The 72,089-nt window shown below is 39.2% G+C and overlaps 1 protein-coding gene across 1 annotated transcript; it reads left to right on the forward strand.

The window, feature by feature from the left end:
* The first annotated feature begins 6,273 nt into the window (after nt 1-6,273).
* Nucleotides 6,274-57,178, forward strand: ZC4H2 (zinc finger C4H2-type containing). The gene is made up of 5 exons (XM_028126578.2): nt 6,274-6,416; nt 51,454-51,625; nt 53,395-53,567; nt 54,417-54,579; nt 55,692-57,178. Exons 1-5 carry the CDS (start codon nt 6,364-6,366, stop codon nt 55,803-55,805), a joined length of 675 nt encoding a protein of 224 aa, XP_027982379.1. The 5' UTR covers nt 6,274-6,363; the 3' UTR covers nt 55,806-57,178.
* Nucleotides 57,179-72,089: the final 14,911 nt, after the last annotated feature.

A 72,089-nucleotide genomic window follows, 5' to 3' on the forward strand; every position in this document is an offset into this window, starting at 1 on the left:
TTTTATAATAGGGTTTTTCACAATAGGGTTTACAGACTTGGAGTGGAGCTTCCCTATTCTGACAGCATTTCTTTATACTCTGCGCTTTCTTTTGGGGGATTTAGGTCAGTGACATTGGGTAGATGAGAAAGGATAGGGGAGCCAGAAAGTTTAGTGACAAAAAGCCATCAAAAATAGCAAGAATCTCAGCTGAAACATTGCCTGAAAATACCTAGCACAATCCATGTAGGCAGATGCAAATTATATGCTAATCACCCACAATTCCCATCTCCTAAGGGAATCTTGAGTAAGTTTTCAATTACCCCCCCACACACACACATTATAAGAATTATTAGGCCAGATTAATTGGAGACATGGAGAACATAAACATTTCTGTGAAAATGGGATTGCCTATCTCTACTCCCAACTTACTGGTTGACCCCAGACAGGTCAATTACCATTTCTGATCTTCAGTTTTTCCATATGCCACATGTAGGAGCCCTTCTATATCTAACATCCTATGGTTCTCTTCCATTCTTCCCTGTCCAATGAATGGCACTACCCTATTATCCACTCTAAAAATTTAGGAGTCATTTAAAGATGCCTTATCTTTCCCTCTATACTTCTTTATCCAGTCCGTGAGTGAATCATACCAGTTCTGCATCCAATAATATGTTTCCAATCAGTCTGTTTTTCTTCATACCTACTGTTACTACCCCAATCCAAGCCACCATCATCTATTTCCTGGATAACTGCAATAGTCTTTCAATGGTTTTCCTGCTTCCACTCTTGACCCAGTACAATCTATTATTCTCACAACAGAGTGATCTTTAAAAACTAGATCATGGGACACCTAGGTGGCTCAGTCTGACTTTGGCTCAGTCATGATCTCAGGGTCCTGGGATGGAGCCCCACATTGGGCTCCACACCCAGTGGGAGGTCTGCTTGTCCCTCTGCCCCTCCCCCTGCTGGTGCTCATGCAAGATCTCTCGCTCTCTCTCTCTCAGATAAATAAAATCTTAAAAAAATAAAAATAGAAATAAAAATAAAACTAGATCATGTACTCCACTACTTAAAACCCTCAATGGATGCCATTGTAATTAGAATAAAATCCAAACTTCTCACTAGGGTTTACACAAGATATTACACAAGATATTATCTCTGCCTATCTCCTCAATCTACTACTGTTCCCCTCAATCAGCCAGAGTCCTGCCTACTTTCTTTCATAGATCAAGCATGTTTCTGCCTCAGGACTAACACTGGCTGTTCCCTCTGCTTGGAATACTCTTTCTTCAGATCATTACATGACTGATTCCTTCTCAGGAATTCCTTTTTGGTGTCATCTTTAAAGAGAACACTTTCCTGGCCATTCTACCTAAAATATTACTCTACTCTACTCTAACTCCATTGTCTTCTTTTAGTTTGTTTATTGCCTTTATCTTTACCTAAAATTATCATAATTTTTTTCTTTTCCATGATTATTGTCTTCTTCCTCCCACTAGAATGTAAACTTCATGAGGACAGGAAACTTAGGGAAGCAATAGATCATAGTGGTTAGGAGAATGGCTTCCAGAGCTAGATTGTCTAAATTCAAACCTCAGTTCTGCCACTTATTAGCCGAGTGACTCTAGGAAATTTACCTAACTTCTCTATGCCTTAGCTTGCTCTTCTATAAAATGGGAATAATAACAGTAATACTTCTTTGAGTTGTTGCAAAAATTAATCTGAATTAATACATGCAAAGCATTATATCCTCAGTACCTAGAAGAGTGTCTGCCATGTAGTAGGTGGCCAAGAAATATTTGAAGGCTGACTGCATGAATGAATCCTTGATGCCTCCTACTTCTTCCCTCCTTTCCTTCCTAGTTTCCTTTGGGAAGATTTTCTCTGACTATAACCCTGCCCTCTGCCCAAGACTAAGTTCGTTCCCCTGTTATGTCTACTCACAGAACCCAGACTTCTTCCAATCCCTAATTGCTGGGTATAGCTATATATTTGTATGTGATCTTTGTAATATAACTGGTCTCTCGCCAAAAAAACTGCAAGCTTGCAAGGGCAGGGCCTATGTTTGTTATATCTATTATGGAATCTCACCTGCATACCATAATGCCTGACATAATAGGTACACAATAAATACTTTTTAGCTGAATGACCCAAAAACTGACTCATTTTTCTCTAAGAAATGCTACTTAAGAAACATGATTTGAGAAACTTAATAAGTACTTGGCAGCACGTTTTGAAAGACAATTCAGATTTAAAGTTGTTGTTGCACCTCTGCCTCCTCTTTTTGTTCAGTTCAGTATTGAAGCACAGAAAAAGATACATGAATTCAAACATTTTGGCCTCTACTCTTAATTCTTGATCTACTTCCTGAAAGCATCATGTCAGCAAGCAACTGGCTGGCTTCTCCTTTGCTAATTCCTTGCATTTTAATGGTATTCACCACAACATTCCTTGCCCTTCTTACCTATGTCTTACTAATAAGGACAATGTTGGTCCTGATAGGACTAAGTTTGTTTCTCCCCAACACCCCAAATCAATCAGTTTTCCTAATAAAATAATGCATTAGAACTCACTGCTAGCACAGCTCCTATATATTCTCTCATCCATTACAGACTTCTAATCAACTGAGAGTTATTGAACACTTACTATAGGAAGGCTACCAGCTTGGCTTGAAGGTATTGTTTTAAGTACTGCTTTAGGAGAAGGGGCAGAGGGCTATAATTTCTTTCTATTCCCCTCTCTTATCTTTAAAATTTTCCTTCCCTTCCTTGCTAGCCTGGTTTCTTACAACTTAATAAACAGCAGGTGAGATACCTGTCATTAAAAAGGTCAGGAAGCCAAAATAAACTCATAGAAGTTAAGAGGCTTAAGAACCCTTTCCTTAATTGGATACCTTGATTGTTACACATAGCACAAACCTTCCAAGCTTTAGGTGCTCCCAAGATCCCTCCTTCCACATTAACTGTAATTTCCTTTTAATGTCTATGGATTGGGGGCATAGGACATACTTGGCCCTCTGTAGGCTCCCCATATTGGAGAATACCATCTGGCTAAAGTAACAGACACACTGGATTCCATGGGGACCACAGCAGCTTGATACAGGTATGTGGGGCTACAGGAAGAGCACAAGGTTCTGAGTTAGGAGTCCTGTTACTGTGTCAGATGGGGTGGGTGACTTTGGACAACTCCTTTGCCCCTCTTGGCCTGTTTCCTTGGTTTTAGTGAGGTTTGAAAGACAAGATATTTGCAAAATTACTTTCAAAATCAGACTGTGAAGCTATTAATACATCTAATTTAAACAGATGCAAAGCCACATCTAGACCCTTACCAGATGTGAACAGAGCAAGATTAAGATTCAAAGAGTAAGTGGTTAGTGAAAGAAGAAACATTAGTTTTAAAATCTCTAAGGAAATTCCTAAATTGCTTCCCACACATTACCAAATGCACCTTCCATTTCTCTTCAAACCAAAGTTAACTCATATTATAAAGCAATTTATGTTTGACATAAGTACAAAAATCTAAGACCACATTTTACTTTTGATCTCCATATTTTTTCATACATATTCCCTTTTTAATCTACAACTAACTTGGTTCAACCTGAGCCCAGGCTCTAGCTTTGTAACTTAATGTGTGGCCTTGGGCCAAGCCACTTTCCTTATATGAGTCAGTTTTCTTCCTTGTCAAAGGGGATGAATCTACTTACCACCTTCATAGTGGTTGTGAAGATGAAATAAGGGACTGCACATGCACCTCTCAGCACAGTAGCTGATACAGGCCAGACATTTACAGGGACTTGTTCCTTTTACCCTCCTTTTACAAGACAGGGCTGGGGCCAATTCTTGCCTCTGGACTCTATGGTAGGGTAGCTCAGACCCACAGTCTTTGTGACCAACTAACTGTATAGTCTTCAAATGCTTGCTAGTAGCACTATATGACAGGGATCTTCAAGACTGTGAAAAAAGTATTAGACAATACCTTGAGAATTTCCTGGTTGTGAAAGGTATGTCTGGGATCCAAAGAAGAGAAGGGCTTTATTTTTTTTCCCTAGAGAACTCTTTAAATCAGTGTGGACATTCAGAATGTCCTGAGATTTATATTCCACTAACTTTTCTCTAGCACCTAAAAAATATCAAGCCCTGTATTCTGCACCATTGGGGATGTTTTCATTGAGTACTCACAACAAGCCCTTAAAGTTGGGCTAAATTGGTTCATTTTTCAAATGAGAAAACTGAGGCCCAGAAAAAGAAAGAACAAACTCAGAGAGAGTTCTGATTCACTTTAGTTGGGAGTGAACCAAAGTCCTCTTTTGTCTGAAGCCCAGCTCTCTGGGCCTGTGCTGTCAGAGTAACTATTTCTTATATGCTCTCATCGCCTCTAAATCATTTTCCACTTTGCCTCTAGAGTCACCTCCCTAAGACATCCTTCCAATCTTATTACTCCCATGCTTTGAAACATAAAATAATTTGGCATTATTTGGCACACAGTGAGCATTTAATAAATGTATACTGAATAAATGTGCCTATATGATTAAGTCTAAATTCTTTAGTGTGACATTTCAAGGTCTTTCACATTCTGGCTCCAACCTACCTTTTCTACACACTTTTCCCACTCTTCTTTCCCACCTCCACACCCCATATATGAACCTTATACCTCGACACCATGGCCCACTTGTCCTTTCCTTTCTATATCTGTTGTGCCCTCTCCTGGAAAGTCCATCCTCCTCAATAGTGTGGCAAATTCTCAGTCACTTTTTGAGACCTATTTACATCTTCTCTGCTCAGGTTACACCTTATCCATTCCTGTATTATGATAGAATACTGCACTATAATTAATGGGTCACCTTACAGTCTCCCATTCCTCAAAGCCAAGGACTTGTTTTTATTTATTTTTGCCTCACCCAGTGACCTCCCCCCCCCCCCACTACCTCTTTCATTGACTGGCAAAATCTGTCCACAATAGCCAAACTGTGGAAGGAGCTGAGATGTCCTTCAACAGATGAATGGATAAAGAGAATGTGGTTTATATATACAATGGAATATTACTCAGCCACCTGAAAGGATGAATACCTACCATTTGCATCTCCATGGGTGGAACTGGAGGGGATTATGCTAGTGAAATAAGTCAATCAGAGAAAGACAATTATCATATGGTTTCACTCATATGTGGAATATAAGAAACAGCACAGTGGATCATAGTGGAAGGGTGGGAAAACTAAATGGGAAGAAATCAGAGAGGGAGACAAACCATGAGAGACTCTTTTTTTTTTTGTATGTTAAGAATCTTTTCTTTTTTTAAATTTCTCTTTTTTTTAAATTTTTTTATTGTTAGGTTAATCACCATATATTACATCATTAGTTTTTGATGTAGTGTTCCATGATTCATTGTTTGTTCATAACACCCAGTGCTCCATGCAGAATGTGCCCTCTTTAATACCCATCACCAGGCTAACCCATCCCCCTACCCTCCTCCCCTCTAGAACCATCAGTTTGTTTTTCAGAGTCCATCATCTCTCCATGAGAGACTCTTGACTCTGGGAAACAAATTGAGGGTTGCGGAAAGGGAGGTGGGTGGGAGGATGGGGTAACTGGGTAATTAGCATCAAGGAGGGCACCTGATCTGATGAGCACTGGGTGTTATATACAACTAATAGATCATTAAACACTACACCAATTTGAATTAAAAAAAAGAATAAAAAGATCTGAGCTCAGTAACTGTTTTTAGAATGAATGGAGGGCTGGAAGGAACTAGGTCACTCCCCCATTCCCCCAGCTTTAGCAGCTGCTCCCTCCTTCCTCCCCCGCCTCTTCTCTAATCCCACCCCCCTCATCTCCATCTGAATGCCAAAGCTACTAATTCCCCTGCAGCAGCCAGAACTTTCAACATCTCAAAAGAGAATTCTTCTGCAGGGTTTCTCTCCAGCGAGAAAGCATCCACTAATTAGGGACTCCTGGTTATCTTTTGGGAGTGGGTAGGTATAAGGGCCCCGGGAAGGGAAGGGTGTGAGTACGTCTCTTATCTCTCCAGTTGCCTTCTGGGGTATTTTTTCCCATTTTTTTCCGCAGGGGCCAGTCGAATATCCTCGTTCCCTTGAACACTTCACAACCTTTGACAGAATTATCTGTGACAAATTGATTTAAAACGTGACAGCAGGAAGAGAAACAGGAATGTCTCGCTTGGCCTTCTGGGAGTTGTAGTCCCGCTGGTCCCTGGGCTGCCTGGCTGGTCCTGGAGCTGCGGACTACAGCTCCCAGGGCTGCTCTGAATCCCTACCGCACAAGCTCAGAGCCCCATGCCCGGAGGCGGTGGTTACGTTGTGTCTATTGTATCCCTGGTCGTGTGTGTTTGTACATTTCTCGGGACGTGAAATTGAGAGTGAAAAGCATGGCAGATGAGCAAGAAATCATGTGCAAATTGGAAAGCATTAAAGAGATCAGGTAAGTGGAACATTGCAGCGCCCCCTCAGACCCCTTGAGGCCCCCAAAATACCCCGCTGCGGGAGAGAGCTGAGTTACCCACGGAAAGTATCTATTGTTAAGCTACTTGTGGAGAGGGGCGGGAAAGGAACACATTCACGGAATTCAAGGATGGAAGGGAGGCTGGAAAGTGTCGGGACTGAGGCTAGCGGAGAGATTGACCAAGAGAGACCTCTTGCCAGATGTCAGAGAGAAAGCCAGATGGAGACATACGGGGGTTGGGGAGGACGGGGTGGGGAGTGGGCGGTGGGTGGTGGGGTTGGTGTTGGTTCCAAGACAGCTTTTTTTCATCTTGGGGTGGGAGTTGGGGGACAGCATTCTTAAATCCATTATTTTTTTAGGGTTTGTTGGCTCCATGGTGTATGTGACTCCTTGCTCTTTCGGAGTCAAGATTTTTTTCAGTCTCCTGATCAACTTCAGGACCTAGAGCTCAGGCTAGCCTTTTGAAAGCAAAGTCCAGCACACTGGGGCTTTTGGTGGCTGCCAGGGACTGAGAGCTGGGGGTGCAGAAGTATCCGGCAGGCTAGGACTGGTAGGACTGGACTGCAAGCACTCGCGCGTGTTTATTTTTTGCATTCACACATTAACCACCTTCTTCCTCTCCTACCCGGTGCTCTGTAAGGGGGATGGGAGCAATGGAGACGGGGGTAGGCGGTGATTGTGCCAGATGGTGGGAGCTTGGCTGCAGCTCTAAGATGCTAGAGGTGAAGGGCAGGCCAGCAAAGTGGGAGTTGCCTGCGTACTGACCGTTTCCTTCCAGGCGCAGCTTTGGCAAGGTAATGATGTTGTCCTTGCTCAGAACACAGTATCGCCAGGCAAATAGACTGTCTGGGATGGCACCAGGCTTTCCTTCACCTACTCTGCTTTGCCAGAACCAGTCCCCCTCGCCGGCCCCAGCTTCCACCCTCATGCGAGGGTAGCCTGGGTTGGACAGTCTCCCTTTAGTGCTTTCATGGAACCTGGAGAAAAGGATGTGGATATCAAGTGTGTCTCTTTAAGAAATAAGACTTTAGACCAAGAGACTTAATTAACCCTTGGAGTTGATGTCTTTGGTGAAACTCACCCATGTAGGTGATATAGGGAAGCACTTGAGCTTTTTTGTCCTTTGGAGGGGTTGCATCTCTACTTCTACTGGGGTGTAAAGGGAAGGGAACTATTATTTATTGAGCACATGGTGTGCCAAGTTCATTGACCCACTATTGCTTATTTCAGCAAGAGTCCTGAGAGCTTCCTACACCTCATTACAACTGGGAAAATGGAAGGTCAGAACATTTAGGTAACTTGCCCAGAGCCAAACAGCTTGAAAATGCCAGATTTTGACAGGAACCCAGTCAATTTGTGTGCAGAGGCGCTGGTTTTCCCACTCTATCCCACAGAGGGTGTAGGAAAGGCTTGCGGGGGGGTTATATTGCAATATTTTTCTGCAAAATCATAAGGAAATAAGGAGTGAGATACTTTGGTGTGTCAGAAGGCCAGCTATCATAACAATATAGCTAATAAGAAGCTTAGGCCTGCAAGGGAAGAACCTAGATTTCTGTTCTTACTGGACTTTAAAGAAACTTCTTTCCCACCCCAAAAGACGGTACAGTTGGGAGAAAGGGAAGTAACCCTTCCCAGTGCAGACCACATGGGGAGCCTCTACCCTTACCATTATAAGTCAGGCATTCCTACTGCTAGCTGGGATGGCTACATCAGTGGCCTACAGAGAGGGCTGAGCTCCCACCAGCAACCAGCAGTTACAAGGAGCCCCTTGCAAACCTGCAGTTCAACCAGAGACCCAGTGGAGAACCTGGACTTAAACTGCTCACTTGCTGCAAAAGGAACATATCAGGTCTGCATAACCAAAAAATTTAAAAGAGATCCATTGTCCAAATATAATTTTTAGAAAAATCACTTGCCATACCAAGATTATCAATTTAAATGACAAGAGAAAGTAAACCCTTGTGAACATTGAGATGACACAGATGTTAGAATTATCTTACAAAGATTTTGAAGTATTCACTAAGTGATTGCAACACACTTAAAACAAATGATGAAATCAAATATCTCAGTATATAAATAGAAAGTCTTGGCAAGGTTATATAAAACATAAAGGGGAACCAAATAGAAATTTGTGAACTGAAAAAATATAATAGCCAAAAAAAATTATACAAACTGAGTGGATGGGCTCCACAGCAAGATGGAGAAGATAGGGAAAAAAAATAAGACGACTTAAACATCAAACAGTAGAAATCTCACAATCTGAATGAAGGAAAATTAGATTCCAAAAAAAAAAAAATAAGAAAAAAAGAAAGAATTAAGCAGAGCTTCCAGGCCTGTGGGACTATAACAAAAGATCTAACATTTATGACAACAGAATCTCAGGAAGAGAGGAGAAAAATTCAGGACTAGGAAAGTACTTAAAGAAATAGTGGCTAAAACTTCCCAAATTGAGCAAAGGACATGAACCTCCATATTCAACAAGCAAAACAAACACCATCAGGATAAATGTGAAGAAATTCACACCAAGACACATCATAATCAACCTTCTGAAAACGAAGGCAAAGAAAAGATCTAGAAAGCAACCAAAGAGAAACAACACTTTACCTATACCTTCAGGGGAAGAAATTTAGAAGACAACAGATTTCTCATCAGACACTGATGAGGCCCTAGCAGAAAGTGACACAACATTTTCCAAGTGCTGAAAGAAGAGAATCATGAATCCTCAATGAAATCCCAAATGAAACCCCAAATCCTATGTCCAGTGATAATATCCTACATGAATAAAAGGATTAATCAAGACATTCTAAAGTGAATTGAAGCAGGGAATTTACCAATAGGAGGTCTACCTTATAAGAATGACTAAAGTTAAGTTCTTCAAACACAAAATAAACAATAAAAGGAATTTTGCAAGGAAGAATACAGTGAGCAAAAGCATGGGTAAATACACGAGAAGTCTTTTCCTCTTGAGTTGTCTGAATTATGCTTGATGATTGGATCAAAATTTATCACACTGTCTCATGCAGTTCTCAGTGTATGTAAACACTTAAGACATTCATGTCACAAATAGGGGAGTGTAAAGGGAGGTGAGGTTTGTATATTTCACTTGAGCTGATACAATGATGACATTAGATGACTGTGATAAATTACGCATACATAATGTAATAATGAGAAGAAACACTAAAAAAGCTGTACAAAGGGCTGCACTCAAAAACATTATAGATAAATCAAAATGGAATTAAAAAAATGTTCAAGTCACCCACAGGAAAGCAGGGCAAAACAAAAAACAAAAACAAAACAAAACAAAAAAACTAAACTAAAACCATATAGAAGAAATAGGTAACTAAACCAGATAGAAGAAACAGGTAACTAAAATGGCAGGCTGAGCCTTAACATATCAATAATTTTGTGCATATAAATGGTCTACATACACCAATGTGAAGGAGTGGATTTAAAAAGAAAACAATCCAACTATATACTATCTATAAAGAAATGCACTTCAAATATAATGATATAGGTAAGCTGAGAGTAAAAGGAGGGGAAAAGATACCATAGAAACTTTAATTAAAAGAAACCAGGAGCAGCTATGTTAATGTCAGATAAAGCAGATTTCAGAGCAAAGACAAATCCCAGGAACAGAGTGGGATATTACATAATGAGAAAGGGTCAAACCACCAAGAAGACATAACAATTCTAAATGTGTATGCCCCAAAAGTCATTTAAATTAGCTTGCTTTAGACAAATTTACAGTAATATACAAAGGTTACATCACTTGGTTTAAGAATTTAAAGTGGGGAAAGTACTATAAATACATACCTGATGTTCACACATGGGACAGGTAAACATGTATGGGAGGGGGAAAGAAGGAGGGAGCAAAGGAAGGGGTAGAAGGAACTGGAGAAAGGAGCTCACATTTGTTGATCACCTAATTTCAGAGCTCTTGGCTCATTTATATTTAATTGTCCTAGTGGAAATCTGTGGTAGGAATTATTATCCCCATTTTATAGTAATGATACTGAAGTTCAGAGAGGTTAGATAACCTATCTATGTCACACAGCTAAGAAAAGGAAGAGAGAATACATCCTCCTATTCACATGGCATATGCATTTCAACAAATGCTGATATCTCATTAACTATTTTTTACAGTTCTTTAACTGCTCTAGTCTCAAATCCCTAGAAGGTATGAGCAGAGCAGCCTATTTCTGTTAAAAAATAATGATAATGTCACTTCTGAGCTTAAGTAGCAGTGATGATGGCAACATAATCAAAAGACCTGATTAAGACAAGCTGGAAGCTAGACAGACCCCACAGGGCCAGGCCCAGAAAGAAACTCATTCATACTCAGTGTTCATGCATACCAGTGGCAGAATTTGAAATGGGAAATATTTCAGGAATAGATTCTCCAACCACAGACCATTCCCTACTCCTGACTCTGACCACAGGTCCAGCCCTGTCTTTTCTCTCAATCCCAACCACACTCCCAATACTGTGCTTCAGACCATAGCCCCCAAATCTCACACTGGTCTGTTTTGCCAACCCATTCATTAGGCTTTCAATTGGTGGTGAAGGAACATGCAGATATGTAGAAAGGGGACAGGGAGAATAGAACAAAAGAAAGGAGATAGAAAAGAGGGAAGAAAAGAAGCTATGAGGCAGAGAAAGTGAGTGCAGCCATCACTAAATGAACCAGAGCCCTTCATCACCTCCCCAAATGCATACTAATATCTCCTTATCATGCACATTCCATTCATACACACATTACATCCACCCATGCCCTGGTGCACACATATCTATACACAATGAGTTTTCCCCTCTTAAGAAAGGAAAACACATTTTGGAAGTATAAACAGGTGTACCTCATTTTATTGTGCTTTGCAGATAGTGTTTTGTTTTGTTTTGTTTTTTGTTTTTTTACAAAATAAAGGTTTGTGTCAACCCTGCATCAAGCAAGATTTTGGGTGACATTTTTCCTATAGCATTTGCTCACTTCATGTCTCCATGTCATATTTTGGTAATTCTTTTAATATTTCAAGCTTTTTCATTATTATTATATTTGTTATGGTGATCAGTGGTTAGTGATCTTTGATGTACTATTGTAATTGTTTCAGGGTGCCATGAACTGCACCCATATAAAATGGTGGACTTACTCAGTAAATGTCTATTCTGACTGCTCTACTGCCCAACTGTTTTTCCATCTTTCTCCAACTCCTTGAACCTCCCTATTCCATGAGACACGTCAATATTGAAATTAGGCCAATTAATAAGCCTACAATGATCTCTAAGTGTTCAAGTGAGAGAAACACATCTCTCACTTTAAATCAAAAGCTAGAAATTATTAAACTTATTGAGGAAGGCAAGTCAAAAGCTGAGATAGGCCAAAAACTAAGCTTCTTGTGCCAAACAGTTAACTAAGTTGTGAATGCAAAGGAAAATTTCTTGAAGGAGTTGAAAGTGCTGCTCCAGTGAATAATAAGAAAGAAAAACAGCCGTATTGCTGATATGGAGGAAGTTTTAGTGGTCTTGTTAGAAGATAAAACAAGCCACAACATTCCCTTAAGCCAAAGCCTAATCCAGAGCAAGGCCCTAACATTTTTCATTTCTGTGAAGGCTGAGAGAGGTGAGGAAGCTGCAGAAGAAAAGTTTGAAGCTAGCAGAGGTTGGTTCATGAGTTTTAAGGAAAGAAGCCTTCTCCATAACACAGAAGTATAAGGTGAAGGCAAGCACTGATGTAGAAGGTGCAGCAAGTTATTCAGAAATGTAGCTAAGATAATTAATGAAGGTGGGTACACTAAACAACAGATTTTCAATGTAAATTAAATAGCCTTATATTGGAAGTAGATGTCATCTAGGACTTTCATAGCTAGAGAGAAGTCAATGCCTAGTTTCAAAGCTTCAAAAAACAGGCTGACTCTCTTGTTTAGGGCTGATGCAGCTGGTGACTTTAAGTTGAAGCCAAGGCTCATTTACCATTCTTAAGATTCTAGTGCCCTTAAGAATTATCCTGAATCTTTTCTGCCTGTGGTCCATAAGCAGAATAACAAAGCCTTGATGAGAGCACATCTGTTTACAACATGGCTTACTGAATATTTTACGCCTACTGTTGAGACCTACTATTGAGAAAAAAAATGATTCCTTTCAAAATATTGCTACTCATTGACAAGACGCCTGGTCATCCAAGAGCTCTGATGAAAACAAACAATGAGATTAATGTTATTTCCATACCTGCTAACACAGCATCCATTATGTAGCCTATGGATCAAGGAGTAATTTCACCTTTTAGAAATACATTTTCTAAGGGCATAGCTGCCAGAGATAGTGATTCCTCTGATGGATCTTGGCAAAGTAAATTGAAAACCTTCTGGAAAATATTCATTCTAGATGTCATTAAGAACACTCATGGTTTATGGGACGTAGTCAAAATATCAACATTGACAAGAGTTTGGAAGAAATTAATTGCACCCTCATGGATGACTTTGAGGGGTTCAAGACTTCAATGAAGGAAGTAACTGCAGATGTAGTACAAATAGCAGGAGAATTGAAATTAGAAGTAGAACCCGAAGATGTAACTGGGTTGCTGCAATCTCATGATAAAACTTCAACAGATGAGGAGTTGCTTCTCATGGATGAGCAAAGAAAGTGGTTTCTTGAGATGGAATCTACTCCTGTGAAGATGCTGTGAAGATTGTTGAAATGACAACAAAAGATTTGGAATAGTACATAAATATTAGTTGATAAAGCAGCAGCAGCTTTTGAGAAGATTGACTCCAGTTTTGAAAGAACTTCTGTGGGTAAAATGGTATCAAACATCATCACATGCCACAGAGACATAATTCATGAAAGGAAGAGTCAATTGAAATGCAAACTTCATTATCTTATTTTAAGAAATTGACAAAACAACCCCACCTTTTGTCAACCATCACCCTGATCATTCAGCAGACATCAAGATCAAGGGAAGACCCTCCGCTAGCTAGAAGATTATGACTTATTAAAAGGTCACATCATGGTTAGCAGTTTTCTAGCAATAAAGTATTTTTTAATTAATGTATGGGCATCTTTTTTTAGACATAATGCTATTGTACACTTAGTAGACTACAGTACAGTGTAAACATAGCTTTTTATGCACTGGGAAACAAAAAAATATTGGCTTTCTTTATTGCAATATTCACTGTATTGCAGTGATCTGGAACAGAATCCACAATATCTCAGAGACATGCCTGTTTTGTGGTGTGAAGTAGATTCCCTTAAGTGTAAGTTTCTGTTCTGGGTCCTCTCTTTTTCTTTCTTTACACATTCTCCTGGGTGACCAGCTATACTCCTATGACTTCAAATATTACCTTCAAATCCCCAATCTCTATGCTCCTAGCTTCCTTCCAGACTTCAGCCCAATACATCCTGCACTGCAGTGGGTTTGTCCACCCGGTTGTTCCACAGATGCTGCTTAAGTTGGCCAACTCTTATGACTTTGTCTGTTCCTACCCCAGTCCAGGTTCTGGTTTAATGCCATTATTCTCCGAATATAACTATTGAAGCCTAAATGTCAGTGTTGCTTACACTTTCTTTTTTACAAACTGTCTCTGACTCTTAGCAAGTCCTACTGTTTCTATGTTTGCCATATGGGTTAAATTCCTGCCCCCCCCCACTTACACAATAACTGCCCCATTTTATGCCTTCATCAAGACTGAACTTCATGTTTGTAATTCTACCTATAGACCTATAGAATTACTTTCCCGTCTTCATTCTCCTTCCCTGTATTCAATGCCATCCACATTGCTATAAGAACTATCTTCCTAAAGCAGTGGTTATTATTATGCTCTCTCAAACACATTTATCAACTTCCCATTGCCTATAGCAATATTTTTCAAAACACAGGTCATGAACAATATGTTTCATGAGAAAATTAATCAGTTGCCAGTAGCATCTATAAAATATTTTTAAATATTTTTATTATTTTTTATTTAATGCAGTTAGCCAACATATGGTACATCATTACTTTCAGATGTAGTGTTCAATAATTGATCAGTTGCATATAACACCCTGTGCTCATTACATCATGTGCCCTCCTTAATGCCCATCACCCAATTACCCCTTCCCCCCCCTGACTCCCTTTCAGCAAGCCTCAGTTTCTTTCCTATAGTTAAGAGTCTCTCATGGTTTTTCTCCCTCTCTGATGACTTCCCATTCAGTTTTCCCTCCCTTCCCTTATAGTCCTCTGCACTGTTTTTTATAATCCACATATGAGTGAAACCATATGATAATTATCTTTCTCTGATTGACTTATTTTGCTCAGCATAATACCATCTAGTTCCATCCATGTCCATGTAAATGGTAAGTATTCATCCTTTCTGATGGCTGAGTAATATTCCATTGTATATATATACCACTTCTTTATCCATTCATCTGTCGATGAACATCTTGGCTCTTTACACAATTTGGCAATTGTGGACATTGCTGCTATTAACATTGGGGTGCAGATGCCCCCACAACATTTCTATCTTTGGGGTAAGTACCTAATAGTACAATTACTGGGTTGTAGGGTAGCTCAATTTTTAACTTAATGAGGAACATCCATACTGTTTTCCAGAGTGGCTGTACCAGCTCTCATTCCCACCAACAGTGTAAGAGGGTTCCCCTTTCTCTGCATCCTTGCCAACATTTGTTCTTCCTTTATTGTTGATTTTAACCATTCTGACTGGTGTGAGATGGTAACTCATTATGGTTTTGATTTGTATTTTCCTGATGACAAGTGATCTTGAGCATTTTTCAGGTCTCTGTTGGCCATTTTTGTCTTTTTTGGAGAAATGTCTGTTCATGTCTTCTGCCCTTTTCTTGACTGGATTATTTGTTTTTTGGGTGTTGAGTTTGATAAGTTCATTATAGATCTTGGATACCAGCCCTTTATGTGATGTGTCATATTCAAATATCTTCTCCCATTCTATAGGTTGCCTTTTTTGTTGACTGTTTCCTTTGCTGTGTAGAAACTTTTTATCTTCATGAAGTCCTAATAGTTCATTTTTGCTTTTGTTTCCTTTGCCTTTAGAGACATGTCTTGCAAGAATTTGCTGTGGCTGAGGTTGAAGAGGTTGTTGCCTGTGTTCTCTAGGATTTTGATGGATTCCTGTCTCACATTGAAGTCTTTCATCCATTTATAGTTTATCTTTGTGTATGGTGTAAGAGAATGGTCAGTTTCATTCTTCTGCAATGGAAAATTGGCTGCCCAATTTTCCAGCACCGTTTATTGAAGAGACTGTCCTTTTCCATTGGATATTCTTTCCTGCTTTGTCAAAGATTAGTTGACCATAGATTTGAGGGTCCATTTCTGAGCTCTCTATTCTGTTCCATTGATCTATGTATTTGTTTTTGTGCCATTACCATGCTGTCTTGATGGTCACAGCTTTGTAATATAAAATGAAATCAGGCATTGTGATGCCCCCGGCTTTGGTTTTTTTTTCAACATTCCCCTGGCAATTCAGGGTCTTTTCTGGTTCCATACAAATTTTAGGATTGGTTGTTCTAGCTCTGTGAAAATTGTTGATGGTATTTTGACAGGGATCACATTGAATGTGTAGATTGCTCTAGGCAGCATAGACATTTTAACAATATCAGTTCTTCCAATCCATGAGCATGGAATGTTTTTCCATCTCTTTGTATCTTCCTCAGTTTATTTCATAAGTGATCTATAGTTTTTAGATTACAGATCCTTTACCTCTTTGGTTACTTTTATTCCTAGGTATCTTATGGTTTTTGGTGCAATTGTAAATGGGATCAATTCCTTGATTTCTCTTTCTTCAGTCCCATTGTTATTGTATAGCAATGCAATTGATTTGTGTGCATTGATTTTATATCCTGCCATGTTGTTCAATTCCTGTATGAGTTCTAACAATTTTGGGGTGGAGTCTTTTTGTTTTCCACATAAAGTGTCCTGTCATCTATGAAGAGTGAGAATTTGGTTTCTTCTTTTCCAATTTGAATGCTTTTTATTTATTTTTATTTTCTGATTGCTGAGGCTAGGACTTCTTGTACTATGTTGAACAACAGTGGTAAGAGCGGGCATCCCTGTCATATTCCTGACCTTATAGGAAATGCTCTCAGTTTTTCCCCATTGAGAATGATATTTGCTGTGGGCTTTTTGTAGATGGCTTTAATGATATTGAGGTATTTTGCCTCTATCCCTACACTTTGAAGAGTTTTAATCAAGAAAGGATGCTGTATTTTGTCAAATGCTTTTTCTGCATCAATTGAGAGGATCATATGTTTTTTGTCTTTTATTTTATTAATGTACTCTATCACGTTGATTTGTTTGTGAATGTTGAACCACCCTTCCATCCCAGGAATAAGTCCCACTTGTTCGTGGTGAATAATCCCTTTAATGTACTCTTGGATTCTTTTGGCTAGTATCTTGGTGAGTATTTTGGCATCCCTATTCATCAGGGATATTGGTCTGTAATTCTCCTTTTTGTTGAGGTCTTTCTCTGGTTTTGGTATCAAGGTAATGCTGGCCTCAAAGAATGAGTTTGGAAGTTTTCCTTCCATTTCTATTTTTTTAAACAGCTTCAGTAGAATAGGTATTATTTCCTCATTTAAACATGTGTTTAAATGTTCCCCTGGGAAGCCATCTGGCCCAGAAATCTTGTTTTCTCAGAGGTTTTTGAATACTTCTTCAATTTCCTTCCTGGTTATGGGTCTGTTCAGATTTTCTACTTCTTCCTGTTTCAGTTTTGGTAGTTTATAAATTCCTAGATATGCATCCATTTCTTCCAGATTGCCTAATTTGCTGCCATATAGTTGTGCATAATATGTTCTTAAGATTGTCAGTATTTCATTGGTATTGGTCATGATCTCTCTCCTTTCATTCATGAATTTAGCAATTTGGGTGTTTTCTCTTTTCTTTTGCATAAGTCTGGCCAGAGGTTTACGGATCTTATTAATTCTTTCAAGGAACCAGCTTATAGTTTCATTGATCTATTCTACTGTTCTTCTGGTTTCTATTTCATTGAAATTGCCTCCAGTCTTCATTATTTTTCTTCTCCTGCTTGGTTTAGGCTTTATTTGCTGATCTTTCTCTACCTCCTTTAGGTGTAAGGATAGCTTGTGTTTTTGAGATTTTTCTAATTTCTTGAGAGAGGCTTGTATTGCAGTGTACTTTCCCTCTTAGGACTGCCTTTCCTGTATCCCAAAGATTTTGAACAGATGTATTTTCATTCTTATTAGTTTCCATGAATTTTTTAAATTCTTTCTTTTTTTAGTTAAATACAATTAGCCAACATATAGTACATTAGTTTTGGTGAACTGTTCAATGAAAATTCTTTAATTTCTGTGTTGACCCATTCATTGTTTCATAGGATTCTTTTTAACCTCCATGTGTGTGAGTTCCTTCCAAATTTCCTCTTGTGATTGAATTCATGTTTCAAAGCACTGTGGTCTGAAAATATGGAGGGAATAATCCCAATCTTTTGGTATCAGTTGAGACCTGATTTGTGACCCAGTATGTGATCTATTGTGGAGAAAGTTCTGTGTGCACTGGAGAGGAATGGGTGTTCTGTTGTTTCAGAATGGAATGTTCTTCATATATCTGTGAAGTCCATCTTGTCCAGTCTGTCACTCAAAGTCCTTGTTTCCTTGTTGATCTTCTGCTTAGGTAAGCTGTCCATTGCTGTGAGTGGGGTGTTGAAGTCCCTTACTATTAATTTATTCTTATCAATATATTTCTTTACTTTGGTTTTTAATTGGTTTATATAACTGGCTGTTCCCATGTTGGGGGCATAAATATTTACAAATGTTAGGTCTTCTGGTTGGATAGACCCTTTAAATATGATATAGTGTCTCTCTTCATCCCTTTCTCCAGTCTTTTGTTTAAAATCTAATTTGTCTGATATGAGGATTGCTATCCCAGCTTTCTTTTGAGGTCCATTAGTGTGATAAATGGTTCTCCACCACCTCACTTTCAGTCTGGAGGTGACTTTAGGTATAAAATAAGTCTCTTATAGACAGCATATAGATAGGTCTTGCTTTTTTCTCCAGTGTGATAACCTGTGTCTTTTGATTGGAGCATTTAGCCCATTTACATTCAGAATAACTATTGAAAGATATGAATTTAGTGCCATTGTATTACCTATAAAGTCCCTGTTTCTGTAGATTGTCTGTTTCTTTCTGGTCTGTGTTACTCTTGGGCTCTCAATTCGACTACAGGATCCCCCTTAGTATTTCTTGAGGGCTGGATTGGTGGTCTCATATTCCTTCAGTTTCTGTCTGTCCTGGAAGCTCTTTATCTCTTCTTCTATTCTGAATGACAGCCTTGCTGCATGAAGTATTCTTAGCTGCATGTTCTTCTCATTACTAGTACACTGACTATATCATGCCAGCCCTTTCTGTCCTGCCAGGTCTCTGTGGATAGGTCTGATGTTATTCTGATGTTCCTCCCTCTGTAGGTAAGGAGACTTTTTTCTCGAGCTGCTCCAGGAGTTTCTCTTTTTCTCTGAAATGTGCCTCACTATTGTATGTCAGGATGTTGATCTATTTTTATTGATTTTGGGAGGGGTCCTCTCTACCTGTTGGACATAAATGCCTATTTCCTTCCCTATATTAGGGAAGTTCTCACCTCACCTATGATTTGCTCAAATATAACTTCTGGCCTCTGTCTTCACCCTCTGGCACCCCAGTTAATTTAACATTGGTATATTTCATGGCATCATTGATTTCTCAAAGCCACTTTTTCTCTCTTTTCTTCAATTTCCTTTCTTTCCATCAATCTGTGTTCTAAATTACTTATTCTCTCTTCTGCCTCAGTCACCCTAGCTGTTAGAGCATCCAATTTAGACTGCATCTCAGTTATAACATTTTTAATTTCGGCCTGATTAGATCTCATTTCTGCACTATGATATTCTCTAGTGTCTTTTATGCTTTTTTCAAGCCCAGTTATTAACTTTATAATTGTTATCCTGAACTTCATCTCTGACATCTTACTTATATCTGTATCAGTTAAGTGTGTGGCAGAGAATATTACCTCCACTTCTTTCTTTTATTGCAAATTCCTCCTTCTAGTCATTTTGCCCAGAGAAGAATGGATGAGTGAGTGGACAGAATAAAAAATATCAACCATGACCCAAGCAAAATATGCACTAGACAAATCTGAAGCAGTCAGAAACCAAAACAGAAAAGCAAATAAAAACAAAACATTAAAAAAAAGAAACAAAAAATAAAGTTGGGGGAAAGAAAGAATATAATCTCACAGGGTGGACAAAACAGGGTGATCCATTTATTCCTGAATGAGTTTTGGTCTGTGTGTTAGAAGACACTAAAAATCCCAATATTGCAAAGAAACTATATATATATATATGAATAGATCAAAAAACAGCCAAAAATGAAGCATGTATCTATAAACTGTGGATGTAAGAAATAAAAGTTAAAAAGCAACTTAGAAACAAAGTGTTGATAAAATTAGAAACTAGTTGAAAAGTGAAAAAAAAAGAAATGGAAAATTTTAGACAGAGATACATGGATCATGAGAAATTCCACAAGTTCTATATGCTGTTTTCCCCTAGCGCTTGATTTTTACAGTCTTGTGGGATCCGTAAATTTGTTGTGCATGTGTTCTTCCAGTTGGTCTTCTGGAGGAGAGGCCTGCTGTGGTACTTCTCATGTGTCTTTGCCTGGACAGTTTTGCACCACCCCTTTGCCGGGGGTGGGGGTTCAGTATGAGCTGGTCCTCTGCCTGGATTTTGTTCCCTGAAGGCTTTCTTCACCTGTTTAGAGGATCAAAATAAAAATGGCCATGCCCCATTCTCCAGCCCCAGAGTTGAAAGATTACAGTCTCCTTTATTTAGTAAACCCTCTGGGATAAAAGGTCTTCACTTTCTTGTGTGTCAAACTCCACAGAATGTGCAGTGCATGCCCACAGCAATCTTCCCAGGGGGAGTCTGAGGGCCTTGCATTACTGCCCTTTGTAAGGCCCTGGTACTAAAAGCAGTCCTGGGATCGTGCACGTTCCCACTCCACCCCCGCCCTCCCCCATAGCTGAGTGTCTCAGCTGTTGTTTACAGGGCCACTACCCTGACAGCTGTTGCCTGGTCATGGGCACACCTATCCCACCCCTCCTTATATTCATATCAATTAGATCTGTGGCAGAGAGTTATTACCTCTGGTTCTTTCTTTTGCTGTGAATTCCTCCTTCTAGTCATTTTGCCCAGAGTAGAATGGATGTATGAGAGAACAAAATCAAAAATATCAACCATGACCCAAGCAAAATATGTATTAGACAAATCTGAAGAGGTGAGGCCAAAAAAGAAAAGAGAAAGAAAAAAAAAAGGAAAAAAGAGGGAATATAATCTCCCAGGTGGACAAAAGAGTGTGTTCCACTTGCTCCTAGGTGTATTTTTTTATTTAAATTCAATTAGCCAACATATAGTACATCATTAGTTTTTGATGTAGTGTTCAATGATTCATTAGTTGCATATAACACCCAGCGATCATCACATCCTGTATTTTGTTTTGTTAAAAGACATTAAATCCCAAAATTGTAAAGAAAGCAATATATATATATAATTTGAATACATTGAAAGGAAGCCAAATATGAAGAATATGTCTATAAAATATAAAGGTAAAACTGAAATTTAAAAAAGAGACTTAAAAAGGGCCACCTGGGTGGCTCAGTCGTTAAGCTTCTGCCTTCGGCTCAGGTCATAATCCCAGGGTCCTGGGATCAAGCCCCACATCAGACTCCCTGCTCCGCAGGAAGCCTGCTTCTCCCTCTCCCACTCCCCCTGCTTGTGTTCCCTCTCTCACTGTGTCTCTCTCTGTCAAGTAAATAAATAAAATATTTTTAAAAAATAAAAAAATTAAAAAAGACAAAAACAAGGTGCTGATAAAATAAGAAACTTGTAAAGAAAAAAAGAAAAGGAAAATTTTAAACTGAAAGATAAAAGAATCATGGGGAAAAAAATCTCAAATTCCATATACTATTTTCCCCTAATGCTGGAGTTTTGCAGTTCTGTGTGCTCTGTAACCTTGGTATTTGCCTGATGTTCCAGCTGATCTTCTGGGGGAGGGGCCTGCTGCACTGAATCTCAGGTGTGTTTGCCTGGGTGAAGTTGCATGCTCCTTTCCAGGGACTATGCCTCAGTGTAAGCTGCTCCAGGTTGCTTTATGTGGCTTTTGTTCCCTGAAGGCTTTCTGAGCTGCTTTAGGGATGAAAAAAATGGTGGCACCCCAATCTCCAGCCCCAGAGCTGAAAGATCAGGGCCCCCCTCTCTTCAGTAAACCCTCAGGGAAAAGCAGTCTTCACTTTTGTGTGCACTAAACTCTGCAGACTATTGCTGTGCGTACCCTCACTGGTCCTCCCGGGGGAGGGAGGGTCACAGAGGGCCTGCCACTTGCAGGGCCCCCACACTGAGAGTAGTTGCCCAATCATTGGTGCTCCCTGCCCCCACTCCCAGGGGAAGGAGGAGGGTTGCCACATTTCTGCCCTTTGCAGGGCCATCACATGGAGAGCAGTCACCTGATCATGCCACGGCTTGTGGTTTCTGGCAAACCGAGATGAGAGCCCACTCCTGGACTTGCTGACCAGAGCTGATTTCCCTGCTCCAATGCTTGGGAACTCTCCCAGCTCAGGCACCCCCATTCTTTCTGTTACCCTGAGAATCCTAAGACCACACTGTCCCACCCAGAATTTTGCCCTGCTTCACCACCTGAGCACCTTTCAGGCAGGGACATCTCTCACTGGAGCAGACTTCTAAAAGTTCTGATTTTGCAGTCAGGGGCTATATCACTTTCTGGTAGCTGTCTTATGGAGGATCCCTCCCCCCACCCTTTATCTTCCAATATATCCCCTGTGATTCTCTTCTCCGCACCTCCTACCTTGCAAAAAGTGGTCATTTTTCTATGTGTAGAATTCCAGCAATCCTTTTCTTACATCTTAGGTTGAATTCATAGGTGTTCAGAATGATTTAATAGATACCTAGCTAAATTCAAGGGACCAGATGAAATGAAGTCCCCTACTCTTCCACCATCTTATCCCAGTCCTGTAAAACATTTTTTAAAATAACAAAATATGATAGAAAATATCAGCACATATACATAAGAAATGGTAAGTATTCTTTTCAGAAACTTTTGTTTCAAGTTTTTATCTATGTATGTGTGTATTGGGTCACACTATGAAAATCATTTCTTGCTGTAGGTCATTTCTTACTGTATGTCTACTGGAGAGATATTTGCATACATTTGTTGCATTCATGCCCCTCTGCCCCACAAGTCTGGCCCACACCCACATTTCCAATCTTACCAGATACTACTCCTTTTCATTCAACCTATCCTTTATCTACATGAATGTTCCTTGCTCTCTTATACACTTTTACTCCCCCAGGCCTTTGCCAATGTCAATCCCTCCTTGAACACCCTTCCCTCATTCCAAGGCTATAATTCCTAATCATTCTTCAAGGAAGACCCAGAACAAACCCCACTTCTTGTCCAAAACCTTCCAAATTCGCCAGTCCAAATGGATCACTACCTTTTTGGGCTCCCACAGGAAGATTTATTATTGCACTCAAGTTATTCTGTCTTATCAAGTTTTGAATTGGCATGTATCTCCTTTCCTTCTTTCCTTCATTCAGTCATTGCTCTGGCAGCTTCAGCAGGCTCCTCTGTCACCTAGCTTGAGAAATGACACAGCCCCAGCGCTCACTCAACCATCAGTTACAGGAGATCTGGTACCTCTGGAATTTAGATATGGGTAAGTCAAGCCAAACAATGCTGATCACAGGAAAGAGAATGGGAAGGAGTTGACATTTGTCAGTGAGCTGGAAGAAAGTCTTCAAACTCAACTATTCTAAGGATCTGCTTTTCTCACAGTAGTTGTTTTCCCAGATGAGCAAATAAATATTAAATGGAGGAACACTTGATGCTTAGGGAGTGTTCTAGCTACTAGAGAAAGCAGGAAAAGCTTGCTCCCCTTTCTTCTTTCAGTGACATTTACCAACCACCTATTCTGGGCCATACACCGGACTGGTATATTCTGTGGGGACCATTAAGGTAAATTAGACATGTTCTCAAGGATCTTAGAATTAAGGTGAATAGCTGTGATCTCTCCCCCGAGTTCCAAACTCTTATATCCAACTTCCCACTTAACCAACCCCATTGGATGTGTCACTGGCATCTCAAACAGCCTCCAACAGAACTTTCAATTCCCTTCCCACAGCAACATTCTCCTTTCCTAGTCTATCCCATCAGTAGTAAATGTCTCCCCAACCCCAAATCTGGAATCATTCTTCATCCCTCCCTCTTTCTTTTTGAAGCAATAGCGTAGTGATTAATCAAACATTAGCACACTGGTTTTGCATCACGCTCTACCTGGAGGACCATTGAAATAGATTGCTGGGTCCCATCTCCAGAGTTTCTGATTCAGTAGATCAGGGGTGCGGCCTACGCATATGCATTTCTAACAAGTTCCCAGGCATTAGTGTTACTACTGTTTCAGGGATCACACTTGAAAAACCACTGCATTAGTAAGACCTAGTAGGTTATACCTATATAATATATTCTGAATCTGTCCACTTCTCACCATTTTCATAGCTCATCAACAAATCGGTGCAGTTTTCCATCCATCTTCACTACCCAGTGGCTTCACTTGATCAGCCCATCCTCAGGTTCTACACGTCCCAGCTGTCCTACCCTGCTTGTTGTGGGAGTGTTGGGGCTAAGTCACCTCTGAAGCTGGATGACAGATGAGCTTGCCAAGTTTGGCCCAGGAATGAATATTCCATTGCCCTAGAACCTCCCCTCCTCTGTACACTTCCTACTCCATGTTAGCCAGCAAAAAGCCATTGGAAAGAAGTCAGCCAGCTGAGTAGTTTTTGTTTTGACTCAGGATTCTGTCTGGATAGCTGTGGCCTAGGAAGGTCAGATATCCTGGTTCAACAGTTAAGTAAGACTATGACCCCAGTGATTGTGGGTAACCCTAAGGAAGTATATTGTGGTTTTCCTGTAATTCTGTGGCCAAACCTGGTTCACTTTAGCCTCTTGGGAGGATTTCATTATAAAACTTTCCACATAAAATCACATCTTTAATGACTTGGATGCTTTCCTCACTTATAAGGCCAAATATGCCACAGATTCTACCTCACGGAGTCATCTAAGACCTCTGTGCAAGGCTACACTGAGTTCTACTTCTAAGGTGGAATTTCTAAGGTTCCAGGAGGTTCCATGATATGCCCTATTTCACCCTGAAAATTGGTGACTACACCAGGACAAGAATTCACCTCCATTTATTTATTTTCTGTCACCTGAGATCTATCATATGAGGAAAGTTCCTTGGTATGGTGGCAAGGTTGATTAGGCTCACGACAATAGAGTCTCCACTTACTGGCTTTGTGATCTTTGGCAAGCCATTTCTCTCAGCCTCAGAATTTTCATCTGTAAAAATGAAGCTAAACATACCTATTGATATTATCATGATGGGGATTAAATTAGATGACATATAAAATGCCTAGCACAATTGCTGGAACATAGTACACACACACACACATACACACACACACACACACACACACACACACACACACACACCCCTACTATTATTAAACAGAACTTTTCTGAACACCCAATTTCTTCTCAGTTCCTGGCACTTATAGACTCTTAATAAATGTTGACTGAATGAATCAAATCCCCCCCACCCCCATGGTAATGTCTTTCTTTCTCTGAGGCTACTTAAATTACAGTCAATACCCTAAACTTACTACCTATTTGGTTTCATTTTGTCACTCCAAATGTAACTGCTGAGCCCTGCTTATGGCCAAAGCAGTGTGATGGATGACGGGGAGTTTACAGAGAGAAGTATGAAATTGTGATGGTCTCCAGAAAGCTCTTATGTGTATAATTATCTGGATTTTAAATTGCTTCATGTGTAAGTCTGTACATTTAGAGGACCCAGAGGACCATAGCTGCATTCTCTTGGGCTAGTTCTTTGCTCTTTTTGGACATTTGTTTCTTCATCTCTGAAATGAAGAGGATGAATTTGATTGGTAGCTTTGAAATATTCTCTGAGGAGCCCTGGGATTTCCATGGAGGTATATCATGGACCACTCTAATAGAATCGGGCAGAGTTGGATTTGAAGAAAGAATAAGGACTCTAGGGTTCCACTTCCACTTCAGCCATAACAGTTACAATTTGTTCTATTTTCTATATTGGGTCACAGTTTTTTTTTGAAGGAAGAGGTCTCATCAGTCACCCACAAGATCCAGCACACTTTTGGAGTAAATTGTACTTGCTTAATAAACTTTCTTTGTCCACTTGATTGATAGAAAATGTGAAGAGAAAGAAACTAGCATGATGTCTACTCTGTAGATTAGAGAAAGGAAGGACATTTTCCTTAAATTTAATCTTAGCCCAAACTACCCAGTTACTGGACAGAGCATAGAAAGTGGGGCATTAGATACTGAATGTGAAGAGCATAGTAAAGGCAATTGTCCACAAGGGTAACATATCTGCATCTTTTGTTTCATCATTAACCCCCTCCCTAGTCTTCCCGTGTACCTCCATTGGCCAACCCCATTAAAAATCTATTTCTTCTACACAAGCCTTCTGGTGTGTCATTTATTTTCCTGGAGAAACAAGAAAAGAGGAGTAGAAACAGCTTAGAATTTGGGTTTAGACGGTGTTGTGAATTAAATTTAATTCTGAGTACAGTATGAATTCATTGGAGGATATATGTTTAACAGCTCTATTGAGTTGTAATTTACATACTGTAGAAAACATCCATTTTATGTGTACAATTCAGTGGCTTTTAGTAAATTTACAGAGTTGTACAACTATCACCTCAATACAATTTTAGAACATTTCCATCATCCCATAAAAAGCCCTTATGCCCAGTTTAAATTGATCTCCATTCCCACCCACAGCTCCAGGCAACCAGTAATGCACTTTCTGTCTCTACAGATTTGCCATTACAGGACTTTGCATATAACATAGCATGTTGGTTTTGAGGCTTATACACATTGTAGCATATGCCACTGTTTCTTTCGTTTTTATTGACAAATAGTTTTTCATTGTATGGGTACACCACATTTTGTTCATTTGGTGACCAATTAATGAACATTTGCGTTGTGTCCACCTTTCAGCTTCTATGAATATGTTTCTCTGAACATAGGCATATAAGTCATTGCATGGAAATACGTTTTATTTTTAAGATTTTATTCAAATTCCAGTTAGCTAACATACAGTATAACACTAGTTTTAGGTGTAAAATATAGTGATTCAACACTTCCATACAACACCCAGTGTTCATCACAAGTATTCTCCTTAATCCCCATCACCTATTTAACCCATCCCTCCCTCTCACCTACCCTCTGATAACCATCACTTTGTCCTCTACGGTTAAGAGTCTATTTCTTGGTTTGTCTCACTCTTTTTTTCCTCTTTCTTCATTTATTTTGTTTCTTAAATTCCTCATATGAGTGAAATCATTAGGTATTCGTCTCTCTTGACTGACTTGTTTCACTTAGCATAATACTCTGTAGCTCCATTCATGTCGTTGCAAATAGCAAGATTTCATTCTTTTTTATGCATGAGCAATATTCCATTGTCTATATATACCATAACTTATATATCCATTCATCAGTCAATGGGCACTTGATCTGTTCTATAATTTGGCTATTGTAGGTAATGTTGCTATAAACATCAGGGGGCTGTTTGGGTAAATACCTAGTATTGCAATTGCTGGGTCGTAGAGTAGCTCCATTTTTCACTTTTTAAGGAACCTCCATGCTGTTTTCCAGAGTGGCTGCACCACTTTGCATTTTCACCATCAGTTCAAGAGGGTTCCCATTTCTCCACATCCTCGCCAACACCTATTTTTTTTCTGTTGTTAATTTTAGCCATTCTGACATGTGTTAGGTGATATGTCATTGTAGTTTTGATTTGTGTTTTGCTGATGATGAGTGATGTGTTGAACATTTTGCATGTGTCTGTTGGCCATCTGGATGTCTTCTTTGGAGAAATGTCTCTTCATATCTTTTGTCCATTTCTTAACTGGGTTATTTGTTTCTTGGATGTTTGGTTTGATAAGTTCTTTATAGATTTTGAATACTAACCCTTTATCAGATACGTCACTTCAAAATATCTTCGCCCATTCTGAAATTTGCCTTTTAGTTTTGTTGATTATTTCCTTCACTAGGCAGAAGTTTTTTATCATGATGAAGTCCCAATAGTTAATTTTTTTTTTGTTTCCCTTCCATCAGGAGACATGTCTAGTGAGAAGCTGTGACAGCCAATGTCAAAGAGGTTGCTACCTGTGTTCTCCTCTAGGATTTTGATGGATTCCTGTCTCATATTTATGTCTTTCATCTGTTTTGAATTTATTTTTGTGTATGGTATAAGAAAGTGGTCCAGTTTCATTCTTCTGCATGTGGCTGTCCAGTTTTCCCAACACCATTTGTTGAAGAAACTGTCTTTTATTCCATTGGATATTCTTTCCTGCTTCGCCAGAGATTAGTTGACCATATAGTTGTGGGTACATTTCTGGGTGTTCTACTCTGTTCCATTGATCTATGTGTCTGTTTTTGTGCCAGTACCATACTGTCTTGATGACCATACCTTTGTAATATAGCTTGAAGTTTGGAACTGTGATGCTTCCAGCTTGGTTTTCTTTTACAAGATTGCTTTGGCTATTCAGGGTCTTTTGCAGTTACATACAAATTTTAGGATTATTTGTTCTAGCTCTGAAAAATGCTGTGGTATTCTGATAGGGATTACATTGAATGTGTAGATTGCTTTGGGTAGTAGACATTTTAACAATATTTATTCTTCCAGTTGATGGGCATGGAATGTTTTTCCATTTCTTTGTGTCATCTTCATTTCTTTCGTAAGTGTTCTATAGTTTTCAGAGTACATATCTTTTTACCTCCTTGGTTAGGTTTATTCCTAGGTATCTTATGGTTTGGGGTTTGATTGTAAATGGGATCGATTCCTTGGTTTCTCTTTCTGCTGCTTCATTATTGGCGTATATAAATGCAACAGATTTTTGTACATTGATTTTGTCCTGCAGCTTTACTTAATTCATGTATCCGTTCTAGCAATTTTGGGGTGGAGTCTTTTTATTTTCCACACAAAGTATCATATCATCTGTGAAGAGTGAGAGTTTGACTTCTTCTTTTCCAATTTGAATGCCTTTTTTTTCTTTTTGTTGTCTGATTGCTGAGGCTAGGATTTCCAGTACTATGTTAAATAACAGTGGTGATAGTGGACATTCTGTTTTGTTCCTGACCATAGAGGAAAAGCTCTCAGTTTTTCCCCATTGAAGATGATATTAGCTTGGGTCTTTTATATATGGACTTCATGATGTTGAGATATGTTTCCTCTATCCCTACTTTGCCGAGGGTTTTTTTTTTTTTAATCAAGAATGGATGCTATACTTCGTCAAATGCTTTTTCTGCATCTATTGAGAGTATTCTTATCCTTTCTTTTATTAATGTGGTATATCACAATGATTGATTTGCAAATATTGAACCACTCCTGCAGCCCGTGAATAAATCCCACTCAGTCATGGTGAATAATTCTCTTAATGTACTGTTGTATTTGATTTGCTAGTATTTTGTTAGTATTTTATTGAGAATTTTTATACCCATGTTCGTCGGGGATATTGGTCTGTAATACTCCTTTTAAGTGGGGTCTTTGTCACATTTTGGAATCAAGGTAATACTGGCCTCATAGAATGAGTTTGGAAGTTTTCCTTCCATTTCTGTTTTTTGGAACAGTTTCAGATGAATAGGTATTAATTCTTCTTTAAATGTTTGTTAGAAGGTGTGCCTGGGTGGCTGAGTCAGTTAAGCATCTGCCTTTGGCTGAGATCATGATCTCAGGGTCCTGGGATCAAGCCTTGCATCGGGCTCCCTGCTCAGTTGGGAGTCTGCTTCTTCCTCTCCCTCTGTCCCTCCCCACTGCTCATACTTTCTCTCTTGCTCTCTCTCTCACTCTCTCTCTCAAATAAATAAATAAAATCGTTTAAAAAATAACTGGTAGAATTTGCCAGGGAAGTCATGTGGCCCTGGACTTATCTTTGTTGGGAGATATTGATCTGTGATTCAAATTCTTTGCTGATTATTTGTCTTTTCAGCTTTTCTGTTTCTTCCTTTTTCAGTTTTGATGGTTTATATGTTTCTTGGAATTTATCCATTTCTTCCCAATTGCCCAATTTGTTGGCATATAAGTTTTCATAATATTCTCTTATAATTGTTTGTATTTCTGTGATGTTGATTGTGGTCTCTCCTTTTTCATTCATGATTTTATTTGTTTGGTCTTTTCCCTTTTCTTTTTGATAGGCCTGGCTAAGAGTTTATCAATTTCATTAGTTTTGTCAAAGAAGCAGCTCCTGGTTTCATTGATTTGTTCTACTGGTTTCTGTTGTTGTTGTTGTTGTTTCTACATCTTTTATTTCTGCTCCAGTTGTTATTATTTCCCTTCCTCTGCTTGGTTTAGATTTCATTTGTTTTTCTTTTTCTAGCTCCTTTAGGTGTAAGGTTAGGTTGCTTATTTGAGATTTACCTTACTTATTGAGGTAGGCCTGTATTACTATATACTTCCCTCTTATTTCCACCTTGGCTACATCCAAAAGATTTTGGACCATCCTGTTTTTATTTTCATTTGTTTCCATGTACTTTTTGTAGTTCTTCTTTAATATCCAGGTTTTTGAATGACCCATTCATTCTCTAGTAAAATGTTCTTTATCCTTCATGTATTTGTAGTCTTTAAATGTTTTCTTGTGGTTGACTTCAAGTTTCATAGCATTGTGGTCTGAAAATATACATGGTATGATCTCAATTTTTTGTACTTGTTGAGGCCTGATTTGTGACCTATTATTTGATCTGTTCTAAGGAATGTCCCATGTACATTTCACAAGTATGTATCCTGCTGCTTTAGGATGAAATGCTCTGAATATATCTTTTCTGTCCATCTGGTCCAGTGTGTCATTCAGTCATTGTTTCCTTGCTGATTTTCCGCTTACATGATCTGTCCATTGATGTAAGTGGGGTGTTAAATTCCCCTAGAATCACTGTATTATTATCAGTGTGTTCCTTTATGTTTGTTATTAATTGCTTTGTATATTGGGTGCTCCCAAGTTAAGGGGGTAACAATTTATTATTGTTAGATCTTCTTGTTGCATAAACCCTTTATTATGATATAGTGTCCTTCTTCATCTCTTTTTTAAAACACTTATTTATTTATTTGAGTGACTGAGAGTGTACGGGGGGAAGGGGCAGAGGGAGAGGCAGAGAATCTCAAGCATTTTCCCAACTGAGCTCAGAGCCCACAGCTTGATCCCACGACCCTGAGATCATGACCTGAGCTGAAATCAAGAGCCACATGCCAAATCCACTGAGCCACCCAGGTGCTCCCCCCACTTCTCTATCTCTTATTACAGTCTTCAGTTTAAAATCTAGTTTGTCTGATATAAGTATAGCTACTCCAGCTTTCTTTTATTTTTTTAAAAAAGATTTTATTTATTTGACACAGAGTAAGACAGTGAGAGAGGGAACACAAGAAGAGGGAGTGGGAAAGGGAGAAGCAGGCTTCCCGTCAAGCAGGGAGCCCAGTGCAGGGCTCGACCCCAGGACCCTGGGATCATGACCTGTGCCGAAAGCAGTCGCTTAACCAACTGAGTCACCCAGGCGCCCCTCCAGCTTTCTTTTAACATCCATGAGCATGATAAATATTTCTCCATCCCCTCACTTTTAATCTGTAGGTGTCTTTAGGTCTTAAATGACTCTCTTGTAGGCAACATGTAAAATGGGTCTGGGTTTTAGATCCATTCTGACACCCTATGTCTTTTGATTGGAGCACTTAGTCCATTTACATTCAGAATAGTGATAGAAGTGAATTTAGTGCCATTTTGTTGCTTGTTTTGTCATTATTTCTGGAGATTTTCTCTATTCCTTTCTAGTCTTTTTCCTACTCAACAAGTCCCCATTAATATTTCTTGAAGGGCTGTTTTAATGGTCATAAACTCCTTTAGTTTTTGTTTGTCTGGGAAAATCATTATCTCTCCTTTTATTGTTAATGAAAGCCTTGCTAGATAGCTTTCTTCTGACCTGCCATGTTTCTATGAAGTGTTCTGCTGTTAACCTTATTTGTCTTCCTTTGTAAGTTAAGGACTTCTTTTCCCTTGCTGCTTTTAGTCTTGGTTTGTTTGTTTGTTTGTTTGTTTGTTTTGACTGTTTATTTTTGTTGTTGTTGTTGTTTAATCTCTATATTTTGCAAATTTCACTACAATACATCTTGGTGTTGGCCTGCTTTTCTTGATTTTGGTGAGAGTTCTGTGTGCTTCCTGGATTTGGAAATCTGTTCATTCTCCAGATTAGGGAAGTGTTCAGCTATAATTTCCTCACATAAACCTTCTACCCCCTTTTCTCTCTCTTCTTTTTCTGGGACTCCTATGATATGAATGCTATTACATTTCATGTAGTTATGGAGTTCCCTAAGTCTACTTTCCTGATCGAAGATTTTTCTTTCCCTCTTTTGATCAGCTTCATTATTTTCCATAATTCTATTTTCTGTGTCACTTATTTGTTCCTCTGCTTCTTCCATTCTTGAGTTCATTATATCCAGTTGGTTTTGGATCTTGGTTATTCCATTTTCATTTCAGCCTGATTCATTTTTGCTCCTTTATCTCTGTGGTATGGATCTCCCTGATGTCATCTATGCTTTTCTGAAGCCCAGCTAGTATCCGTATAATTGTTGCTTTAAATTCTGAATCAGGACTATTACCTATATCTGTTTCAATTAGATCCCTGGCCATGAGCTTTTCTTGTTCTTCCTTTTGGGATGAATTTCTCTATTTGGCATTTTGTCTAGGTCTTGGTCATCTTCTCTGTGCTAGGAAAGCCTGTTATGTTTCCTGCTCCTGAGAGTAATGGCTTTATGAAGAAGAGGTCATATAATGTCCAGAGACTGGTGCTTCAAGAATTGTCTCTTGTGTATGCTGCATGCACTCTGCTTCTGTGTTATGGCTGCGCTAAGTCAGTCCTCTACAGAGCTTTTTCTTACCTGCGGTGGGGCGTGTTTGTACCTTGGCCAGAGTGTGACGAGTTTTAACTTAGGTGTGCTCTGGTCTGCTTGTTATAAAAGACCTGATACTATTTCCACCAGTGCTGAAGCTTTGCAGAACTTTATGGTCAGTAGACATGGTGTGTACTGGGTTTATGCTGGTATTCTGGGGGAGGGTCCCAGTACACTGGTTCTTAGCCACACTTGCTTGAGAAAAGCAGTACCAGCAAAGCACAGGGGAGGCAAGGCTTGATTTAAGAAATTTAGGCCTCCAATGTTGGCCCTGTGCTATTTATTGAAGTTAAATTATGCTAAGGGGCAGGGGAGGGAAATGGCACCAGCCAGCTTCTTTGTCTTCAGAGAGGGTAATTCATGTTCACTGCTGTCAGGGAAGCCCTCCTAGAAGAGTGAATAAATTTCTCTCATGCATCCTAAGCATTTTTCAGATCACTGCTTACACACTGTCTGTATCCAGGTCACTTGCCAGTCTGGAGAAGTACAGTGGGGTTATCCCATCCAGGCCAGCTGAGTTTTAAAACTCCAAAGTTTAGAGACCTGGCATGGGGGGGACCCATTCTGTTCTTCTGGGGGAGGGTCTTACCATGCTGGGATTAATGCAGATTTGACCCAAAAGGGCAGTTGCACCAGAGCTCAGGCACATGGAATTTGAAGGAAAGCAAGTTGCTTTGCTAATCGGCTAGTGTCTGGGTTAGCCACACCTAGCAGATGTCTCTGTGCCTATGCTGAGGGGCAGGGGAGGGTAATGTCCCCCGCTAGCTCCTTTGTCCCCATAGAGGCAATGCCAGCTCTCTCAGATGTGCTCCAAGAAGGGGGAACTGTCTCTCCCAGTGTGTCCCAGGATATCCTGAGGTGGTGCCACCTGCCCCCTGGGTTACAACCTGACTGCCTTCTCTACAAGAGCACTGCAGTGTCCTCAGTGCTATATACCAGCTACACCATGGACCTCTAAAACTCCAGTCTTTGAGCTCTGCTGGTTGAAAAAACAAAAAATCAGCCCCTCTTGTTTTCCCAGTCAAAGGCTTTGGAGAAGTGTTTTCCTTGTGTGATCCCCTGTGCTCTTCTCTTCTCTCTCTCTCTCTCTAATCTCCACAAAGAATCTGTTTCTTGATTTGCCTCTCTCTTTTTTCACCTTTGCTTGTTTGTTTTGTTTTTTAAATTCCACATATTAGTGAAATTATATGGTATTTTTCTTTCTCTGACTACTTATTTCATTAGTATAATACACTCTAGCTCCATCCATGTTGTTACAAATGCCAAGATTTGATTCTTTTTGATGGCTGAGTAATATTCCATTGTGTGTGTGTGTGTGTGTGTGTGTGTGTGTGTGTGTGTGTGTGCGCGCACACATGTATCCATCCATTCATCTGTTGATGGACACTTGGGATATTTCCATAATTTGGCTATTGTACATAATGCTTCTATAAACACTGGGGTGCATTATTCCTTTGAATTAGTATTTTTGTGTTTTGGGGTAAATACCTAGTAGTGTAATTGCTGGATCATAAGGTAGTTCTATTTTTCACTTTCTGAAGAACCTCCATACTGTTTTCCAGAGTGGCTGCACCACTTTGCATTCCCACCAATAGTGCAAGAGGGTTCCCATTTCTCCACATCTTCTCCAACACCTGTTGTTTCTTGTGTTGTTGATTTTAGTCATTCTGACAGGTGCGAGGTCATATTTCATTGTAGTTTTGATTTGTATTTCCCTGATAATGAGTGATGTGTTGAGCATCTTTTCATGTGTCTGTTGGCCATTCTGATGTCTTCTTTGGAAAAATATCTATTCATGTCTTCTGCCCATTTTTTAATTGGTTTATTCATTTTTTTGGATGTTGAGCTTCATAATTCTTTATATATCTTGGATACTGCCCCTTATTAGTTATGTCACTTGCAAATATCTTCTCCCATTCCATAGGTTGTCTTTTAGTTTTGTTGATTATTTGCATGGAAATACATTTTAATTTCTCCTGGTTAGATTCCTAGGAGTGGAATTTCTGGGTCCTATGATAAGCATACATATAACATTTTATGGCATTGGAAACTGTTTTCCAAAGTATTGTGGCACTTTCCATCACTAGAAGTAGTGTATGAAGATTGCACTTGTTCTGTATCCCTGACACTTGTTAGTTGGGTGTCTAAAAAAGGACATTTTAGCCATCATAGTGGTGTGAAGTAGTAATTCTTTGTAGTTTACTATAGTTAATTTTCATTTCCCTAATGACCAATTGTGTTGAGCATCTCCTTCATGGGATTATTTGCCATCCATATATCTTCTCTGGTGAAATGCCTATTCAAACCTTCAGCCCATTTTTCAATTGAGTTGTTTGTTTACTTACTGTGAAATTTTTTTTATATATATATTCAGGATACAAGTCCTTTAGATACATGCATCACAAAGATGGTTTCCCAATCTGTGAGTTGTCTTTTCATTCTCTTAACTGCCTTTTGAAGTGCAGAATTTCTTAATAGTGATGAAGAAGTATAAATCATTAGTATTTTCTTTTATGGATTGCATTCTTGTAAAAGAAATCTTTGCCTAAGAAAAATTCACAAAAATTTTCTCCTATGTTTATGTCGCAAATATTTTCTTCTGAGTTTTCTTCCAGAAAGTTTAATTTTTTTAGGTTTTACACATAGGCCTATGATCCATTTCCATTTAATTGTTGTATATGATGCAGAATATAAATCAAATTTATTTATTTATTTATTTATTTATTTATTTATATTCTGCATGTGAATATACAGTTGTATCAGGACCAGTTGTTGAAAGGACATTCTTTCTCCATGGCATTGTTTTTACACCTTTGTCAGAATCAGTTGTCCATATATTTGTGGGTTTACTTCTGGACTTTCTTTTTTGCTTCATAGTTCCATTTGTGTGGTCTTTATGACAATATCAGTGTTGCTTTTTAAATTTATTACTGAAGTATAATGGACCTATAATGTTATATTAGCCTCAGGTATATAACAGAGTAATTCAACCATTCTGTACATTACTAATTGTTCACTACTGTAATTGTTGTTAGCATCTGTCACCATACTACATTATTACAATATTATTGACTGTATTTGTTGTGCTGTACTTTTCATCTCTGTGACTTATTTATTTTATAGCTAGACTTTGTACTTTTTAATACCCTTTATGTATTTCACCCAGCTTCCCCTCCACCTTTTCAGTGGTACCCACCAGTTTGTTCTCCATTTTTAATAGTTTCTGTTTTTTGTTTATTTGTTTTATTTTTTGATCCCACTTATGAGTGGAATCATATGGTATTTGTCTTTGTCTGAGTTATTCCACTTAGCTGAATGCCCTCTATGTCCATCCATGTGTTACAATGGCAAGATCTCATTCTTTTTATGACTGATTAATATTCCATTATATATTTCTATACCACATTTTCTTTATGCATTCATCTATTGGTAGACACTTGCATTGCTCCCATTTCTTGATGTTTTAAATAAAACTCAATAAATACAGAGGTTCATATATCTTTTTGAATTAGTGATTTTGTTCTTTGTGTAAATACCCAGTAGTGGAATTATTGGATCATACGTTATTACTATTTTTAATTTTTTTGAGGAAATTACATACTGTTTTTCACTGTGGGTGTACCAATTTACATCGCCAACAACAATGTATGAGGATTCCTTTTTCTCCACATTCTCACCAAACACTTATTTCTTGTCTTTTTTATTCTAGCTATTCAGATTCTCTGCCCATTTTTAATCAGATTACTTGTTTTTTTATGTGTGTCTTGAGTTGTATAAGTTCTTTATATATTTTGGATATTAACCTCTTATCAAATATATCATTTTCAAATATCTTCCTTCACTTAGTAGTTTGCCTTTTCATTTCATTGATGGTTTCCTTTGCTTTTTATTTTGGTATTGTCCCAATAGATTATTTTTTGCTTTTGTTTTCCTTGCCTGAGGAAACATATCCATAAATATGTTACAAAGGCTGATGTCCAAGAGGTTATTGCTCGTGTTCTCTTAGAGGGACACAGGTTTCAGGTCTCACATTTAGATCTTTTATCCACTTTGAATTTATCCTGTTTTTGTGTGGGCATAAAAACAGCTCATATATCCCTGCCTCTATGTATAAGTCCACTAATACTATTGGATTTGTGCCCCACTGTTAAGACCTTATTTAACCTTATGCCTCCCTAAAAATCTTCTCTCCAAATATTATCACTTTGGAGGTTAAGGTTTGAATAGATGTATTTTAGAAGGACACAATGCATTCTTTACTTTCCACTCTATGCTCCCCCAGGCACATTCTTCTCATGTGCAAAGGTCATTCATTCCTTCCTATAACCCCAAATGTCTTAACCCATTGCAGCATATATGCCGAGCCTATAATCTCATCTAAATATCATCTAAATTAGGTTTGGGTGAGACTTGTGGTATGATTCATCCAGAATCAACAGTCCTCTCCATCTGTGAAAGCAGACAAATTATCTGTTTCCCAAGTATAGTGGTAGGGCAGGTATAGGATAGACATTCCCTTTTTAAGAAGGAGAAATCAGAAAGATCAGATTGACGGGTCCCAGTGAAGTACAAAAACCTAGCATGTTAAGTTCCATTACATTTTTAAGGCTCAAGAATCAACTTCTTTGGCTAGACAATTTGAGCAGCATCACCCTTGCAACTCCTTGTTGCAGCCACACCCTGACAGCTCTTTGCAGTCACCTTTTTCCTGAGGCACTAGTCAGAGGCATCCTGGCCTATTGAAACTAGGGAGGGGAATCCACCCTTTGAAACTGAGCAGAAAACAGCTTTGCCCCCTGGGTCTGTTAGGTCTGGGCCTATGGTGGGAGTGGCAGCCCTGATGATCTCTGAATCATGTTCAGCATAATTCTTCCCTTTACTTAAAAGATAAAGCATGTTTGAACCAAATAACTCTGTTGTCCTTTCCTGTAGAATCCCAGAGTTCCAAAAACTTTATTTTATATTTCTCCTTTCCTTGGTCCATACTGACAGTGTCTGTGCTTGTATAATCACATTTCTATTCCTGAAGTCTACTGAGATACCTGATTAAAATGATAAGTAATCTCCTCATAGAGTGATTTCCAGCCACATCCTTGGTGTTCTTTCCATAACATGTTTTATCATATTTTGCAAAATAGATAGAATTAGAATTTTCTAAATCTTCAAGTTCTGGTTCCTTTTTGCTTAATGATTCTTTCAGTTTCTCCTTCTCCTCTTGCATTTAACTGTAAGCAACAAGGAGAAGCCAAGCCTCACCTTCAACATTTTCCTTAAAAATCTCTTCAGCTAAAAATCCAATGTCATTGCTCACATTTACTACCTTTCACAAAACACTAGAACAAAATTCAGCCAAATTCTTTGCCACTTTATAACATGGATTACCTTTCCTCTAGTTTCCAAAAGCATGTTCTTCTTTTCTCTATGAGAACTCATCAGAAACACCTTTAATGTCCATATTTCTATCAACAATCCCTTTGATGCAATATAGGCTTTTTTAGCATGCACCCCAAACATGTCCAGCCTCTACTCATCACCCAGTTCCAAAGCTACTTCCACATTTTAGGTATTAAGGCAGCACCCCACTTCACAGTACCAAAAGCTGCTCAGTCTTCTACAACAAAATATCATAGACTGGGTGACTTATACAGTGGACATTTATTTTCTTACTTATGGAGGCAGTTATGGTCAAAGTGCAGCAAACTAGATTTCTGGTGAGGGCTCTCTTTCTGACTTGTAATTGGCCACCTTGTTGCTATATCTTCACATGGCCTTTCCCCTGTGCATTCAGAGAGACAGCAATCTCTGGTGTCTCTTTTTTTATAAGAGCACCAATCTAATTGGATTAGGGTACCACATTTATTACCTAATTTAACCTTAATTTCCTCTCTAAAGGACCTCAAACTAAATGCACTCATATTGGAGGTTAGGGCTTTAACATGGAAATTTTTGAGAGACACAATACAGTCCATAACCAAACCCCAAATTTTATATGTAGCAAGAATATCCATATCTACCCTAAAATAAAGGAATTTCCTTTTAAAAGAAGGAAATAAAAGAAGAAAACATGAAATATCAGAAAGAAAGAAAACAGAAAGAATAAAAAAATATGATTAAAATACAATACATTTTTCTTCTCCTGTTTAGTTTTCTAAATCAGTTCTGATAGCGGAAGCAATAATGTAGTGCTAACATGGTTTTCAATGTATGTAGAAGAAATATTTTAGATAGTTATAAAAAGTGGAAGGTAAAGGGGCATAAAGGTAGGTAATGTTTCTACTATCATACTAATAAAATGATGACACAATAGAATACAAAATTATGAAATGTAATATCTAGAGCAACCACTAAAAAACTATAGAAAGAGACACACTTAAAAACAGTATAGACAAAATATATTTCTGAAATAAAATTAATTAACCACAGGACAGCAGCTAAAAAAAGACAGAATCAAATAAAAGATCAAATGGTAAACAAAAATGAATTGGTACACTTAAGCCCTAATTTATCAATAAGTGCACTAAATATAAATGGCTTAAGTAATTAGATACTGATTAGCCAAGAGAATTAAAAAATGTGACCCATTTATATGCTATCTACAAGAACCTCACTTCAAATATATAGAATATGTATGTTGAAAGTGCATAGAATGGAAGAAGATATACAATGGGTTCATTAATCAGGAAAATAGGATGAAATATTAATATCAGATAAAGTAGACTTCAGAGCAAAGAATATTACTAGGTACATAGAGGCACATTACATAATGATAAAAGTGTCAATCCACCAAGAAGACATATTAATCCTAAGTGGGTGTACACCAGACAAAAATACTGCCAAATATATGAAGCAAATCTGACAGAACCAAAGGAAAAAAAGTAGATAAATCCCATTATAGTTGGAGACTTTAACATTCCTCTATCATTTGGTAGAACTAGATGGAAAATCAGCAAGGGTATAGAACTCCACAACACCATCAGCAACAGGATCTACTTAACATTTATAGAACACTTATCTCAAAGACAAGTTATATATTCAAGTGCCCATGGAATATATACCATGACACATAGTCCATATCCTGGGATACAAAATAATCCCCAACAAATTTAAAAGAATGAAAAACAGTGTTCTCTGCATTAATAAAATCATAAGAATAAAGACATAAAAACCTTTATAAAAATATTAACAAATAGATTTCAGCAATATACAACAAGAATCACACCATAATTAAGTGGGATTTATTCCAGAGATGCAAGGCTGGTTTGCTACTAAAAAAAGTCAATGTTACTTGTCATATTAATGGACTAAAAAAGAAAAGTCACATGATCATGTCAATTGATACAGATAAAGCATTTGACAAAACTCAACACATTTATGATAATATCTCTTAGAAAACTAGGAACAGGGGAGAATTTTCTCAGCTTGATAAAGTGTACCTATAAAAACTTTCCAGGCAGCTAACATTATACTTCGTTGTGAAAGAAGTATAATGTTATCCCCCCAAGACCAGGAAGAAAGCAGGGATGTCCATTCTCAGCACTGCTAGTCAATATAGCACTAGAGGCTCTAGACAGGACAATTAGTCAAAAAAATAAAATACCTACAAATGAAAAGGAAGAAATAAAACTGTCCTTGTTTGCAGATAACATAATTGTCTATGTAGGAAATCCCAATAAATTGAAAACGACAGAAACCCAAAAAAGTCCAAGATCTAATAAACTTATATAGCTACAATAATCAAGGTTATGTGGTATTGGCAAAGGGACAGACACATAGATAAATGGAACAACATTGAGAACTGAGAAATTGACCCACAAAAGTATGGCCAACTGATTTTTGACAGAGATGCAAAGTAATCCAACAGAGGAAGGACAGTTTTTACAACAAATGGTGCTAGAGCAATTAGATATCCATAAGCAAAAAAAAAGGTGGGGGGAATCACAGCCTAAACCTCACATTTTATAAAAAAATTAACTCAGAGTGGATTGTAGATATAAATGTAACTATAAAAATTTTAAAAGATAATATAAGGGAAAATCTGCAAAACCTAGAGCTTGGTGAAGAGCCTTAGACCCAACACCAAAGCATTATCCATAAAAGAAAACTTTGATTAAATTGGACTTCATAAATTTTTTTAATGTTCTGCTAAAAACCTGATTAAGATGATGAAAAACAAGCTACTGACTGGGAGAACATATTTGCAAACCACATATCTGACAAAGGACTCATGTCTAGGATATATAAAGACTCTCAAAATTCAACTATTAGAAACCAAATAATACAATTAAAAATGACCAAAGACATACATAGCCATTTTATGGAAAAAGATAAGTTTTTAGTACTTATTTACAAATAAGTACATGAAAAGATGTTCAACATCACTAGCCATTAGGGGACTGCAAATTAAGATCACTTTGTGGGGGGCGCCTGGGTGGTTCAGTCATTAAGCATCTACTTTTGGCTCAGGTCATGATCCCAGGGTCCTGGAATCGAGCCCCACATTGGGCTCCCTGCTCAGTGGGAAGCCTGCTTCTCCCTCTCCCACTCCCCCTGCTTGTGTTCCTTCTCTCTGTCAAATTAATAAAATCTTTTTTTTTTTAAAGATCACTTTGAGGTATCACCACATGCCTACTAAAACAGCTCAAGTAAAATGGCTGACCAGGTAGAGGAACCAGATCACTCATGCATTATTGGTGAGCATGTGAAATGGTACAGCCACTCTGGAAAACAGATTGGCAGTTTCTGGAAAAAGTAAACATGTAATTATGATACAACCCAGCAATTTCAGTCTTGGTCATTTATTCTAAAGAAATGAAAACTATGATCACACTAAAACTTCTACATTGATATTCATAGCAGTCTTATTCATAATTGCCAATACATAGAATCAGCACAGATATCCTTTAGTGGGCATTGTTTAGAATTGTCAGTGCTTTGTGATAATAAAGAGCAGACCAACTTTAGTTCATTCTGTGATTACTTTTTAAATATCTACACACAATGTACCTTTTATTGTCTGCACCCAAGGTGGACTGTTTCCACTTTCCTGCCCTTGGTATACCACTGCTGAGAGATAACAGTGGAATTTTTTGGGTTCTCCACATAAAGTATCATGTCATCTGCAAAGAGAGAGAATTTGACTTCTTTGCCAATTTGAAAGCCTTTTATTTCTTTTTGTTGTCTGATTGCTTAAGTTAGGACATCTAGTACAATGTTGAGCAGTAGTGGTAAGAGTGGGCATCCCTGTCGTGTTCCTGACCTTAAGGGAAAAGCTCTCAGTTCTTCCCCATTGAGAATGATATTTGCTGTGGGCTTTTCATTGATGCCTTTTATGATATTGAGGTATGTTCCTTCTATCCCTATATTTTGAAGAGTTTTAATCAGGAAAGGATGCTGTATTTTGTCAAATGCTTTTTCTGTATCAATTGAGAGGATCATATGGCTCTTGTTTCTTTTTTTGTTAATGGGATCTATCTCGTTGATTGATTTGTGAATGTTGAACCACCCTTGCATCCCAGGAATAAATCCCACCTGGTCGTGGTGAATAATCCTTTTAATGTACTGTTGGATCCTATTGGCTAGGATCTTGTTGATTATTTTCGCATCCATGTTCATCAGGGATATTGGTCTGTAATTCTCTTTTCTGATGGGATCTTTCTCTGGTTTTGGGATCAGGATAATTCTGACCTCATAGAATGAGTCTGTAAGCTTTTCTTCTATTTCTATTTTTTGGAACAGCTTCAATAGTATAAGTAAAATTTCTTCTTTAAATGTTTGGTAGAATTCCCCTGAGAAGCCATCTGGCCCTGGACTCTTGTTTTTTGGGAGTTTGTTGATTACTGCTTCAATTTCGTTACTAGTTATGGTCTATTCAGATTGTCTATTTTTTCCTGTTTCAGTCTTGGTAGTTTATACATGTCCAGGATTGCATCCATTTCTTCCAGATTGCCTAGTTTTTTTGTCATATAGCTGTTGGTAATAAGTTCTAATAATTATTTCTATTTCTTTGGTATTAGTTGTGATCTCTCCACTTTCGTTCATGATTTTATTAATTTGGGTCTTTTCTATTTTCTTTTGGATAAGTCTGGCCATAGGTTTATCAATCTTATTGTTTCAAAGAACCAGCTTCCAGTTTCGTTTTTCTGTTCTACTGTTCTAGTTTCTATTTCATTGATTTCTGCTCTAATCTTTATTATTTCTCTTCTCCTGCTTGTTTTAAGCTTTATCTGCTGTTCTTTCTCCAGATCCCTTAGGTGTAAATTAGCTTGTGCATTTGGAATTTTTCCAATTTTTTGAGGGAGGCTTGGATGGCTATGTACTTCCCTCTAAGGACCACCTTTGCAGTATCCCATAGGTTCTGAACCGATGTGTTTTCATTCTCATTGGTTTCCATCAACTGTTTAACTTCCTCTTTAATTTCCTGTTTGACCCATTCATTCTTTAGCTTGATGCTTTTTAACCTCCAAGTGTTTGTATTCCTTCCAAAGTTTTCCTTGTGATTGAGTTCCAGTTTCAATGCATTGTGGTCTGAAAATATGCAGGGAATAATCTCAATCTTTTGATATTGGTTAAGACCTGATTTGTGACCCAATATGTGATCTATTCTGGAGAAAGTTCCGTGTGCACTTGAGAGGAATGAGTATTCTGTTGTTTTAGGATAGAATGTACTGTATATATCTACAAAGTCCAACTGGCCCAATGTATGCTTGAAAGCTCTTGGTTCTCTGTTAATCTTCTGCCTGAATGATCTGTCCATTGCTGTGAGTGGAGTGTTGAAGTCTCCTACTATTAATGTATTATTATAAATTTGATTCTTTATTTTGATTAATAGTTGGTTTATGTAGTTGGCTGCTCCCATGTTGGGGGCATAGATATTTACAATTGTTATATTTTCTTGTTGGATAGACCCTTTAAGTATGATATACTGTCCCTCTACATCTCTTACTACAGTCTTTGGTTTAAAATCTAATTTGTCTGATACATGGATTCCTACCCCAGCTTTCTTTGAAGGTCCGTTGGCATGATAAATTGTTCTCCATCTCCTCACTTTCAACCTGGAGGTGTCTTTAGGTTCAAAATGAGTCTCTTGTAGACAGCATATAGATCGGTCCTGCTTTTTTATCTGATCTGAAACCCTATGCCACTTGATGGGAGCATTCAGCCTGTTCATGTTGAGAGTAACTATTAAAAGATATGAATTTAGTGCCATCATACTGCCTGTAAAGTCCCTGTTTCTGTAGATTGTCTCTGTAAATTTCTGGTCTATATTGCTCTTGGGGTCTTTCTTCTTTTATAGAATCCCCATTAATATTTCTTGCAGGGATGGCTTGGTGGTCACATATTCTTTCAGTTTCTGACTGTCCTGGAAACTCTTTATCTCTCCTTCCATTCTGAATGATAGCCTTGCTGGATAAAGTATTCTTGGCTGCATGTTTTTCTCATTTAGTACCTGAATATGTCTTACCAGCCCTTTCTGGTTTGCCAGATCTCTATGGATATGTCTGATGTTATTCTGATGTTCCTCCCTCCATACTTAAGAAATCTCTTACCTTTAGCTCCTCTCCAGATAGGTTCCTTTGCTCTAAGATTTGCAAGTTTCTCTGTTATATGCCAAGGTGTTGGTCTGTTTTTATTGATTTGGGAGGGGTCCTCTTTGCCTCTTGGATATGAATGCTTGTTTCTTTTCCCAGAATAGGGAAGTTCTGAGTTATGATTTGCTCATATATACCTTCTAGCCCTCTCTCTCTCTCTCTCTCTCTCTCTCTCTCAACCCCTCAGGGATCCCAATAATTCTGACATTGGAATGTTTCACAGTGTCATTGATCGCTCTAAGTCTTTTTTTCATGGGCTTCTAGCTACCTATCCCTATCTTCCTCAGCTTCCTTCCTTTCTATTAGCTTATCTTCTAGATCACTAATTTGTTCTTCTGTGTCATTTACCCTAGCTGTTAGATTATCTGGTTTAGACTGCATCTCATTCATAATATTTTTAAGTTCGGCCTGATTAGATTTCATTTCTGCCCTTAGAGATTCTTTATTGTTGCTAATGCTTTTCTCAAGCCTACCTATCGACTTCATGATTGCTACCCTGAAGTCTATTTCTAAAATCTTGCTTGTTTCCATATCCATTAGATCTGTGGCAGAGGACATTGTCTCTGGTTCTTTTCTTTGTTGGAAGTTCCTGCTCCTAGTTATTCTGTTGAAGGATGGTTGAGGGAATGTACAGACTCCAAAATATCAACCACAACTGAAGCAAATACACCTACAAAAAAATCCAAAGTGGTCGAAACTACCACAGATATGCCACCAAAGCCAAGATGATCCAAAATAAAAAAAAAAAAAAAGAAAAGAGAAAAAAATAAGAGGGGGGCAGAGAGAGATTATAATTTCTCAGTGTGGACACAGCAAGGAATTTGCCTGTTCCTGCTTGATTTTTGGTCTGTGTGTTTGAAGACACTATATCCCAAAATTGCAAAGAAATCAGAATATATATATATATCTCAAGATAAAATTGAATAGAGTGAAAAACGGGCTAATATGGGGCATAAATCTATAAAACATATATGTGGAAAAGAAAATAGAAGGTAAGTAGTGACTTAAAAACATAAGATGGGATATACAAATCTATTTGAAATGGGAGCAGTGTTAAAAAAGAAAAGAAAAAAATAAGAAAAGAAACTAAGAAAGAAATGTAAAATTTTAGCCTGAAAAATAAGCGAGTCAGGAGGGAATACCTGGAGCTCCCTATATTATTTTACCCTGGTGCTGAAGTTTTACAGTCCTGTGGGAAATAAGCTTATTATTCACAGTCTGTCTTCTGGGGGAGGGGCCTCCTGCTCAGCTTCTCAGGCATCTTTTCCTGGATGGAGTTGCCCCACCCCTTCTCAGGGGAATGGGCTTAATGTGAGCTGGTTGGCTGTGCAACTTTTGCTCCCTGGCATCTTTCTGCTTCTCTTCAGAGGGTCAGAGCAAACATGGCCATGTGGGAATCTCCAGGCCAGAGCCTCAGCGTCGTAGCTACCTCCCCAGCAAATCCTCCAGGTCAATCCGTCTCCCCTTTGCACGTACCAGACTCTACACACTTGTGCAATTTGTGCCCACCATACCTCTCCCGGGGGAGTCTCAGGGACCTGTGAGCATCTCTTTGCTTTGTGACTTTGCAATGGCTAGTGGCCATAGGCTCACACGTGCACCCTCTTCCGCATCTCTCAAGTCATGCTGAGTGCTGGTGGATCACACTGCCCCTTGGGGGTCACACTGCCCTGAGTGCTGTTGCTTAGTCATGGGAGCGGGCTCTTTATGTGCCAAACTGCTGAATCTCCAGGTTCCCACCAGCTACTCTTCTCCCAGGGGAGCCATGGGAACCTGTGAGCATCTCTGCACCTTGTGACTCCATAACTGCCAGCTGCCATGGGCTCCTATATGTCCCCTCCTCTGCAGCTCCTAGGTCACACTGGGTGCTGCCCTAGCATCTCTTCGGGGGCCACACCACCCCAAGAGCTGTCCCTGTCATGGGTGCAAGCAGTTCTATAGCTCCCTTAGGATGTTAGACAGCCCACACCTTCTAGTCCTTTTCAGGGTGGTCAGGCAGAGAGCAGTCTCCCTACTGGCTCAGCTTGTGGTTTATGGTGTCCAGAGCTGAAAGTCCCCTCTGGGCTCCCTGCCCACAACCAGTCTCCCCGCTCCACTGCTTGGGCACTCTATCAGTTCATGCTCCCCTGTTCTTTCTGAGTCTCCTGGAATCCTGAGACCACAATGATCCACCTAGAATTCTGCCCTACTTGCCCCTTGTGCCTTTTCAGAAGGAGGTGCCTCTCACTACAGTAGATTTCCAAGGGTCTTGATTTTTTTGCTCCAGTATTGTATCACTTTCTGGCGGCTGGCTTGTGGAGGCTCCCTCCACCATCCGCTTATCTTCAGATATTTCCGCCAAAGATTTAAGGCTCCATACCTCCTACCTCAAAAAACGTAGTTGTTTTTCTGCTTGTGGAGATCTAGATAAATCTACTTACATCTCAGGTTATATTTGTGAGTGTTCAGAATGGTTTCATAGGTATCCAGCTAAATTCGAGGGACCAGATGAAACGATGTCCCCCACTCAGCCACCATCTTGCCCCCCTCTCCCAAAGTCCCTGTTTCTGTAGATTATCTCTGTTACTTTATGGTCTATATTACTTGTGGGGTCTTTCTTCACTTACAGGATCCCCCTGTAAGCAGGACTGGCTTGGTGGTCACATATTCTTTTAGTTTGTGTGTCCTGGAAACTCTTTATCTCTCCTTCTATTCTGAATGAAACCTTGCTGGATAAGGTATTCTTGGCTGCATGTTCTTCTCATTTAGTACCCTGAATATATCTTGCCAGCCCTTTCTGGCCTGTCAGGTTTTTGTGGTTAGGTCTGATGTTATTCTGATGTTCTTCCTTCCATACATAAGCAATCTCCTCTCCCTAGCTGCTGTCACGATAGCTTCTTTGGCTCTAAGATTTGCAAACTTCAGTATTATATGCTGGGGTCTTGATCTGTTTTTATTGGTTTTGGGTGGGGTCCTCTCTGCCTCTTGGACATGAATGCTTGTTTCCTTCCCCAGATTAGGGAAGTTTTCAGTAATGATTTGCTCAAATAGACCTTCTAGCCCTCTCTCTCTCCACCCACTCTGAGATCCCAACAATTTGGACATTGGTTTGTTTCAAGACATTATTAAATTATTGAAGCCTTTCTTCATGGGCCATTAGTTGTCTTTCTCTCTTTTCCTCAACTTCCTTTCCATCAGCCTGTCTTCTAGATCACTGTTTCTCTCTTCTGCTTCATTTACCCTAGCTATTAGAGCATCCAATTTAGACTGCATCTCATTCATAGCATTTTTAAGTTCAGCCTGATTAGATCTCATTTCCATGCTTAGAGATTCTGTATTTTCATTTATGCTTTTTTCAAGCCTAGCTATTAACTTTATGATTGCTATCCTGAATTCTATCTCTGACATCTTGCTTATATCCATATCAATTAGCTCTGTTGCAGAGAACACTGCCTCTGGTTCTTTCCTTTATTGTGAGTTCCTCCTTGTAGTCATTCTGCCCAGGGGAGGATGTGTGAGTGAATGAACAGATTCCAAAATATCAACCAAGAACCAAGCAAAATTCAACCTAGAAAAAATCTGGAGTGGTTGGAAGCCACCACAGAAAAGCAAATAAACCCAAGATGAACCAAAACAATAAAAAAGGAGGGGGAGACTATAATCTCACAGGGTGGACAAAGCAAGGTGATCTTCTTTTTCCTGATTGGATTTTGGTTGTGTGTTAGAGGACACTATATCCCAAAATTGCAAGGAAAGCAATGTTCTCATATATATAGTAAAGTAAAAAAAGAACTAGAGTGAGGCATAAATCTATAAAATGTAGATGTGAGGGGGAAAAAAGTTAAAAAGTAACTTAAAAACATAAGTTGGGGTGTGCCTGCGTGGCTCAGTTGGTTAAGCATCTGCATTTGGCTCAGGTCAGGATCCCAGGGTCCTGGGATCTAGCCCCACATGGGGCTTCCTGCTCAGTGGAGAGCCTGCTTCTCCCTCCCCCTCTGCTACTCCCTCTGCTTGTACTCTCTCTCTCTCTCTCTCTCTCTGTGTGTGTGTGTGTGTGCTAAGCAAGTGAATAAAATCTTTAAAATAAAAACATAAAAACATAAGTTGGGAAAACAAGAATCTAGTTGCAATGGGAAAAAGGTTAAAAAAAGAAGAAATGTAAAATTTTAGACTGAAGGATAAACGATTCAGGAGGAAACACCTAGAGATCAATATATTGTTTTCCTCTCGCTCTGGAGTTTTACAGTCCTGTGAGATACATAAGCTTGTCATTCACCTGTTCTTCCAGTCTGTCTTCTAGGTGAGAGACCTGCTGTTTTGCCTCTCAGGTGTCTTGCCTGGGCAGAGTTGCCCCACCCTTTGTCAGGGGGATGGGCTTAACGTGAGCTGGTCCTCTATGTGGCTTTTGTTCCCTGGTGGCTTTCTGCACCTTTTCAGAGGGTCAAAGCAAAAATAGCTGTGCTGGGATCTCTGGCCCAGAGCTGCAAGATTGTCGTCCCCCTTCTTCAGTAAACCCTCCAGGTCAGACCGTCTCCACTTCTGTGTTCACCAACTCGCAGACTCTCATGGTTTGCCCCCACTGCAATTCTTCCTGGAGGACTCCCTGGGGCCCACAAATGACACTTCACTTTGTGCCTTTGCAACTGTGAGCTGTTAATGGGCTCGCGTGTGCACCCTGCTCCACTGTTCCCAGGTCACGGCTGGGTACCATCCTACTGTCCTTTCTGGGGCCACCACTGCCCTGAGAGTTGTTGCTCAGTCATGGGCTCAGCCACTTCGTCACTCCCAGGGGATGTTAAATGGCCCACACATTCCAGTCCTTTTCAGGGTGCTCAGGAAGACAGCGGTCTCCCTACTCACCTGGCTTGCAGTTTGTGGCAACTGGAGCTGGGAGTCCTTCCTGGGCTCACTGACCATCACCAGTTTCTTCACTCCACTGCTTGGGCACTCTATTGGATCAGGCACCCCCATTTTTCTGTGTCTCCTGGGATCCTGAGACCACAATGATGCACTTAGAATTCTGCTCTTTTCATCCCCTGTGCCTCTTTCAGAAAGGGATGTCTCTTACTGGAGCAGATTTCTAAGGGTTCTGATTTTGTGCTCTTGTGTTATATCACTTTCCAGTAGCCAGCTTATGGAGGCTCCTTCTCCCGTCCCTTTATCTTCCAATATTTCCCAAAGATTCATGATTTTGCACTTCCTACCTTGCAAAAAGCAGTCATTTTTCTGCTTGTAGAGTTCCTGACATATTTTCTTACATCTCAGCCTGAATTTGTGTGTGTTCAGAATGGTTTCATAGATATCCAGCTAAATGTGAGGGACCAGATGAAACGAGGTCCCCTACTCTGCTGCCATCTTGCCTCCCCTTTTTTCTTCTTTTTTAAATTTAAATTCAGTTAGCCAACATATAGTATATAATGAGTTTCAGATGTAGTGTTCAATAATTCATCAGTTGTGTATAACAGCTGTTATATTATTGTCCAAAAACAAATAGCCAGTCAAGGGCAGAACCCAGATTTATACCCAGGTCTGAATCTAAACTTGTGTTCCTTTAGTAATATTGCTCTGCTTAATACAGAAATGGGTTGTAGGGTGAGCACTGCCACAAACTGGCTCTATGACTTAGTGTAATATACTGTATCACTTTGAATCTTATTAGTTTCTCATCTGTAAATTGGGATAAGGATAGGTAAAGTTCAAATTGCTCTGCATGTAATCTAGAGGAGGAAAATGGAAGTCTAGATAGGAGGGGCTTTAAATAATTAATTGGCCAATACAAGTCAGTTTCATTCTCTGCAAGACAGTTGAATAGGTATACCAAGGACCCTCAATATGTTTATGGTCTTTAGTCTGGGCAATTCCATTCAGGCAGTGTGGAATAGTGGGTGGTGTTAGAGAGCCCTGCATTCAAATGCCAACATCCCATTTACTAGTTCTGTGGTCTTGGGCAAGTTACTACCCTGGATCTCAATTTCCTTTTTTTTTTTTTTTTTTTTTTTTACAAATGGGGTGATAACACCCACCTTTTTTACCCTTTTCTAAGGTAACAAAATATAATAACATGAAAAGAGGTTTTGAATAAAGAAAGAAAAATTTCTCCCATTGTCCTATCCACCTAACACAATTCTCTTTGTGGTTCTGTGCCATTGAAGGTCACCTCTTAAGGCAGGAGCCAGAGGAGAGAGAGACTAAAGACAGAAACGGGCTAAAGCAAGACCAGGGTCTAGGGTGTAGACCAGGAGCACCCATAGGATGGGCTGGAGCAAAGGTGAAAGCCAGGTACTGATGCAGAAGAAAGGAAATGCCAAATCTGAGTGATGGATAACAGCTAGGCAGTACCTGAAAACCAGAGAGTACAGAAAGCCAATGGGAGGACAACAATGTGCTCTAGAGGGCCTCCTTCCAAAGCTTTATGGCTCTTTCATTTAGGCAGGCTTCAGATGGACGTAAAGGTCTTTGGAACTGTGCCAGTATATTTTGTGCATGTAAATTTTGAAAAATGCAACCTAAGTGTATATACTTTTTCATTGAGTATCATATCTTCAACATTTTCCATGTCACAAGTCTTCATAGTGATTCCTTTTAATGGCTTCCTAAATATTGCAATTTTGCTCATAGTCCAGAATGAACATTCCTGTGTGTTAACTTTTTGTTTCCCTTAATTATGTCCTTAGAATAAATTCACAGGTGTGAGATTACTGAACCAGAGAGTATACAACTGGGATTTAACAGCCAGATGCAGGTTTTATTTTTTAGGAAAAGAAATAAGCTATAGTTCTTCCATTACTCTTCCTCTTCTGGAACCAAAGAGTGGACTCTGTAGAGCTGTGCTGTCCAATTAACCACATGTGATGGTTTAAAGTCAAATTAATTAAAATTATTAAAAAATCATAATTCATTTCTTCAGCTGCATTAGCCACATTTCAACTACCCAGGAGCTACATGTGCCTAGTGTATGGGAAAGTATAGGTATAGAAAATTTCCATCATTGTAGAAAATTTAATGGACAGTGCTCCTTTAAGAGTTTCTCAAAGGTCGTGGTTGGCATCTTGGGTGGGAATTATTTGTGGTGTGGGACTTTCCTGTGCATTGAGAGGCTATTTAGCATCTCTGACCCATGTCCACTACATACCAATAGTGCTCTCTCTTGAATCAGTCTAATAGCAAAAACCTCCACATTTGCAAATGTCCCATAAGGAAATAAAATTATCCCCTTTTGATACCCACTGAGCTTCAATCTTAGAATAAAGGATCTTCTACTTTTTGGGGGATGGCTTCAGGTTAGATCTGCCTGGAGAAAGAAAAGCTTTGAAAGATGGCTAGAAAAATAGCCTTGGCTCAGAGCCTAAATCTGTACTCCATTCCCAATTTCCTCCCTTTTCCTGCTGGTCTGTGTCTTGTTTTTTCGTAATTGTAGGAACAAGACCCTGCAGATGGAGAAGATCAAGGCACGTTTGAAAGCTGAGTTTGAGGCCCTTGAATCAGAGGAGAGGCACCTGAAGGAATACAAGCAGGAGATGGATCTGCTGCTACAGGAGAAGATGGCCCATGTGGAGGAACTCCGACTGATCCATGCTGATATCAATGTGGTACGTAGCTGGCTTCCCAAAGCCTACCTATGGGCCCTTTGAGGACTAGACAGTAGTAAGTACTGTGGCCTCTCTTGAGATGTGGCTGTGGCCAACTTGGGGAAGTAAGCATCAGGCTGTTGTGGAATGGAAGAATCCAAGAGTTCTGAGATCTAGCTCTGGCACTGTCACTGATTGACTGTATATCACTGGACAAGCCCTTTTTTCTCCTGGGCCTCATTTTCTCTCTCTTTACTATGACAGGGATTCAGTCACTTCTAAGATCTCTTTCAGCACTGATGTGCTCTCATCCTGGGAGTCTGGGAGTTGAGAACTAGCCTTGGGGTAAAGCAGAGCAGACAGCTGCCTCTGGGGTCTAGCTCAAAGGGCTCCAAAACTTCCAAGTAGGCTAAACAATCCCTGCCAGCCTACTAAAGTGTAGCTCCCTTATTAGAGTCTCTCTTTTGGAGATACTTGGAACAGGGGAAATGAACTGCCTGCTAAGTTGATAAGTTCCCCAATTTTGGGAGTTATTCAAGGAGAGCCTGAATGATCACCTGTCTGGGCTGCAGTATTGATGCACCAGGAGGAAAGCTGGAGGTGCTGACTTACAAAGTCCTTTCCAATCCTTAGAGCCCAGGACAATGAGAAACATTTTTTTAAAAATTACATTTGAAGGAGTTGTTTCTATTTTTGGAAAACTCATTTCTATGACAATACTTATTTCTTGATATTGCCAAGCCTAGGATCTTAAAAGGAATAGGAATGTGATTTGGACAGTAGGTACTTGGCATTTTTTGTGTCATAAGATCACAGGATTCCAGGGTTTCATGAGCTGCTCCCTGCTAACAAAGGATACAAAGCCAATACAAATAACAAAATATTAGCCACAGAGGGACTGAGAATCTAAACCAGTGGATGTCTAACTTAAACTTGAATCAAAGTCAGCTGAAGAGGTTCTTAAAACATAGATTATTGGACTCTACACCAGAATTTCTGATTTTTATATGTCTGGGGCCATGCCTGAGAATTTGCATTCCTAATGAGTTTCCAGGTGATGCTAATGCTGCTGATCTGGTGACTACATTTTGAAAACCACTGATCTAAGAGAAAAGCCACCAGCCTTGGAAGCTTAAGCCCTGAGTCTTTGTCTATGCTTTGCCCCTAAGAAGTATTTCTCTGGGGAAGTTTCTTTTTTTTTAAGATTTTATTTATTTATTTGAGAGAGAGAGAGAGAGCACATGAAAGGGGGAGGGTCAGAGGGAGAAGCAGACTCCCTGCTGAGCAGGGAGCCTGATGCGGGACTCAATCCTGGGACTCCAGGATCATGACCTGAGCCGAAGGCAGTCGCTTAACCAACTGAGCCACCCAGATTCCCCTCTCTGGGGAAGTTTCTTAAGTTTCTTCTTTCTGAGTCTCAGTTCTCTGATCTGTAAAATGGTGGGATGGACTAAATGAACTCTAAGGGCCATTCTAGCTTTAAGGTGCTATATTTGAATAATAACTACCATTTATTGAACCTTTACTCTGTGGTAGCCCTTGTACTGAGAGCTTTATATGAATTCAATCACTGAATCTTCATAAGATTATATGAGGTAGGAACTATTACCATCACCATTATAAAGATGAAAAAAAAAACTGAGGCTTGACAAGAGTCACATAGAATACATGGTGAATGAAGGACTTGACCATAGATTGGTCTGGATCTGGAGCCTGGGTTATTTTATCCACTTATCTTTGCAGAGAATGATGGTGTCTTTTCTCTGTACCTACCTCACTCTGTGTTCCAGATGGAAAACACCATCAAACAATCTGAGAATGACTTAAATAAGTTGCTAGAGTCTACCCGGCGGCTACATGATGAGTATAAGCCACTGAAGGAACATGTGGATGCCCTACGTATGACTCTAGGCCTGCAGAGGCTCCCTGACCTATGTGAAGAGGAGGAGAAGCTCTCCTTGGAGTAAGCTGCCTATTCCCTGTCCCTGCAACATACACACAACATACACAACACACACACACATACAGAGGCACATATACACACATAAAGCCTGGTTTAAAAGTCATAGTACCCAGTCCTAGCTTCAGGCCTGTCAGTAACTGACTCATTGTATGACTTTGGGCAAGTCTCTGTGTATCAAAATAAGGATGGTTAGACTAGTATTACCAGGTAGTTTTTAAATTTTTCTGCAATTTTGATAACATAAGACTGTGTCTATGACTCTGTGTGTGTGAGTGAGTGTGAGTGAGACTCTTAAAAGGTCACTTCCCAAGTCAAGGTCTAGCAGGGGTATCTAGAAACCTTTGAAAAGATAGCAGGCTGGGCTTTCATGGTCTCCAGGGCCTAGCCTGGAACTTCATCTTAAGACCCAGAATTAAGAACTACACTCACCTTACAGAGAGAGTTCAGTTCAGTAGAAGGAAACACACTTCCTTAAAGTAGAGCAAGTTGCCTGTGGAAGTGGTGAGCTTCATATTCCTAGAAGTATGTCAACAGAGGCCTGAGGACACTTAATGGGAATATTGCAAGGGTACATGGGATGAACAGCAGGCAAATGCCCTTTAAGGACTTGCTAGCCCTGGGAGTCTTGATTTTCTGGATGTGTCAGAGCCAAGGAGGAGGAGGATTACCCTTCCCAGCAGACAATGGCCCAGGTACCCAAGGAGAAGAATCTTGTGCTGGGGAGGGTGCAGGAACTTTCTATAGTGAGCCACAGCCCAACCCCTTTGGTCCTGTGTCATGGAGTCTTTAAGAGGGGCAAGGTTCTCCTTGCTTTCAGAATGATCCAGCTAATGTCTTTCATCTCCAAAGTTACTTTGAGAAGCAGAAAGCAGAGTGGCAGACGGAGCCTCAGGAGCCCCCCATCCCTGAGTCTCTGGCCGCTGCAGCTGCTGCTGCCCAGCAACTCCAAGTGGCTAGAAAGCAGGACACTCGGCAGACAGCCACCTTTAGGCAGCAGCCCCCACCTATGAAGGTAAGTGAGCTGGGTAAGGGTTGTGGAGGAAGCAAGGTATCTTCAAGCAGCCCCATGGAAGGCTAGGACTGGGGCTTTGTAGTTACTTATCTGGTGCCTTTCTAAAACAGACTTTGCTTGGGACACAGAGGAAGTGTTAGTGTATATGTGCTATAGCAGACCAGCTGATTTTATTGTTTTATATTCCCCGAGGGGCTACAATGCAGGAAGGTTGGCAGCTTCTGCTAAAGCATAATTTTAAAAAGTTAGAGACAAGACTTGTGCAAATATATAGTGAGCATGTGTTGTTAATGAGGGAGTCAGCAGGATTACAAAACTGGTTCCAAAAGCACTTGAGAAACAGGTAACTATATAGTAAGAAAAGGAAAGGAATGCTGAAATAAGTTTGCAAAATTAAATACAGAACTGGTTGATGTCCTACAGGGCAATAAACTGTAACCTTTGTGATTATCTTTTCTTTGGAACAGAAATAATCTGCATCTCTACTGGGCAACAACCATTTGTAGCTTATTAGCATAAATCACAGTGTGGGTCCTAATCAATAGTAAATAGTCAAACAAAGGGACATTCTCTTAGAGCAGGGGTCAGCAAACTAGAACGCACAGGCCAAGTCTGACTTGCTTGTAAATAAAGTTTTACTGGTATACACACATGCTTTTTTGTTTATGTATTATCTGTAACTTCTTCCATGTAGAACAATTATAGTTGAGTAGTTGCAACTAACACCATGTAACCTGAAAAGTCTAAAATATTTACTCTTTTGGCATTTGTAGAGAAAGTTTACTGATACCTATCCTAAAGAATTAAATAATCCTTAATAGAGCCTGTTGGACTATGTTCCAATATAATGTTAAAATGATATGTAATTCTCATTTTGCCTTATTTCCAAATTCTGGATATTTTTCCTCAATAACCCTCTTTGACCCTCATCCCCTTATAGCCTTTACTTCCCTTACATCTGGCACTGATCTCTCTACTTGTTGAGAAGTACTAGTAACCTCTTCCTGTTGAGAAATCACAATTGCTTTCTGGACCCTTGGGGATCAGAAGGCTGAACCATAGGCTAGAAGAATCTGATCACTAACTTTCTTTGTCCTGTGTCCTCCCACCAGGCCTGCTTATCATGTCATCAGCAAATTCATCGGAATGCACCTATATGTCCTCTGTGCAAAGCCAAGAGTCGGTCCCGGAACCCCAAAAAGCCAAAACGGAAGCAGGATGAATGAAGAGATGGAGAACACATGGAGCTCTGCTACTCATAACCTCTCCCCTTGGCCAGAGTGATTAATGTCCTGATTTGAAACCACCCTACCCCACCTCTACTGAGTTTCCTATTTAATGTGATGGAAGCACAACCCCTCTCACTTTGCTCTTATTTCTTTCTTCTCTTGGGGTTTCTGACTTAAGAAGAGATATGGTTCAGGTGCTAATGACAGTGTATCCGATGATCCCTTCTCTCCCACCCACATTTCAACCCCTGCCCTTGTTTGAAGCTGAAGAAAGGGCAGAAGGCCCAGATGTGATTCTCTGCCTCTTGTGTCTAATGCCTGGGGCCTAAGGGCTGAGGGCTAGAGGAGGCCCTTGTTTCAGGTGAAAGCTCCAGTGTGCCCCCTCCCTGTACTTTTGCCTTAGGCTCTGAAGGGACAACAGTCTTCTTGCTGGACTTTCCAGTAAACTTGGTGTATATATCTTCCCCACGTGCCCCTTAATTTCATCTCATCTAAGCAAGGGCCAGAGGTAAGTTGGACAAGCCCTCCTTTTCATCTTCATTTGGGAGGCCTGGCTGTTATTATGGAGTTCACTCCCATGCCAATCTCCCAGATATGCTAAAGTTCTCAGGTACAGGTTGTGTGTCTAGAGATCCTGAGACCTGCAGGCCTTTCCCATAACTCTCATTTTTCAAATCAGTGGCAGAAGTTCCCCACAGTGAAATCAGAGAGCCACACCCAGTCCGCAAATCCTAAATAACTTGCTGCCTAAATCATTGGGCTCTACTGTAGGGGCTAACCTTAGGATGAGAGGAGCCCCAGGCTGACATCTGTGTTGCCAAGTGTCCAAAACTATTTTTGTTCCAAACCATTATTCTGGCACTTACTCAATGATATTTCTTAGGGGTTAGAGGCATGAGTTGAGAGTCAAGTGAATGCCAACCATTTTACATATGTAAGAGTGTGGACTTCCCCTCCATTCATCTCTCCCTCTCTTGGGTCCGCCCTCTTCTATAAGGTAGCCTCAGCTCAGGTCAGCTGCTAGCCACCCCCTTTCCTATAGATTCTGTTGATGGCCTTCCTTTAGAGAAGAAAAGGCACTGGATTCCCCAGGCCCTCCTCTCTACCCTCATACTCTCTACCCTCCTCTCTACCAAAATCAGATCTCTAGTCAAGTCACTCTTAGACTTAAAGGACAGAGATGGGGGTTGGCTTTAGATCCAAGTCTCAGTCCCTGGCTGGGGAAAGGGGATATTTTCCCTTCTTTTCTTAACTGTAGTTTTAATTTGCCACAGTGTTTTTTATTCACAATATAAAAAGTTCCTCTGCTCTTTGAAAGTGAGAGTGTTATGTCTGTACAAATTCTTTTAAATAAACATTTGTTCACTGGAGTGAATGCTGATGAGTGCCTATAAGTACCAAGTAATAGAAAAGATATAGTGATTTTTCCCCTCCTGGGTAGCTCTTCACTTTAATTCACTCAACCCTACAAATGAGGAAACCAAACATACCAGTGCACAGTAATTTATTATTATTATAATTGCCATTTATTCAGTAATTACTCTGTGCCAGGTCTCTGCAAGATGCTTTATGTACATGATTGTATTTGATTTTCAAAACAATCTTTTAAGCTAAGTATTTTTATTACATTTTCCAAAAAGGTAAAACAAAGCTCAGAGAAATTAAATAACTTTCCCAGAGTTAAATAACTGGTAAGAGAAATTTCAAGATTTGAATCCAGATTTGGTTCTTGAGCCCATTTTTTTCTACTTTTCTCTATAATCATTTTTTTTCTTTAAGCCTTTCTCCCTTTTGGGATGGTTTAATGATGGAGTAGTTGAAGTAACTCTAAACTAGAAATTAGGGACTAGGAATCCAGTGAGTGTTGCAGGAATACAAAGGCCTAGTTCCCTATAGAAATACAATAGGGAACAACAGTGAAAGACCATCCTAGTTTCAGAGCTCTCTATAGGGTGGACTGAGGTTTCCATTAAGACTGCACTGCAGTTCATCAGCACCCTCTGCTCAACCCTGCCTCCTCTAATGCTTCTCCTCTACAAGTGTTAATCCCAAGACCTTCCTAGTTAACATCCTGTACATTAAATAGTCCCAGTGCTTCCCAGTAACCCAATAGCTGACAAAAATACCTCTGTGCCTCAGTGTCCTCATCTGGAAAATGGGGAAAATAATAATACCTTCTTCTGAGGCTATTGTAAGTAATGCTAGGTACACAGTAAGCACTCAGTAAGTGTAAATTTCCTTCAAGTAGATTGAATGACTGGTCAAAGAAATACTATTTTTCTTACCTGACATTACTTCATTACCCGAGACTTTGTTCATCTACAAGCCTGCTTTTGAGGTGGCCCAGGCTAACTGTGGGCAAAGGGAGGACACTCAGCTATGTGACTTAGGGTACATCTTAATCTGTATAGGCCTCAGTAGGTCCCTGTAAGTATATGAGGAGTGGTTATTGCTCTGCATCCTTGCACACTGGAGGTCAGATTTGTCAATTCTAAATGTCAGTTGTAGCACCACTAACTAGATCAGCCATTTCCCAGAGACACTTCTGAATGGGAAGGAACAGTCATGTGTTGAGCACCTACACCTGCTAACCACTGGGTGGGGTGCTACTACCTCATTTAGTTTCTTTGGTTCATTTATCTATTGTTGTGAAACAAACCACCCCAAAACTTAGTGGCTTAAAACAACAATTTATTTGCTCATGACCTGCAATTTGTACAAGACTTGCTGGGAATAGCTTATCTACATTCCATGTGGTGTTGCCTCAGACAGCTTGGCAAGGAGGATCCATGATGTCTGCACTCTCATATCTGGCACCTCAGCTGGGCTGCCTGGGCTTCCCACCTCCTTTGTTAGTATTTTATCCTCCACAGCCTCTCCTCCACTTGCCCTCTCATCTCAGTAGAGTAGTCAGATATTTTTTACATGATGACAGGCTTCCAAAGGATAAAAAACAAAGCCTTTTGTGGCATAAGACCAGGAGTGATATAGCAACACTGCTGCTGTACTCTATTGGTCTAAACAAGTCACACAGTTAGCCCAAATTTAAGAAGTGGAGAATATCCTAATGGGAAGGGCTACATGCTTGTCAGAGATGGGAGGAATTGTTGGCCATATTTGCAGACGATCTACCACATTTTCCAACAACCTTGCAAGGAAGGTGTTATTTGTGCCTATTTTATAAATGATAAAACTGGCTCAAAGAGTTAAAGTAATTGCCCAACAACTAAGAAAAAGGTGCAGCCAGGAGTCAGACCCAGGTCCCTTTTCCTCTAAGGCTGTGTTCCTTCTGCCTAACTACACTGCTGGCAGGAAGTCTGAGACCTGCTTAAAGGAAAAGAAGGAAAGAGAAGGAATAAAAACAGAGTGAAATAAGACAATGGGGATGTACAAGTTTGGAGACATCTGAGTGGCTCAATCGGTTAAGTGTCTGCCTTTGGCTCAGGTCATGATCCCAGAGTCCTGAGATTAAGTACCAAATCAGACTCCCTGCTCCCTCTGCACTTCCCCCCTGCTCATGATCTCTCTCTCTCTTTCTCACTCTCAGATAAATAAACAAAATCTTTTTTAAAAAGGAGAAAAAAGAAAAGATTGAGGAGGAGGAGAGTAAAGGAAGTTAACTGCACTGGTAAAATCATTTACACTTCAACACCTTTTCAATATTCTCATTTGATGCTTATGTTAATACCCTGTACTGTTAGTACTGCATGTATTATTATCATCCACATTTTAAAGATGAGACCCAGAGAGGGGAACTGACTTCATCAAAGGCACAAAGCAAGTTAAGAGCAACTAGAGCCATAACTAGAACTCACGTCTTCCAATCTTGGAATGACCCAGTCTTGGGACCTCTTTACATTTTTGACACAGTGGGGATGAATTTATTTTTAATTTGAAGTTTTATGTTTTCCTTCCATATTTCATTTTTTTTTAATTTCAAGATTTGACTTAAATTCAAGTTAATTAACATAGAGTGTAGTATTAGTTTCAGGGGTAGAATTTAGTGATTTATCACTTGTGTGTAACACCCAGTGTTCATTACAAGTGCCCTCCTTATTGCTTATCACCCATTTACTACATCCCCTGACCCATAACCACTCCAGCAACCATGAGTTTCTTCCCTATACTTGAGTCTCTTATGATTTGCCTCCCTCTCTAATTTTATTTTATTTTTCCTTCCTTTCCCCTATTTTGATCTGTTTTGTTTCTTAAATTCCACATATGAGTGAAATCATATGGTATTTGTCTTTCTCTGACTTATTTTGATTAGCATAATACACTCTAGTTCCATTCATGTCATTACAAATGGCAAGATTTCCTTCTTTTTATGGCTGACTAATATTCCATTATATATGTACCACACCTTCTTTATCCATTCAACAATTGGTGGACATTTGTGCTGTTTCCATATTTTGGCTACTGTGGATAGTGCTGCTATAAAGGTTGTGGTGCATTTGCCTCTTTGAATCACTACTTTTGTATCCTTTGGATAAATACCAGGTAGTGCAACTTGTGGGTCATACAGTAGTTCCAATTTACCTTTCTGAGGAACCTCCATACTGTTTTCCAGAGTGGCTGCACCAGTTTGCATTCTTCACAACAGTGTAAGAGTGTTCTCCATTCTCCACATCCTTGCCAACATCTGTTTTTTCCTCAGTTGTTAATTTTAACTATTCTTTTTTTAAAATATAAATTATTTAAATTCAATTTAGTTACGTATACTGTATTCTTGGTTTCAGGGGTAGAATTTAGTGATTCATCAGATGCCTATAACACCCAGGGTTCATTATATCAACACCCTCCTTAATGCCCATCACCAGTTATGCCTTCCCCCCACCAACCTCTCCTCCAGCAACCCTCAGTCTGTTTCCTAGAGTTCAGCATCTCTTACAGTTTGGCTTCCTCTCTATTTTCATCTTATTTTATTTTTCCTTCCTTTCCCCTGTGTTAATCTGTTTTGTTTCTGAAATTTCACATATGAGTGAAATCATGTGATATGTGTCTTTCTCTGACTGACTTATTTTGTTTAGCATAATACCCTCTACTTCCACTGATGTCCATGCAAATGGCAAGATTTCATTTTTTTTTTGATGGCTGAGTAACATTCCATATATATATATATATATATATATATATATATATAAAACATCTTTATCCATTCATCTGTCAATAGACAACTGGGCAATTTCCATATTTTGGCTATTGTGGACATTGCTGCTATAAACACTGGGGGGGCAGGTGCCCCTTTGAATTACTATGATTCTATCCTTTGGATAAATACCTAGTACTGCATTTGCTGGGTCTTGGTATAGCTCCATTTTTAACTTTTTGAAGAACATCTCTACTGTTTTACAAAGTGGCTGTACCAGTTTACATTCCCAAAAAACTGTAAGAGGGATCTCCTTTCTCCCCATCCTCATCAACATCTGTTGTTTCCTGAGTTCTTAACTTTAGCAATTCTGATTGGTGTGAGGTAGTATCTCATTGTGGTTTTGACTTGGATTACCCTGATGTGGAGAGATATTGACCATTTTTTCATGTGTCTGTTGGCCATCTGTATGTCTTCTTTGGAAAAATGTCTATTCATGTCTTCTGCCCATTTTTTGACTGGATTATTTGTTTTTGGGGTGTTGAGTTTTATAAGTTCTTTACAGATCTTGGATACTAACTCTTTATCTGATATATCATTTGTAAATAACTTCTCCTATTCCATAGGTTGCCTTTTAGTTTTGTTGATTGTTTCTTTGCTGTGCAAAAGCTTTTTATTTAGATGAAGTCCCAATAGTTCATTTTTCCTTTTGTTTCTCTTGAATTTTGAGACATGTCTAGCAAAAAATTGCTCCAGTGGAGGTCAAAGAGGTTGCTGCCCATGTTCTTCTCTAGGATTTTGATGGATTACTGTCTCACATTTAATTCATTAATCCATTTTGAGTTTATTTTGCTGTATGGTGTACAATGGTCTAGTTTCATTCTTCTGTGTGTGGCTAATTTTCACAGCACCATTTGTTGAAGAGACTGTCTTTTTTCCATTGGATATTCTTTCTTGCCTTCTCAAAGATTAGTTCACCGTAGAGTTCAGGGTCCATGTCTGGGTTATCAATTATATTCCATTGATCTATGGGTCAGTCTTTATCCCAGTACCATACACTCTTTATGATTACAGCTTTGATACACAGCTTGAAGTGGGGAATTCTGATGCGTCCAGCTTTGGTTTTCCTTTTCAACATTACTTTTCTTATTCAGAGTCTTTTCTGTTTCCATACAAATTATATGATTGTTTATTCCAGCTCTGTGAAAAATGATGATGGTATTTTGAGAGAGTTTTTTTAATTTGAATTCAATTAGCGAACATATATCATTAGTTTTTATATAATGTTCAATAATTCATCAGTTGCGTGAAACACCCAGTGCTCATAACCTCACCTGCCCTCTTAACACCCATCACCCAGTTACCCCATTCTGCCACCCATCTCCATTTACACAACCCTCAGTTTGTTTCCCAGAGTCAAGAGTCTCCCATTGTTTGTTTCCCTCTCTGATTTTTCCCATTCAGTATTCCCTCCCTTCCCCTATTGTCCTCTGCACTATTCCTTATAGTCAACATATGAGTGAAACCATATGATCATTGTCTTTCTCTGCTTGACTCAGCGTGATACCCTCCAGTTCCATCCATGGTGATGCAAATGGTAGGTACTCATCCTTTCTAATGACTAATATTCCATTGTATATATGAACCACAGCTTCTTTATCCATTCATCTGTCGAAGGACATCTTGGCTCCTTCCACAATTTGGCTATTGTGGACATTGGTGCTATGAACATTGGGGTGCATGTGCCCCTTCTTTTCACTCATCTGTATCTTTGGGGTAAATACCCAGTAGTACAATTGCTGGGTCCTAGGGTAGCTCTATTTTTAACTTCTTGAGGAACCTCCACACTGTTTTCCAGAGTGGCTTTGCCAGCTTGCATTCCCCTTAACAGTGTAAGAGAGTTCCCCTTTCTCCAGATCCTCAGCAACATTTGTTGTTCCCTGTCTTGTTAATTTTAGCCACTTTAACTGGTGTAAGGTTGTATCTCATTGTGGTCTTGATTTGTATTTCCCTGATGGCAGGTGACGTGGAACATTTTTTCGTGTGTCTGTTGGCCATTTATATGTCTTCTTTGGAGAACTCTCTGTTCATGTCTTCTGCCCATTTCATGACTGGATTATTTGGTTTTGGGGTGTTGAGTTTGAGACGTTCTTTATAAATCTTGGATATCAGCCCTTTATCTGTTATGTCATTTGCAAATATTTTCTCCAGTTCCATAAGTTGCCTTTAAGTTTTGTTGATTGTTTCCTTTGTTCCGCAGAAGTTTTTTATCTTGATGAAGTCCCAATAGTTCATTTTTGCTTTTGTTTCCCTTACCTTTAGATGTGTGTCTTGGAAGAAGTTGCTGTGGCTGATGTTGAAGAAGTTACCGCCTGTGTTCTCTAGGATTTTGATGGATTCCTGCCTCACTTTTAGGTCTTCCATCCATTTAGAGTTTATTTTTCTGTATGGTGTAAGAGAATGGTCCAGTTTTATTCTTCTGCATGTGGATGTCCAGTTTCCCCAACACCATTTGTTGAAGAAACTGTCTTTTTTTCCATTGGATATTCTTTCCTTTTTTGTCAAAGATTAGTTGACCATAGAGTTGAGGGTCCATTTCTGGGCTCTCTATTCTGTTCCATTGATCTATGTGCTTGTTTTTGTGCGAGTACCATGCTGTCTTGATGATCACAGCTTTGTAATATAGTTTGAAGTCAGTCATTGTGATGCCGCCAGCATTGTTTTTCTTTTTCAACATTCCTTTGGCTATTCCGGTCTTTTCTGATTCCATCCAAATTTTAGAATTCTTTGTTCCAGCTCTGTGAAAAATGTTGATGTTATTTTGATAAGGATTGCATTGAATGTGTGGATTGCTCTGGGTAGCATAGATATTTTAACATATTTTTCTTCCAACCCCTTAACATGTAATGTTTTTCCATTTCTTTGTTTCTTCCTGAATTTCTTTCATAAGTGTTCTCTAGTTTTTGGAGTATACATCCTTTACCTCTTCGGTTAGGTTTATTCCTAGGTATCTTATGGTTTTTTGTTCAATTGTAAATGGGATCGATTCCTTAATTTCTCTTTCTTCTGTTTCATTGCAGTACATAGAAATGCAACTGATTTGTGTGCATTGATTTTATATCCTGCCACATTGCAGGATTTTTGTATGAGTTCTAGCAATTTTGTGGTGGAGTCTTTGGGTTTTCCACATAAAATATCATGTCATCTTCAAAGAGAGAGAGTTTGACTTCTTTGCAAATTTGAATGCCTTTTATTTCTTTTTGTTGGATGATTGTTGTATGATAGGACATCCAGTACTATGTTGGACAAGAGTGGTGAGAGTGGGCATCCCTTTTTTTGTACCTAACCTTAAGGGAAAAGTTCTCAGTTTTTCCCCATTGAGAACAATATCCACTGTGGGCTTTTCACAGATACTTTTTATGATATTGAGGTATGTTCCCTCTATCCCTACACTGTGGAGAGTTTTAATCAAGAAAGGATGCTGTATTTTGTCAAATACTTTTTCTGCATCAATTGAGAGATTCATATGCTTCTTGTTCTTTCTTTTATTAATGTGATGTATCACGTTGATTTATTTGCAAATGTTGAACCACCCTTCCATCCCAGGAATACATCCCATTTGGTCATGATGAATAATCCTTTTAATGCACTATCAGATCCTACTGGCTAGTAACTTGGTGAGAATTTTGGCATCCATGTTCATCATAGATATTGGTCTGTAATTCTTCTTTTTGATGGAGTCTTGGTCTGGTTTTGGGATCAAGATAATTCTGGCCTCATAGACGAGTTTGGAAGTTCTCTTTCCATTTCTATTTTGGAAACAGCTTCAGTAGAATAGATATTATTTCTTCTTTAAATGCTTGGTAGAATTCCCCTGGGAAGCCATCTGGCCCTGGGCTCTTGTTTTTTTGGTAGGTTTTTATTTTTTATTTTTATTTATTTATTTATTTTTAAGATTTTATGTATATGCCAGAGAGAGAGCACGCACAAGCAGGGGTAGCAGCAGGCAGAGGGAGAAGCAGGCTCACTGCTGAGCAAGGAGCCCAATGCGGGACTCAATCCCATTGGGATTGACCCCCCTGGGATCATGACCTGAGCCAAAAGCAGATGTTTAACCATCTGAGCCACCCAGGCGTCCCTTTGGTAGGTTTTTAATTACTGCTTCAATTCCCTTGCTTGTTATGGGTCTGTTCAGATCTTCTATTTCTTCCTGTTTCAAAGTTGGTAGTTTATAAGTTTCCAAAAATGCATCAATTTCTTCCAAATTGCCTAATTTTTGGCATATATTTGCTCATAATATGCTCTTAAAATTGATTCTATTTATTTGGTGTTGGTTGTGATCTCTCCTCTTTCGTTCATGATTTTATTAATTTGAGTCCTTTCTCTTTTCTTTTTGAAAACTTTTTCTAGGGGTTTATCAATCCTAATTTGTTCAGAGAACCAGCTTCTAGTTTCCTTATTCTGTTCTACTGTTCTGGTTTCTATTTCATTGATTTCTCCTCTAACTAATATACTTTCTCTTCTCCTGCTTGACTTAGGCTTTATTTGTTATTCTTTCTCCAGCTTCTTAGGTGTAAGTTTAGCTTCTGTATTTGAGAGAGGCTTGTATTGCAATGTACTTCCCTCTTAGGACTGTCTTTGCTCTATCCCAAAGGTTTTGAACAGCTGTATTTTCATTTCGTTTCCATGAATTTTTTACGTTCTTCTTTAATTTTCTGGTTGACCCATTCTTTCTTTAGTAGGATGCTTTTTAGCCTCCAAGTGCTTATGTTCTTTCCAATTTCCTCTTGTGATTGAGTTCAAGTTTCAAGGCATTGTGGTCTGAAAATATGCAGGGAATAATAATAGTCTTTTGGTATTGATTGAGACCTGATTTGTGACCCAGTATGTTATTTATTCTGTAGCATGTTCTCTGTGGTCTCGAGAAGAATGTGTATTCTGTTGCTTTAGGATCAAATGCTCTGTATATATCTGTGAAGTGCATCTGGTCCAGTGTGTCATTCAAATCCCTTGTTTCTTTGTTGATCTTTTGCTTAGATGATCTGTCCATTGCTCTGAGTGGGGTGTTCAAGTCCCCTGCTAATATTGTATTTTTATCAATGTGTTTCTTTAATTTTCTTATTAATTTGTTGATATAATTGGCTGCTCCCATGTTAGGACCATAAATATGTATAATTGTTTGATCTTCTTGTTGGATAGACCTTTAAGTATGATATAGAGTCCCTCTTCATCCCATACCACAGTCTTTGGTTTAAAATCTAATTTGTGTGATATGAGGATTGCTACCTTAACTTTCTTTTGAGGTCCATTAGCACTTTTAATGGTTCTCCACACCCTCATTTTCAATCTGGTGGTGCCTTTTTGTCTATAATGAGTATCTTCTAGATAGCATATAGATTAGTCTTATTTTTTTATCCAGTCTGATACACCTATATCTTTATTATTTATTTATTTATTTATTTATTTATTTATTTATTTACTATTTTTATATACTTTTAAAGATTTTATTTATTATTTATTTGAGAGAGAGACAGACAGAGATAGTGAGAGAGAGCACGAGCAGGGAGAAGAGGAAGAAGTAGGCTTCCCACCAAACAGGGAGCCCAATGCGGGACTCAAACCAGGACCCTAGGATCATGGCCTGACTGACTGAGCCACCCAGGCATCCCAATACCCTATATCTTTTGATTGGAGACTTTAGTCCTTTTACATTCAGACTGATTATTGGCTGATACAAATTTATTTCCATTGTGTTACCTGTAAAGTTGCTCTTCGTTTACATTTTGTCTTTTCCTTTCTGGTCTTTGTTACTTTGGGGCTCTCTCTCTCTTGGCTCCCTGCAATATTTCTTGACAGGTGGTTTATTGTTCATAAATTCCTTTAGTTTTTGTTTGTTCTGGAAACTCTTAATCTCTCCTTCTATTTTGAATGACAGCCTTGCTGAATAAAGTTTTCTTAGCTACATATGTTTCTCATTTATTATGTTGAATATATCATGCCAGTCCTTTCTGGCCTGCCGTGCCTCTATGTACAGGTCTGATGCCAGTGTCATGTTCTATACTTGTAGGTTTAAGACCTCTTGTCCCAAGATGCTTTTAGGATTTTCACTAAGATAAAGTCACGCTTAACCATCTGAGTCACCCAGGTGTCCCTTTGGTAGGTTTTTAATTACTGCTTCAATTCCCTTGCTTGTTATGGGTCTGTTCAGATCTTACTATGTATTGAGATGTCGATTTATTTTTATTTATTTTGAGGGAGGTTTTCTGTGCCTGCTGCACTTGAATGCCTGTTTCCTTCTCTAGATTAGGGAACTTCTCACCTATAAATTGTTCAAATAAACCTTCTGTCCCTCTCTCTCACTCTTCATCTTCTGGGACCCCTATTATTTGCTTTATGGAATTGCTGAGTTCTTGAAGTCTCCCTTCATGATCCATTAGTGGTCTTTCTCTGTTCTTTACAGCTTCTTTATTTTCCATCATATTATCTTCTATATCAGTGACTCTCTCTTCTGTCTTTCTTCTCCTTGCTATTAGGGCCTTCATTTGTGATTGCATTTCAGTAAAAGCATTATTAATTTTGGCCTGATTAGATTTTAGTTATTTTCTTCCTACATAAGGGATTCTCCAGTGTCTTTTATGTGTTTTCAAGCCCAGCTAGTATCCTTATAATCTTTTTTTTAATTCTAATTCAGACATCTTCTATCCATGTTGATTAAATCCCTGGCAGTGAGTACTGCTTCCTGTTCTTTCTTTCTTTTTTTTTGGTAAGTTTTTCCATCTCATCATTATGTCCAGAAATGAATAGATGAAGGAGAGAAAAAAGACAAAAATAACAACAGAAAATTAGAAACAAAACAAACCAAAAGAAAACAAAATTTTTAAAAGTCAAACAAGAAGTAAAACAGAACAAAACAACAAACTAGATCCTGGGTGTATTTTGCTCTGTTTGTTAAAAGAAACTGGATTCCAAAATAGGAAAGAAAGAAATATATGTACAACAATACATTAAAATAGAATGAATGGAAACCAAAAATAAAAAAGTATATATATAACATATAAGGATAAAAATTTTAAAGAATTAAGAATTGAGAAATAGCTGAAAAAAATAAAACTGAGAGACTACTGCATAATAATAATAATAATAATAATAATAATAATAATAAAAACTTCAAATGCTATATACTTTTTTCCCAAGTGCTGAAGGTTTGCAGTTCTTATGATCAGTAAAGTTGATGCTAGTGAATTGTCCCTGGGGGAGGGACTTGTTGCACTGAATCTCAGGTGTTTTTGCCAGGGTAGAATTGCCCCTCCCTTGCCAGAGGGCCAGGCTCAGTGTAAGTGTCTCCAGATTGCACTGTGTGGTGCTGTTTTGCTCTCTGAAAGTTTTCAACACTGTTGGGAGGGGTGGTGACAAGGCAACATCTCGATCTCTAGCCCAGGAGCTGAAATTTCACTCCCCTCACTCTTCAGTGAGCTCTCACAGAAAAGCAATCACTCTTGTCTCCCAAGTTTCCATCATGCCAGTGCCAACTTGCTGTTGTAATAAAAAGCTGATAAGGCTGCATTTCTTTCACGCCATGTTACCAGCCAGTAAACATCTCTGCCTTTGCTTGTGTGTGTTCTGGGGGTATGGGGGGCATGGAAAAGTATTGTTTGGACATTACTTTGGTGAGTTCCCATGTAAACAGCAGTAAAACTAAAACTATGACTTTGTTTTGGATTTAAGGAGATATTTTGGATCAGTAATAACGAATAGGAATATATGAATAAATTCAGGAATAAAATGATTTTTCCCTTGTTCCACCTATCACCATATTTCCCCAAGTAGATCTCTTTGTTTTATGTCCATTTCTATTCATGTAACTTATTTTTCATTAAACATGAATCAAAGCTGTCAAAAAAATTATCTCACAAATAAATAAAATCTTAAAAAAAAAAACCACTTGTGACTGAGCATTTTTCTCTCAGGCACACAACCCAGTTTCCAGCCTCCAAACTTTTCAGACTCCTTTGGCCTGAACCCATTTCATTCCTTCCCAGGAATGGAAGGCATCCTCACCATACTTCTGCCTTTGGCTGGGCCCCTGCTGGGAGAGTGGTTGTGTGACTGTGCAGCAGTTTGCAGTTTATGGCAATAGCGGGCAGAAAGCCTACACTTAGACTGGATCTTTTCAACTGGTTTCCCCAATCCGATGCCTGGGAATTCTGCTGCACTCAGGCTTCCCCATTCTTTTTGTGACCGCAGGGATCCTGAGGCCATGCTGTCCCACATGGGATTCTGGCCCACTTTGCCACCTGAGCACCTTTATGCCAGGGACATCCCCAATGGCAGCAGACTTCTAAAAGTTCTGATTTTGCACTCTGCTGCTTATAATACTTTCTTGTATCCTCCTTAAGCAGGCTTCTTTCCCTCCATGGTTTATCTTCTGAATATTACCTCGGATTCACATCTCTGCACTTCCTACCTTGTAAAAAGTGGTCATTTTCCTATTTGTAGAATTGTAACAATTCTTTTCTCAGATCTCCAATTGATTTTGCAGATGTTCAGAATTTAATAAATATCTAGCTGAATTCCAGGGACCAGACAAAATTAGGGTCAACTACACCTCTGCCATCTTAACTCCTCAGAAGCTATATTCTTAAGATGAACTGAAATATTCTGGTAGCTTTTTCTGAGTTTGTTATGAGTCCTTCTTGTTCTGCCCTCTGAATCTATATAGAATCCATCAGCAATCTCTTCTATGTAGCAGACTTCCTTGGCTGAAAACAGCTTCTACTGCTACTGGCTATCACATCACCCACTTGTGCCAAAGGAAAGTTAAATATTATCTTTTATTTTGCCAAATAGCAACAAAGTGCAGGCTGAATTTCCTATGGAAACGTAATTTCATACTTACCCAATGATAATTTCATCTGAAAATTTTGCTCACAGATACACAGAGATACACACACACACACACTGCACACTTAACTCAAGGTCATCATACACTGGTGAGTGGATTTGGTGAAAGGGAAAGAGATTAGGTTGTATTTTCAATGGGAAATTCCGTTTCTGTAAGCCCTGCTTGGACAATTCTCCTGTATGTAGAGATACTCTGTGGAGCTCTGATCCTTTCTTTGGTGCAGTTTGGTGCATGTCTGATCTTGATGGAATATCCCAGGTAGCTCACCATATTTGAGAAAGTGGATAAGTTAATTATGACCTTGCCATTCCCATAATCTTTGGTGATGTTCTGCCAACACCTCTGTGGATTAAAGTTTTTTTTTATGATTTTATGTATTTATTTTTGAGAGAATGAGAACAAGCACATGTTGGGGGGAGGGGCAGAGGGAGAAGCAGATTCCCTGCCGAGCAGAGAGCCTGATGCAGGACTCAATCCCAGGATCCTGGGATCATGACCTGAGCTGAAGGCAGACACTAACTGACCGAGCCACCCAGGCACCCTGGATTGAAGTTCTTTAAGAAACAAATCTTTTGAGGGGCATCTGGATGGCTCAGTTGGTTAAGCATCAAACTCTTGATTTCAGCTCAGGTCTTGATCTCAGTGTCATGAGTTTGAGCCCTGGGTTGGACTCCATGTTGGGCGTGGAGCCTACTTTTTAAAAAAGGTAAAAAGAAACAAGTCTTTTGAAATCATTTGATCAGACTATACCCTTTCCAGGGCACACAGTCATGTTCTCCTTGGTAGCCTTGAAAACTAGCAGCATCACAAACATGGTAGCTATGAAAGCAAGCAGTTTAGTAGAGTGAGTCTGGAATTCCTCAATAAGGCCCATCCTCAGAAAGTTGTCATTTTACATGTCAGGATTTTCCTTAGAAAATCACCATTCATAGAGCTTGCCATTATTTTACCTGACTCAGAACCTCTGCTCAGTAGGCAAAGTTCTATCCCCAAGGCATTTGTTCAAATCAATCACTGGCACTTTTTTAATATTGCTGATGCCTGAGGCAGTGATACTAGTTAGGTCAAATAAAAGGTTGGCCAAAATAAGAAAATTTGTGTAATGAGATGCCTATAGTGGACTTTGAAAAACTCCAATATATTCCTAGGCATTTAGAAGGACATGTACATGTGCAGGCCTGTATGTGTGTCCAGGAAAGAAGAGACCATAAGCTGTCACCCTTGGCTGTCCTTGAGGCTCTGCATAAGCAGGAAGTGAAGGCTAAGACTGTGTTGTCACTTGTTTGCCAGAACATTGAAGGTGTGCCCCAAGGCACACAAAGAGGCCCACAGTAAAGGCTGACAAGCTTACTGGTTCAGAGAATTTAAGGAAATCTCTGTTCAATCCTTAGCTGACCACTAAGCTAACTGAGCAGAAACTACAGTGCCTTCATATAACTGTGAATACAAACTGTACAGAATTAGTCAAGGAAACTCACTAAACAAAGAAAAATTATAACATCAATAATAATGACAGCAAAACAGCAAAAGCAACAAATCCTGAGGGGTGAAAGGATTCTGATATCTAGAGTTGCCATATTATATCATGCAAAATGTTCAGTTTTCAACAACAACAAAAAAGTGATAAAGGCAAAGAAAATATAACCCATACCTAGGGGGAAAAAGAAGTTAATAGAAATTGTCCCTGAGGACAATTCTCTGATACTGGGTTTAATAGAAAAAGACTTTAAATAAGATATATGTTCAAAATACTACAGGAAGCCCGACCTAAAGGAATTATTAAGGAAATTATGTGAACAATGTTTCACCAAATAAAGAATATCAATAAGGAGACTGAAAAATTTTAAGGTGCAAAATATATTTTCTTGAGTTGAAAAGTGCAATAACCAAAATGCAAAACTCAACCAATAACAGCTTTGAGCTGACAGAGAAATGAATCAGTGAACTTGAAGATAGGTGTGGATTGTTAATAATGGCTCCCAAAGATGTGTCCATGTTCTAATCCCTGGAACCTGTAACTGTTACATTATTTGGAAAATGAGTCTTTGCAGATGTGATTAAGTTTAGGATCTTGAGATTAGAATATCCTGTTGAGCTCTAAATGCCATTGCAATGTCCTTATAAGAGAGATTTTAGAGGGAGATTGCACATACACACACACAACCACACACAAACACACACATACACACACAGAAGATGTGAAGATGGAAGCAGAGATTGCAGTGCTACAGTCTGAAGCCAAGGAATGCTTGGCAGCCACCAGAAGCTGGAAAGGACAAGAAATGGGTGT

This window comes from Eumetopias jubatus, unplaced genomic scaffold (assembly GCF_037043125.1).
Source record: "Eumetopias jubatus isolate StellerSeaLion01/CBP00866 unplaced genomic scaffold, mEumJub1_p1.0 scaffold_11, whole genome shotgun sequence".
Lineage (NCBI taxonomy): Eukaryota > Metazoa > Chordata > Mammalia > Carnivora > Otariidae > Eumetopias > Eumetopias jubatus.

Bases quoted from the DNA above. Each gene is read 5' to 3' on its own strand.
- ZC4H2 (XM_028126578.2), top strand. From the start codon at position 6,364: ATGGCAGATGAGCAAGAAATCATGTGCAAATTGGAAAGCATTAAAGAG. The intron at 53,568-54,416 runs GTAAGCTGCCTA...TCATCTCCAAAG, and splicing joins GAGGAGAAGCTCTCCTTGGA to TTACTTTGAGAAGCAGAAAG. The intron at 54,580-55,691 runs GTAAGTGAGCTG...TCCTCCCACCAG, and splicing joins AGCAGCCCCCACCTATGAAG to GCCTGCTTATCATGTCATCA.